The 72,089-nt window shown below is 39.7% G+C and overlaps 1 protein-coding gene, 1 non-coding gene and 2 pseudogenes across 2 annotated transcripts; 1 reads left to right on the plus strand and 3 right to left on the minus strand.

Moving 5' to 3' along the window:
- Positions 1 to 5,456: 5,456 nt before the first annotated feature.
- Positions 5,457 to 30,232, minus strand: LOC119743344 (annotated as a pseudogene).
- On the minus strand, positions 27,707 to 56,051 carry LOC119742694 (annotated as a pseudogene).
- On the minus strand, positions 33,466 to 33,539 carry Trnaa-agc. The gene has a single exon. It is a non-coding gene; the product is annotated as a tRNA-Ala (tRNA).
- Positions 56,052 to 57,917: 1,866 nt separating the features above from the next.
- On the plus strand, positions 57,918 to 61,868 carry LOC119743345. Its single transcript, XM_038219744.1, has 5 exons — positions 57,918 to 57,923; positions 58,345 to 58,521; positions 59,309 to 59,444; positions 60,315 to 60,484; positions 61,078 to 61,868. Exons 1-5 carry the CDS (start codon positions 57,918 to 57,920, stop codon positions 61,501 to 61,503), a joined length of 915 nt encoding a protein of 304 aa, XP_038075672.1. The 3' UTR covers positions 61,504 to 61,868.
- Positions 61,869 to 72,089: the final 10,221 nt, after the last annotated feature.

Below are 72,089 nucleotides of genomic sequence, written 5' to 3' on the forward strand. Positions count from 1 at the left end.
GTGAAAGACTTCGGATCAAGTGTCTCAACTTGATGTACCCCAAATCGGTCGTGTTGGATTGTTGCCTTGACATAGCAAAGTTGTCGCAGCAAAGGATCGTGGTCAATGATGAAGGATTGCCAGACAAGGGTGCCAATGACTGATGAATAGATCCAGGGCACTGGACAGATTGATTGTGGAGATGCCTATCAATGTGTGGCTCTCTGATAGACAAAAGGGCTGAGAATACTGCCAGACTGCCTGGAGGCCTCAATATCCAGGAAGAAGATTCGATCCAAGGTGAGCCAGATGCTGCTGTGTGTGAACCAGCTGAAGTGTCTCAGGAACTGCTGGAGGTACTGTGCTGTGTGATAAAATGATGAAAGTGTCATCCACAAACTGAAGATAACTGTTGCTCTCAAATCCACGAAAGCTGTACAGAACTATATGATGATATTGGCCAGAACTGGAGATGGGGTTAATCCTGTGGAAGTTCCAGCTGACTGCTTGAAGAATTGACCTGTCCACTGGATGAAGGACGGCAGGATGTAGATGGGTAGGAGATCACAAACCTAATCCAGAGAGAGGGTTTCACACTCACACAGCTTGTCTTCATGAAGGTTTCCTGACCGAGACCTTGAGACATGCCTCACCCATGGGATTGGTGATGAATACCTGGAGTCTCCACTGAAGCTGCACATGGCTTTGTTGGGATCACAAGTAAAGGTTTTCGCAGCAGCAGCAGCAGCGCAGCGCAGCGCAGCGCAGTGCAGCAGCAGCAGCATGATGATGATGGTGATGGTGGTGGTGAGGGTGAGGGGGGTGGTGGCGGCCGCCAGTGGGGGTGATGGGGATGGTGAGGGTGATGATCCCAATGACACCATGAGCGCAACCTCACAGTGTTCCCAAGGACACCATGGTCAACCCCGATGAAGGCTACCAGATATTCACTGCCATCCCCACAGGCTACTCATGCCTCGGTGCCAAGGGGGACTCCGACTTGACTACGCCCTGCAGAAATATGAAGCCCCACACTCCAAACCAGGTTCATGATCTGCGACCCACCTACATCCTGCTGTCTTTCTTCCAATGAACAGCCAGTTGTCCAAGCAGCCTTCTGGAACTTCCACAGGATCAACTCTATCCCCAGTTTTAGTCAATGCCTTCATATAGGAGTACTGCCTTCGTAGATCTGAGACCAAGAGTTTGTCTTCAGTACATGGATGAGACTCTCATCACTTCATCATACAGCATGGGACCTCCAGCAGGTCCTGAAAGACTTCAACTGGATTTACAGCAGCATCTGGCGCAGTGAGGATCAGGCGCCTTGAATCTCATCCCCGGATGCTAAGGTCTGAAAACAGTCTGACAACACCCTCGACCCCTGAGTCTATTAGAGATGACCGACAGACACTGACTGGCAACATCGACAACCAATCCTTCCTGCACCCGGAAATCCAAACACCAGTCAAAGAGCAACCTTGTCCGGGAAGCCTGCATCAGCAACCGCAATCCTGGCCGGCAACAACTTTACCATATCAAGACAGCACTACAACACAACAGATTCAAGGCTCATCCAGTCAAGACGCAAGATCCAAAGTCTTTCACCTACCAAAGGTCCCCTACACCCAAGGTCGAACCCACTAGGCTCACCCCGCCTATTACACAGCCCAACACAGGCAGTTCTCATCACATCCAGTACTTCCTAAATGACAAAGGTATCCGGGCTTTCCACACCCACAAGATCCACAATAGCCCACAGGACAAGCAAGCCTCCAAGACCGAACCTGATGCATCCCCTGCGAATGCAGAAGGTGTACACTGGGTACACCAGCAAGAGAACTCAACGCCAGACAGCACAAACACAGAGCACATGGCAGATGGGGAGAATTACAGGAAATCAATGAACACCCAGCACTCACCAAAAGGGACACCATCATCATGAGTATCAAGCAGCTACATCCATGCTCTGTCCGTCTAGCAATGAAGGTCAGCAAACAGACGATAGCTCTGCAAAACTTCAGCATCACCATCAGAGACATCTGTTACCCTCTACATGTACGTAGTAGCTCAACATCCACAGACCTCCAATTGCCTTCCTCCTCCAATTTCTTAGACCTCCTCCTCCAATGTCTTCTAAGGATGTGACGTTTCATTTTGTAAATGTTTAGCAAACATTTAAAGAACCATCTCAATGTTGAGCCCTTTCACAAAGACTGACAACTGCCCATTGTGCAGACCAACATGATCGACACAACAAATAATAAATGAGTAACATAATAAAAAGAGGGCTGTCATTGAAAACAATAAAAAGATGAGCACGTAGCCTGAAAGTAATCTAGTACTGCAGTTCTCCTTAGCTTTTAGCAAATTGAATAGGTTTGGATTATTTTTGTTATGCATGCTCAACTCAAAGGAAGATAGCGGAAAATAGGTTCCTGTTTTTAAAATTTGAGTTTTGTTAAAACTTTTGGAAAAATACCATTTAGAATTTTGTTTATTATTTTAAATGTTTAAATGTGTAAATGTCACATCCATAATTTCCTCACTCCACCAATACATAGTTCCCCTTTTGCCTGTGGATTTCAGTTTAATGTTTACACTCAGCCTGCAGAGGACAAAAATACTTTTTGATATCAGATTTTATATATTTATTGAATTTGTTAAAAGCACAAGTAAATTAATATGCACAGTTTAAGTAGCTAAATTAAATTTATGATGTACATCTTTTTTCAAAGTGGATTTTTGTTAATTTTCACCTACTGCTTCAAATTGTTTCAGCTTCTTTTCAAAAAATTAAATGTACCCACTGACACCCTATAGTGAACATAGTTAAACAGTACAACTGCCAATGCATCAACCTTACGCTAGAATCATTCGTGGGTTTATCTCTATCCTAAATGCTGGAGATAGTTTATCATGAATTTCTTCCCGCATGTACACTCCCAGCAAGTTTTTATTAAAAAGGGGCCTATGGGTCATTCTTCAGTATCAAGTGTCTACTTTCATGTCCCGACACTTTAAGGCACTATAATTCGAAAAAATATAGAATGAAAATTAGATTTTTGAGCAGTGAAATTAACTTGAACACGACTCCTATTATGTGCAGTGTTAAAAACTCTTTAACATAATGGACAAGATGCTCATTCTTTACAATACTCCCTCAAAACCCCCTCAAAATGCATGTCCCCGTGTATTTCTCAATATGTACCTACTACCATAATTTTTGTTAAGTAAACAACTTGAAAAGGTAATTATACTTCCAAAAGCCAAGTAATATAATAATTGTCATTTCCGTCACAAAAGGTGTGACGGATATGACTTTTGCATTCTTTTCACAATCAATATTTCTTTGGGTCCTATTGAAAATAAAGGAACCCAGCATTAATTAGTTCCTGTAGAAAACTACTTCACATCACCACTCCAATACAATAGAGACTAAAATAACAGAGAGAGATATGTTGCAAGGATGAATGAAGTCCCTGAAAGCCATCAGCCCTGTTTTTGGTACATAATAATTGTCAATTATCAGATTGATCTTCGATCAGGCCAATTAAATATGTTGAACACTTCAAGTTATTCAACATGGGAAAATGCACATGACGAACGTGAGAAACCACTAGCTTAACTGTCACTTCCTTAACATGCTCAAAATCCAAACTGTTTAAATAGGAATATGTGAAAATCTTATATTTACGGTTTATGGAAAAGGTATGTTGATGCGATTGCAAACCCCGCGCTTTGTGAATGCACATCGCCATGATCGCAACCTTGGTAATACGATTCTGTCCCTGTTAAATACTCACGACCAGGCCATGAACTTCTTGCAGTTTTTCAGGGGTTAAGAAAATGGAGTTGACGGCGGACGTACTGAACCAAGTACCTCACAAATTAGCAGAGAAACAACCATGAAAACATCCGGAGAAAGTGACCCAACATGGCGACGACACTTGCGAGACGGGCTTGAGTACAGGGTCTTTTCATTGTGACATGTGCATGCAGCACTGACATGACAACAAACCGCCACGTGTGAATTGTAACCATTCATTTTGCACCTGTCAGTGTCACAAAACAACACCGCCTGTATGCGCCCTCACGTGGGCAATACGTCATACCTTGGGAATTTTCGTAAACATTGGTTTCGTTTGAAAGATTTAGCTTTGACTTCCAGCGATGTTATTTTATCACTTTCGGGATATACTGGTATCGGTCTTTGTTTTGCTTTGAACATTTCTTGTTGTTGACAGCCCAAATGTTATGACATGCCTGTATCGGACATGTAATTAGTTGTGGAAATGATTACGACACCGAGTCCGAAGCTAGTCCGAAATTTCAAAAACGCCACTCTCAAAGATTTGTTTAGAGGGCGCTGTTAAAGTTACCAGTAGAAACTTTTGAACATAGACTTGGTGGCAGGACTACCCCCAGAGAGATTGACCCCTGATACCAAAAATGCTACCTCAAAATGAAAAAAAGTAGAACATAGTTCCCTAAGAACGGTGTAAAGATTATGTATGTTTGTTTTTGTGTTTACGTATATGTATGATATCCTGGGCAAATAGCAGAGCTGCAGCTCAGTCCATTATTTGTTTGCCAAATTGTGGTAAATGCAAGAAATGTGGCCTACAGAACCGAAATGGGCCGAGTCATTTGAGGGTACTCACCCTCAGGTGCAGTTCCACCAATGGGGGGGGGGGGGGGGGGGGGGGACAGGGAGCACCCAAATTTTTGTTGAGACCAACCACCCCCCCCATTAAAAAAAAAGAAATTCCCTACAAAAGACGGTAGCAAATGTTAGAATTAAGGTGATGTCACATTCGAACGGTCTCTCCCTCCCCCCTTCCCCCTCAACAAAATAGTTGTGAGCAGGGGCCATGAATTGTACACCAGGTGCGGATCCAGAGGGGGGTGTCAAACCCCCCCCCCCCCCAGCTCTGTCAAAAAAAAAAATTATCATACAAATTCCTAAAAAATTATACTGGTATATGTCCGCCTGTTCAAATTACGGTACACCAGTCTGTAATCTAGTGTTACTAATCATCAAATTTGAACAGTGCCCCCTATTGAAATATGGAACCAGCCCCCACCCCCACCCCAGTTTTTGATTTTACGGAGGCCAAGTGTTTACATTTTCTGATTTTTTCGCTGATGAACCCCCTCCCCTGTGAAAATTCCTGGATCCGCCCCTGTACACTATTAGGTAATGTAGTGTGCACGATTGTAGGATTTTATCGGCACTCCCCTGGGCACTCCCCATTGTATATATGTACAAGAAAAGGAAGATACTTAAATTTTTTAAGATATTTTAAATTTGGGTTTGAGTATTTTTCTTGAGTACTTTCCATTAGCCATGATATCTACTTGGAAACATTGGGATTCTGTAACCAAGAAATTAAGCGTGACACGATGAAATAAGCCAGAGGAAAACATGGTCAATCTTTCACACAGAATAATTTGACTGAAACAAGTAAATTGGCTCAGATCTACATGTACATGTATTTAATATAAAATTTGCCATTGAAAATACAATTTTATTAAAAGTTCAAAAGAGTTCATTTCTAACATCACGTTGCCAGAAAACTAGAACATTTTATAGAAAGTCTGATTCATTTTAAACACCGCATCCACTTTAATAATTTGCCATTGGAAATATAGTTTTTTTTTAAATGAAAGAAGTGACTGTTAATTTGTACAGCACATAAATTCTGATAAGTTTAATAACTATATGGTGTACATGTATTATAAATGACAAACACAATTACATGTACATTAAAGTAGGTGAATCATATCCACATCATCTACGTTCATACCAACATCCATGACAGAAAACCTTATCGTATTTGCATAAATAATCTCAACAAGGCAAATTTGCACTTCACTGTAACACACATTGTTTTGATGTTCCAATGTATTTCACTCTCGAAGGTTATACGAAATGACAAAAACACTTCTAAATTGTATATAAATTCTTTGGAAGATTTGGAAACTTAAAACAAAGGGAATACAAATTCATCTTGATGTTTTATAATTACACATTGCACTCAGATGAATACATGCCTTTCGTGATTGCATGTGCTGTCCAAATCTGGTCTCAGATTATCATGATCATGACTAATCCTACGCATGCAAGAGTCATTTGACTATTAAAAATGTTCACATTTGATGTTTCCCATTTACCATCAGAAGCAATGAAATACACTTCTTGTATAATCCTAATGACTGCAACTTTCTTAAAAGGTACATATGATTGTTTGCTTCTTGTGCCTTTACTTTCGTTTGAAGCAACAACATTGCTAAAAGTCTGAAGCAGGGTGCATGACAACTAACCTGTTGAAGGCTGATTGGATAGTATACGTTTTAAGAAAACCGAGAAAATACATTCACTTTTTTGGGGTGTCTTGTAACTGGATTCCATTGCTAATGCATAATGTGCCGTGGACACCCTCTTTCAACACCACCTCAGTTTTCATCCACACGAAACAATTTCAGCTGGAATATTTTCATAGGGTATTAGGTACCACTCCTATCTTGACTCTGAGCAGAGTTTTGTCATTAAATCAATTCTTCTCCAGGTCATTGCAAATGATGCACATGGCTTTGAGTTAACAGTGTTTCAATTTTATCTGTGAATGTACATCGGTCCAGTGAATAAAACTTTCAGGTCCTGTTGTCCACAAAATTTTCACACAAAATTTGAGCCCTGCTAACGAACTCTTTGCACAGAGTAAGATGTGACAATAGCTTGTAGATTGACAACTAGTCTCTGTGGTTTCAGTAAAATATATAAAAAAAACATGTTTACATAATAAAATATGTATATTGCATTATTAATCTAGAGCACAAAATTGCATCATGACAAGTTCCAATTTAAGAGTACTGATTTCAACAATGAATTAATCATTATTTTTAAAAAAATATAACACTGTCTCGTTATTTTGTTACAATTGTTATATTATAATAATGCAATATATTTCATAATGCACTAATCGTCGGTTTCCCTTTTTGGTTTATTGGAACATTTGTTTGTTTATTTTAACAATCCTTTGTACTGATCCAGTGTAACCGGCACAAATTTGGACACCATGTGTTGGTTCAGTTGAGCTTGCCATTTGGGGTCGAGATGCATGTTGAGAAGATGCTTGGTGATAGATGTCTTGAGATCCTCTGAGGAAACAAAAGAAAAGAATATTCAAAATGAGACGAGCAAAATGGTGGTTAATCTAAACGCAGACTCAAAACGGCAGGCTCTTGCAGGCCGTTTAAAGTCTGATACTGGCAAGCGTGTAGATTGTCAGATTGACCTATGATGCAGGGTTCAACATTATTTAAATATCTACAAGCGTACTAAATATCAGAATCATGGGGCCCTTGTATGTCCTCATGTACACGTGTCAGGTCAGATCTTCTGTTTAAACGGTGGTCTGACTGTCTGAGGTACTTTCCTCTTCCACACAACAAATATCTTTACGCAAAGTATGTACATGTGTATCACTAATTTTATTCAGTATTCATAAGATAGAATTTTGCGTCGGGGTGATGTAATTCCTTAGGTTTTGCCCTTCACCGACGTATAAACGGTTGGTATAAACGGTCAGTATGTTACCTCCCGAGTGAAAGTTGGAAAAAAATCACTCGGGTGGGACTCGAACCCAAGACCTCCTACTTTCTAGTGTAGATGTCTTACCACTCAACCACCGAGCTAAGGGAATCAGTTGGCTGATTTGAATCTGATGTACATAGCAGCAGGTATAGCATTAACTATTCATAAGATGGAATTTTAAGTTGGGGTTATGTAAATCAATTTAGGTTTTGCCCCTCGCCAACATTTTTTTTTCCAACTTTCACTCAGGAGTAACACACTCATACAGTGTTAATACTTCGGGGAGGGCAAAACCTAATTTGATTAGAGTTTTATTCAGCATGCAGAGTCCAGTGGTCAAAAGGTTCCTGTGTTTGACTCATGCACGATGTTATTATGAGTCAATCTTGACAGGGGACACGGTGCTGGTGTTCTTGAGCAAGATACATTACTACAATTGCCTCCATTGAGTACATGTGGAGGGGGGGGGGCTGCAGACCAGATATTGCTGATCTTGAGCTTATAGCAGGAAAGTGTTCTCATGGCCTGATGAACAGGGGTAATAAATGTGAGCAATCTGAGAGTGTTGTATAAGAGTGCTATATGAACACTGCACTATGATCATCAAATATCTTAACATCAGCACAAGGTGTTGGGCGACAATGCGTTCAAGAGTTCCACCTAAACCTTTTCTTAAGAGGGATTACTGGGCAGTGTTGTAGGACTCGAGTCTAGGACTCGGACTTGAGTTGGACTCTAGTCACATTGGAAAATGACTCGGACTTGACCATGACTCCTCGAACTCGATGACTCGCGACTCGAGTCACGTAATTTCATCAAAAGTAAAAACCTAACGTAGGGATGGGAAAGGATCATTGAGGAATACTGTTTGGATGATAAAACATGGAGGGAAGGGTTGGAGGAAGATTTTTTAGGGATGGGAATTAAAAGGAAAACACATTTTGGCTCTAAACAACATGTACAACCACAACTATATACACTGGGATTTACTTAAAAGACAGAATGGAGGATTAAAAAATAATTTTTAAAAACGATTAGTTCGGTGAACAACTAAGAACAAGTGACTTGTGACTCGGACTCGGACTCGAGGCTTATGACTTGAGACTTGGCCTCGGATTCGGACTCGACGTTGGTAACTCGACTACAACACTGGTACTTGGTCACAGAGTCCACTGCACCTACCAGGTAATTCTGGGTTGACCACCCCAGGGTAGACAGGCAAAGGCCCCCATGAGGTGATGACATGAAGCTAGTCCCTCAGCTCAGGATGGCCCTTCATCTGTATGGCTAGGGTGTTGGAGTCGATGCCTGTACCGTCTGCTGTCTTATTAAGGATCATCTGGATGGACTTCAGATGGGAACCTGGGCAGGAAAAAAATAATTTATGAGATGTAAATTAGCCTTTTTTATATTTGATTTTTGTTTGCCCTTCGCTGACATATTTTGTAAACACTGTACACTTAGTGTTGTCCGAAGGCTTAGGTGGGACTCGAACTAATGACATGAATGACCTACACAAACAAAGTTGGGTTAAGCACTGCTTCATCAGACTCCAAACGGCCAGCTTGCCACAGCAAGCTCAGTGGTCGAGTGGTTAATGCGTCTGCACTAGGAAGCAGAAGGTTGGGGGTTCGTGTCCAACCAGAAGTAAGCTTCTTGCAAACCCTCGGACAAAACTCAATGTGTTCAGTGTTTGTAAAGGGCAACAAAAAAAAATACATATATGAAAAAGAAGATCAATAATTATATGGATGAAATCGAATAAAGTTGATTCCTACTTTCTAATTCACAATTTTGAATTTCAAAATTATCCACATAGAATTGAGATGCAGACCAATGCAAATGAGTCTCCACAGATGTTTGTCTTACCTGACTGGATAATTTTACCGAAGAAACTGGCCTTGTTCTCTCCTATCTTTTTGAGTCCTCGATGGGTAATCCCGAATCCGCTCAGTGAATGGACGTAGTTGTAGGCCCAAACAGATCCACGTAGGTCCTCAAACACTTTGTATCTATCATTGAAATATCATCAATACAATTATGATTAGCATTGAAATATTTACATAGAATCAGGGGGGGGGGGATGTCAGGGGAAGAAAAGGGGTTGGGGATTATATTCCCCCCCCCAAACAAAAATGGACAAACACACTTTCCCCTTCCCAATTGTCACATTTGTGGAAGACAGTGTTCTAGTGAAGGTTTCCAGTTTGCAGTAACACCATGTAGGCATGCAGAGTCTCTTTTTCTACCACACATCTTCCCAAAACAGACTTCTACATGGTGGTACCGCAAACTTTTACTAAACCATGCCACCACGTAGTTAGACCAAGTAGTTAGCCCTTGCAAATTGTCTTGCAAAGATTTTCCATCAACAAAACTGAGAATATGACAACATCAACTTAATCGTCAGGCAAGGCAGAGACTGATTTCAAATGACAACAACCCCAGAAAGTGAAGGTGAAACTCTGATCAGATGACAACCAACATTTGCCCAGGAAAGAAAAAAAAGGCAACTGATGAACAGAAATCAAATTGTGATTTGTGAATAAAAACTTCCATTTGACTTCATTCCTTATCAGATCAAATTGAATATCAAACAGAAGGGAAGTACAGAATTGTTGTATGGGTAAATAAATCAACATCCAGGGGAAGAACACAATTCATTTTGGGAAAAAAGACAACAAGGATTGATAGAAAAGAAAATCTCCTCTTTTTTGCTGTTGTCTACATCTACATATACCTTTGTACAAAGTAATATTAGTGCTTAAAGATGTTTTGAGTGAATATTACTTTCCGTCATCAGTAACATGACCAAATTGAAACCAACTACCAACTACCTGCTCCTCTGTCCAATCACATCCATGTACTGTCATTATCCCCAAAGCCATTTTCAGGATGTATTCATCAAGTTTATTCCCACGTGACTGGCTGAACCAACTACAGGATGAGTCAAAAAGAAAGTGACCGAATTTGAAAAAAAATGTTTAACATATTTGGCTCGTTCTATGTTAATAAAAAAACACGGATAAAGTACATCTTATCAGATTTGTATGACTCGTGACTCGGACTCGGACTCGAGTCCAACTCGAGTCACATTTTTAATGACTCAGACTGGGACTCGAGTCACTTTGACTTACAACTCGGACTCGGACTCGGACTTGGGCTACGGACTCGGACTTGGACTTGAACTGACTTGTGACTCGACGGAAATTACCGCACTGCACACATGCACATATATAATTTGATAGTTTTCTTTACTGTGCAATACATGTACAGGGCGCTCGATGTGGTGCATGCGTGGCCTTGGCCGGTTACCAATATATTGACCTATAGAAATCAATGTACTGAAACTTGTACCCCCCGCCATCAACACGCAATACTGCATTGGTGCAAGATTGATAGGGTAAGGTACCAGACTTTTCTTGTCAGACGTCCTGTCGTTCACACGTGTATTGCTGTCACATCACGATAACGCGAAATGAATAGTCTGCTGATCTGCCCATTTTGGTAACGTTACATGCAAGTTGCAACGTACATCGATCATGATGGCATCCACTCCAAAAATTGTCAATTTTGGATATCTTAACTTCAAGAGAAATGCCAATGGAAGATCAAGTGCAGAATGCAAGTTCTGCAGGAAGAAAATAGAGGAGAAAACCGGCACTACGTCCAACTTCAATCGCCACCTTTCACGTATATAGAAGTCTAAAAAAAGATATTTGAAACGCCTGAACTTTAAATGCAAAAGTTAGGCCAATACCAGTTTTGTCTGAATTGCCTTTATAACTGTTTTTGCAAATGAACTCCTCATTTTGTAAGAAAATTAGAGAAAAGCTGTGGGGAAAAATGAAAATTTACAGCACCTGAAATGTACGTATTCCGATACTATACCAAAGGTGACTCTGAATCTCTGAATTCCCTAAAATGTACGTTTTTTGATACAAAGAGGTGACTCGTGACTTGGACTTGGACTCAACCTTTGTGACTCTCTGACTCGGACTTGACCTGGAGGACTCAGGACTCGGACTTAGACTCGAGAAATGTGACTTGGACTCGGACTGGGATTCGATGTTTTGTGACTCGAATACAAGTCTGCATCTTATTGACTATTAACTGTGAAAATTTCACTTAAATTGCAAACTCTATTCCCAATTCATGTCTATTTCAATAAAATGATCACAAAACTTGGCTGTCCACCACTTATCAATTACCGTGTTGCGAACTGATAATACATCTCCCAATGAGGATAATGAAACATCAATTGTTTTCCCACCTCCATGAATGAACAAGAACTTGCAAAGGAAAAGATACAAAAATCACCATCGATATTTCAAAGAAAAAAGAGAGTTAACTTGCTTCTCATATTCAAAACACACAACTTGATAGTAAAAATTCTCTTGATTTCAATTATTAAAATCTCATTTGTATTTGGATACTTGTGTGTAATCTGTAATTCTGATCTCATTTAGCTTTCAATATTATCGCATTCCTTGTAAGAAAAAAAAATCTTGAGGGCGGGTCACTTTTTATTTTAATCACCCTGTATAACACAATGTGAACATGCATCTCTCATACACACTAAACTTAATTGTCTTCATTTTCTATCATCCTCTTTCTTTTTGTGTCTTTTCTTCTTGTACGGTAGCCCTCACATTGAGTGGCATTTATGCCTTGTGAAGGAACGACTTGCATAAAAAAAACAATTACATGTACACAATACGCATGTTTAATCTGGAGCCAATCATTAAAACTGAAACAAATTTAATTCTCAGATTCCACGTCAGTGCAAGTAGTGAAACTGACTCACATGCATCTGCTTTGGTTACAGGAACTGATACCACAAGATAGTCACATGCATTAAAATCTAACAGAAATGTTGGGGGAAAAGAAGGAAAAGAACAAGAAACTTTCTGTTTCAATTCCACTTTGCTCAAGGTCTTACAATCCCTGTAAGTATAAATCTGGAGTGATCTTGAAATAGAGAAGAACATTCTTTGCTGCATCTGAACAACATGTGGCTCACGGAGCTCAATGCTACATTGTGCATGAACTATGGGTGATGGCTACCAAAACAGCTCCACTCCATCAACTGGGTGGAATACTGACATTGAAAAGAATCTTGAGAACTATTACATGAGTAGAAAAAGATATCATCAAATAACATGGTTAAGTGTTGAAATCATTGCACCAATCGGTCATTCACAGTCATTCGAGTGAAGTCCATGCGTACAATCATCAACATCTACTTATCCAATCTGGCTGTGGCTGACTCCCTCTTCCTTATGACTTGCTTCATATTTGCAGTGTTTTCACCTATAGAGTCCAACTTATTGGTCAGCAAGGCAATATCAAGTGTCCTATACACGTTCCTTGCTACTTCTAATTTCTTTGTGGTTACCATAGCGGCTGAGAGATTCTCGGCAGTACGCAATCCTTTGACATTCAAGGAAAAAGCCTCTAAATCTCGGGCAGCAAAGATATCGGCAGGACTCTGGGTGCCAACAATTATTGTTGGTGTGATTCTTATTTTCTTACCATTAACAGATGTTGTCTTCAATAAAGTCTACTTTGGGATTCTTTCCATTATCAACATTGCCTCTTTGATTGCAACTCTTGCTTTGTACATCTATGTAGTACTGAAAGTGTGCAAGCAATCAGCCCTGTTTCCGAACCGTCCCAAGCGAGCAGGCAAGGTCCTCTGCATGGTTATCATCAACACTGCTGTTTTCTTCATTCTGAACTCACTGTACACTGCAGCTACAGTTATGATAATACATGCACATGCATCAAAGTATACTTCAACTGCTCAGATTGTTGCCAATCTGGAACTTGCAGAGACAATAAGTATTCTGAATATTTGCATTGCAATTTTGCAACTGACCAATAGCTCAATTAATTCCCTAGTCTACAGTGCCACAAACGCTGACTTTCGTGAAGCTGTAGTCAAGGCTTTCTCATTCCTGAAACTGTGCTGTCGTTGTTGCCCAAGACAGAATCCCAGCCGACCATCGCAGCCAGGGAAGCAGATTGAGCTTCATGTGATTCCGCGGGCAGAAAATGACCAAGAGCACCATGCTGCCAGGCCAAGCAGCAGCAAGCCACCAAGCCAAGGGCATGCACAACACACAGCGAGTCAGCAGTCACTGGACAGCTGTCGAGAACAATGTTCCAGGCAAAGCAACAGCAAGGCATCCATGCACAGTCAGCAGCATGTTCAAGTGCATGTTGAGGTACATGCAGAACCAGCAGGGACCCCAGCCCTTGCAAGTTCTCATTAGGAACAATGCTCTAGTCTGACTGACTGCAAGCTATCTATGCAAGGGGAACAGTGTGAACATCCAGAACCAGCAGAGAGCCAGCAGTCACTTGCAAGTACTCAGGAACAATGTCCTGGGCTGACTGGCACCGAGCCATCAGCACAAGGGCAGCAGTATGCACATCCAGCACCAGAAGGGATTTAATCTTTGAAAAGTTGTCAAGAACAATGTTCACTGGTACCTGATAGGTGCAAGCTGTCTTTAAGGGCAGCAGTGTGTAGAGTGAGTGCTGCTTTTGAACTTGCTCTGTTCAAAGTGTAGAGCAGATTTAAGGCCGTTTCATACATCTTCTTCATTGGAATGCCAATTAAGTATATTTGACATGGAGAAACATTAACAACACAATATGCTGGAGTTGAAATGTGTTTTACTTCAGCGAATTGCCAATACATGTACGCACCATGACAGCAGTAATGTGCAGGCCCGCCCAGAGCAGATTGCAACCAACTATCAGTAAAGGGAACAGCTGGTATTCATGCAATGTATGTATGTAAATGGTTCAGAAATTAACAAATCCCAACTAGTTTAATTATTTGAATCAAACTTTTGTTCGTGTTTAAAGGTAGAGTAGATCATTTGCAGCTATCCAAAAAGTAAGGCTTTTGGTTTTAATGGCACTAAACTCCCTGTGAAATCATTCTTTCTGGCATGCTGTCATTTTGAAGGAAACAATGAAAGAAAGCAATTTCCAACGATGCATCAAGTTAGTTCATGTAGTTGGTTTGTAAATTCGGTGAATCCATGAATATGTGCGCGCAAGCGTTGACACGACGCACACGCACACTAGGTTGCTATTATTCGTCAGTTCAGTGCATGACATCACGTAGCTGCAATTGACTGAATGAGAATGTGTCCCTGAGGCTGAATTCGGACGCAATATAAAACATGACTCAGCAACTTTTGAATTGAACCTGAGATCCTAGAATATAGTTTTGGAATATATTTTTATTAATGAATAGAGGAACTCAATGGTACTTTTGGAATATACTGCATTCACAGAGCTAAAACTTCATCGTGTTAGTTGTTAAGCACCCGTTTTTATATTTTGAGCACTTTTGTTGCTTCAAATGAAAAGAAATGCACAAATGACAAATGATCTACCCTTCCTTTAAATGAGCAAGTTTGTTACTTTTTTCAGTGTGAAAATATACAAGTAATGGTACTAACATATGGATAACCCTGAATTTTTTCCACTGTAAATAGGTTTTTATTTTAGGAACTATATTCCAAGTCTTTGGATGTTTCAGGCTTTAAAATATTCCGTATTCACGAGCAATACAGCGATGTAATGAGCTGGAACTTCAGTGTCACTGCTGTTTGAGGGGACAAAATGTAACAAAAGAGTTTTGATCAAGTTTGATGTGACTGCTTTGTTCATTAGCACATAGCATGCAGCCAATGAGATACTTAAATACATGTACAAACCTTTACACATGTACAATGCAATCAATTTTAGGTTCATAAATTATACAGAAAATCCCAAAGCTGTGAAGTGTAAATTACCTACATCGACATCACAGCAACATTAGAAACAATTGTGAACATGTGCACAGGCATTGCAAAAAAGTGTGCACAAAATGTGGCCATTACTTTCATACAAACACAGGGCTAGGATATTTCATGTTTTAGTGAAATTCATTTTACAGCCTTTTGATTCTGTTATTAACAAACCTTGACAAATCCCAAGCATGGAGCACAATACATACATACTCCTAAAAAGTCACAAACTGTATGGTTATTGTTATTGAGGGTTCAATATTTAGGGAGCAAACTCACCACAAATCCAAAATGTCTTGGGAGGTTTTGGATCTCAATCTTGAAGATCTCTGAGGTGAAGTGCTGTTGCGTCAGATAGTGATAAGGATCCGTTATGGCAGCGCCAGTCACTGGTACGTCAGAGGTGCTGGTGGAATGGTTATCTTGTGGGTCAAGACCTGATGCACAAATGAACAGATTAAAAAAAATGATATGGCTAGAGCTATATTGTCTAGGTCTTCACCCAAAACAATTACATGGGAACAATCTGACAATAGCCGTAGCCATAGCACTAGAAGCCCGTTTCAGACACAGCCTAAGTAACAGATCAACAAAGTTGCAATTTATGATTTAGGAGCATCTGATTCCAAATGTATACCAATCTTTGTGCATACATGTTGCGCAATGTGGATAACTTTTTTGAAGACCATATAAAGTGCTGGTTTTGTTTTTCGAAGTTTCTTGAAAAATCCTTTAGCATGGAGAAATCCATTGTATAGACTTTTTTGCTGCAGAGCACAGATATATAATATACGAGACCATTGTAGGCTTTAGATGTACAGTATGGGATTTAAGTCTGGTGTATTAAAGGTGTCTACACAGCTACTAGTTGGAAAAAAATGTAGTTGTAGTTAAAAGCCCGGTTCATACTTCACGCGAAAGCGAAAGCGAAGCGAAAATCATGACGTCAACAATACATTCGAAGGGTGTCCACCATTGTTGACGACATGAATTTTGCTTGGCACATGTTTTCGTGTGAAGTATGAACCGGGCTAAAGTCAGCAATTTGTACTCCACTTCTGTCAATAGAGCGTGCAAGTTGACCTCAAAAACCTAGGTGATTTTACTAGGTTTATCCAGTCAAGAGCAAAGAATGGGTTCTGAACAAGAAAGAAAATCATTCCAATTTACAACACATTCAAAAAATATTGCAAGTTGATTACTATAGTAAATTGAAAAAATGTGGACCTCCACTTCCATTCACCGGGTGAATTGGGTGAATTCAAACACGGGAGTCTGTGGCTAGACTAGTCAGTGTTTGGTACCAAGATGTTCACATGAAAAGTGAATGTGAACTGGTGAGACCTGCATGCTCTATAATTGTACATAATATGTGTAGCACCACTAGTCTGTTGTATTACATTATGAGCTCCATGTCTGTATGATGTTTAAATGCAAAGCAATATTCTAATATTTCTTCTAGATGGACTCAAGGGTACTTCGAATTGAAAAATCAATGATGTAAAATATGAATGTCGTTGTAAAGTTAGCATCATACAAGATGTATCTTAATTTGCACAGTATCCGAGGAATTGCTGCTTTTTATATGTTCATTAAAGCTGCTATTTCCTTGTGTAATTTAAAACTCTAAACACAAATAATACAGAAATGTACTATCACCAATTCGGTGTTTGAGCTCTTACGTCTTTCTGATATCTAGTAATATTTGAAGAAAAAAAAGTTGCAGGACAAACCATGTTTCTAAAGTCACATACTTTTTATAGGACAAGCAAATTTGCGTGTAAAAGCAAGAGCAGTGATAAAATAAATAAAATTGTACACTAGCAACATTTAAACAAACAGTGATTTTCCTGAATTTTGTATTTAAAACCTAATTCTTGCTTGTACAAATGTAATTGTTGAAAAATCCCTACTGAGTAAAAGAGCTTGCTGGTCAAAGTTGAAAGTACAAACATATACCCTCAATATTCATGCCACAAAAGTAAGCCAACATATTGGTTAGCAAAGGGGATGACAAGGGTTTAAGTCTTTTGTGGCTTGTTTCTTTCTTTTCAACAATTAATTCCTGACAGACATAATAGACAATGCACAATATGTATACCTGTCAATCTTTGTGTGTGTTGCATTCTGATTGGTTGGAATTGATCAGCAGTAGCTACTAATAGGCCACGCCCCTCGACAGCCAATCCAATCAAACATGAACGCTGATCTACGGCTTTTGCAAAATGGAAACTTCTGTGAAAATACTTACTTTTGTAAGCGCCAAGCCGGAAACCAACAGTGTTATCTGTCAATGAAAATAAGAAGACATGATACTGAAACTTTTGCACAATTTACCCAGGCCATGTTTCATGAAGACCTGACAAGAAATTAGGGGAATAACTGAGAAAAAAATTCCCGAAACTTTCTGTTGCGGTTTTCATAACAGGCGCATTATGTACATGTGTGCACACTTGATATCCAGGCGAGGGGGTGCTTGTGAACGGAGCGCATACACACAAAAAATGAAGAGATTGCATAAATAAAAATATATGCCAGTTTCACTCACCGATGCCAACTACACTCTTGCCGATGGTAAACTCACACTTGTTGCGATAACTCTCTAATACTGGCTGTGAGTGTGCAAACAAACAATGAAAATGAAAGGAACAAATCAGACATCTCCAATGTCAGGAATATTTACCCCACAAAAGATTCACATGCTGTATAGTTTATCTAACAAGAAATCCAGGTTGAAATATAAATTTAGTACAAGTAAGGTGACTCTATCTATCTACCCGAGTTCAAAGATCACACCAGTCAAGCTAACCTAACACTATGTGCCAATGTGAACTATCATTGAGATTATAATTCATAAAATCATTCACAATACTACAAATAAATTTAAATAAAATCTATATTTTTATCAACAAATATTTGTCACCTAGCTTACTCACCGATGGCTTAATTGGCTGCAACTCACATTCCATCCCACTGTGGTTCTTCCTGTCAATCAAATGAAGAGTGCACTATTAAACATGAGGGTGTGGGTTCGAATCCCATCCCAACAGGCTTGTGAATTTCTTGTGGTAACCAAAGCTATATATGCACAAGATTCAAACTGGCCCACTAACCTTTGCAAGCTCTGTTATTGAGTGGTTAAGATGTCTGCACTAGTAAGCAGGAGGTCATGGGTTCATATCCCACCCAAGCAAGCTTGCGGAATCTTTGCTCGTAAGCTCTCAGACAGCACTGAATATACAGTGCATTCAAATTTACATTGGTGAAGGTCAAAACCAGGTATTCACATTTACAACGTAAACAATTAATTAAACTCATTGATTGTGGCACCTGCTACATGTATATCAGATTGGGACCAGCCAGCCAACCCCAGCAAGCCTGGTGGTCAAGTAGTTGAGACATCTGCACTAGGAAGCAGGAGATTGTTGGTGCGAGTGTCACTCGAGCAGCTTATGAATTGTGAAGTTTTGGTTTTGTGTTCATTTTTCTGCTTTTTGTTTGTAAACATTTTTTTTACCAACTTCCCCCCCCCTTTTAATCTTTGAGACTTTTGTGTGTGGAAAGGAAGTTTATTTCAGAAGTTGACCCAAAGTTTGCTGAGTTTTAATTGATTCTCAAGAAAAATGAGGCATCATTTTCTGGACTTTTAATGAAATTTCAGGGCAGCTGTACTCCTGTACATGTAAGTCCACTTGCCAGAAAACTGTGTCTGGAAACAGTTTTTTGTCAACGAAGATCACATTTCCATTCTGGCCCTCAACCATCCCGTGTCTTTGGCGAGTAGCTCACCTTTGTTGCTTCAGCCAGGGAGACATCTCCCCAATGTTCCGTTGCAGCATCTTGGATAAATTCCTCAGAAACTCCCTGGTGTTGGTCTGTTTGGTGGATAGCTGGTCCTCATACGGCTGGTTCCACAGTGGAGTCACCATGCTGTTTAATCTGTAGATTGGGAAAAGATGTGAAAAGCACATTCAGTATTCCAGAGTCTTAACAAATTTTGGAAAAGTGAATAGCTCAACTGCTCTAAGCCTTTTGCGATATGGCAGACACAATACAAGGGTGTTATTTGATTTGGGTATATTGGGGTAACTTATGCAAAAGACTAGACCCAAACCAAATAGCGCCCTCGTATCGTGTCCACCGTATCTCCAAAGGGTAATGGATTGTGTGTGGAACTTGTCATCTTTCTACATACAACCATTCTCCTAACTACAGTTCATAGTTCTGGTAGTGCATGAGCAAATCAAAGATTAAGCTTGAAACAATGAGGGTAATGTGTTCAACTTAGACAGTTTATCAGATAAAATAAGAACCATCTGAAACTGTGAATCGCACACACTCTACATAGACATGCAACCTTTAATGCTGTACCTTCTAGGGAAAAAAAAACAAGGAAAACTGTCCACATAACAGTTTTGCTCAACAAATGCCAGATGAGGTACTGAATTTACTTTCAGTTCCGTGCTATTTTCGAGTTTCATCCCGAAAAACAGATTTCTTTACCAATCTGCTATTTTCAAGCAATACAAAAGTTATTCACTTTTGAATGAAACACCAAACACAAAAAAGCTCACGTTCAGTTATTGAATTATTACTTTACAATTCCAAATTATTGGCTGCCAAACATTATTTCTGTTCTTGCTGGATAGGCTGGTTCCCCCCCCCCCCCACAATCAGTATCAATAATGTACGGACGGGAGCCAATCTGTTGGCAAAGCTGGTCATCAGTTTGGGCCAAGAACAAAAAGAAAAGTTCATGGGTAATTTCTTAGTATAACATTTGATAGCAGAAGTCTAAGTACACTTTCAATTTCAAGCAAGTGAGTGTAGGAATTCCATGGTTTCAAATCTTTGTTGATGCAGTGACTGTTTGTATCTGTATTTTAAATGTCTTTCTTGATTATCCAAACACCAAATCTAAAGCTTGTGTCAAGTTTCTATATGTGAGATATAAATAAATATGTTGTAAGCAAAATTACGACCTGAAAGATTTTGTGTCATTTTTTGATCTGCATCTAATTTTATTCAGTTATAGATAATGCAAGGGTTACGTTATGTCTGTGATCTTTTATAAGCTGTAAAACTCTGTAAAAAGTGAAGAGTGCCATTTCACTTTTTCTTATTAAAGTAACCTAGATATGAGCAAAACCTTTACGACGGATTACACAATGTACATGTACAGTACATGTAAAAAAAGTCTTGAAGAGAAAATAAAAAGTTATTCTGAAGCACATCTGTGCCAAAGTCAACTGTGAAACTCTATTGTCTACTTTGGTTTAGTATGCATTCAAAACAAGGAACAAAGAACTAATCCTTACAAATCTTAGAGATAAAAAAACACTAAGGGGAAAAATGCAGAAGCTTTTTGTTTCAACTACACATTGCTCCAGGTCTTATATTCGCTGTTAGTATAAACTGGAGTGATCTTGAAATAGGACAGAACACTCTTTGCTGCATCTGAATAAAATGTTGGATATGGAGAACGATGAAGTTGAAAAGCACCTTGAGAACTTTATCACAATCGATTATTTTTGTTTTACAGTTTTACACAAATAACTTAGAAAAACAGCAAAACGGTCAGTATTGAATACACACTGTTTTTTTATTGTAGTGTCATAGTTAACAGTCCGTGGTGCATTTTGTGAAGGTGGGCAAGGGGGTGGAGGGGGACCCTGCTTTACACGAGTGTTGGCTCGGCATAATTAATGCGTGGTGTGATTCCTGGTGAGGACCCTGACCCCCTTCTCATGCCATTCAGTTGGTGGGGCTTAAATAGTTGCAAGCAAAAATGGCGCTGGAATACTGCAAGGGAGGGCATTACTTTTCACAATGGATACAGGATGGTAAGACGTTTGATGAAGTTGCAGATATTTTGAAGGAAATTGGAGTTTAAGTCGACGCGGCTCTTCAATAGCTAATTCGCAAATTCTGTCGTGAGAACGAAAATGTAAGGAGGGCCCAGGCAATGACTCGATCCCTAGGATGCATTAACATTCCTAGGTGCATTGCTTAATTGCCGAACCTAAATCAAAAAAATGGTCGGCAAGACTATTGACCGTTTTGTCATTGTCATGATTTTGTAAAACAACACTCTAAAAATAAAGCAACTAGCCGTTTAACGCTTTCTACAATAAAAAACAACAACAAAAAGTATTTTTTGTGTGTGACTTAATACCGTTTGACCGTTTTACAAAACTGTAAAATGACAAAACGGTCAATAGTTCGTTCACGGTTTTTGTTTTTGAGGAAATCCAAAACGGTAAAACAAAATAACGGTATGTCCTGGGATTCAAGTACAAGGAAAAAGCCTCTAAATCTCGAGCAGCAAAGATATCAGCAGGAGTCTGGGTGCCAACAATTATTGTTGGTGTGATTCCGATATTCTTGCCAGAGACTGTCTTTAAAGACATCATGTTTTGGATTAAGTTCGTTACCAACACTACCTGTTTAGTAGCCACTCTTGCTTTGTACATCTTGGTAGTAGTTCAAGTGTGCAAGCAAACAGCACAGTTGCCAAATTGTCCCAGCAAGCAGGCAAGCTCCTCTGTATGGTTATCATCAATACTGCCATTTTGTTTCATTCTGAACTCACTGAACGTTTCAGCTGCAATTATTTATACTCTGGGAACAACTTATACTTTGCCTGCCCAAGCTATTGAATATCTAGAACTTGCAGAAAATCTTCAGACTTATCAATAGCTCAATTAATTCCCTCGTCTACAGTGCTGACTAACGCTGACTATTGTGCAGCTGTCGTCAAGGCTTTCTCATTCCTCAAACTGTGCTGTCGTTATAAGATGGAATTTTTGCGTCGAGGTGATATAAATCAACTTAGGTTTCGCCCTGCACCAACGTTTTTAAACACTGTATACTCAGTGTGTTACCTCCCGAGTGAAAGTTGGAAAAAATCACTCGGGTGGGACTCAAACCCACGACCTCCTGCTTTCTAGTGCAGATGTCTTACCACTCGACCACCGAGCTAACGGGATCGGGTGGCCGGTTCGAATCTGATGTACATAGCGGCGGGTACCGCATTAACTATTATAAGATGGAATTTTCCGTTCGAACCAGCCATCCAATCCCGTTAGCTCGGTGGTCGAGTGGTAAGACATGTGCTGTCGTTGCTTCCCATGACGGAATCCCAGCCGACCATTGCAGCCAGGGAAGCAGATTGAGCTTCATGTGATTCCACAGGCAGGCAGAAAATGACCAAGAGCACCATGCTGCCAGGCCAAGCAGCAGCAAGCCACCAAGCCAAGGGCATGCACAACACACAGCGAGTCAGCAGTCACTGGACAGCTGTCAAGAACAATGTTCCTTTTTCTCAGTGCTTGCACACGCGGTACACAACGCATTGATATTCGTGTATGAGGCAACTTTCTCTCGGGAGGTAAAGCCCCTGTCACACTGTCTGCGATCTTATGTGTGCTCTTACTGCATCCTTGAAAAATGTAGCTGGGGTGCAAAAACAACTACTAGATCGCAGCGACAACTACATAGGTCGCCAGATGGGCGCCGGAGGGTCTTAATGGTCTCCGATGAGCGTCAAGGTCTTTGAACATGCCCAAAACAATCGCAACACCTCTGCGCTCTGGCCAAGGCGCCACAATGACGCAACTCGAGGGGCTGTGCGAGCGTGAATTGTGCGACATTGAAGTGGCATTGAGGCAGCCTAGGCGCAAGACAGTTGATGTAGTCTCCATGAGAAAGTAACTCGACTGCGATGAACTTGTAGAATAATTTTGAAACTGGACTGTGTATTGACCATTTTGTCGTGGTATTTATACAGCGCAAGTGACGTCACATGAGCGTATTTTGCCAAGGTCTTTGAACATGCCCAAAACAATTGCAACACCTCTGCACTCTGGCCAGGGTGCCGCAATGACGCAACTCGGGCGCTGTGCGAGCGTGAATCGTGCGACATTGAAGTGGCATTGAGGCAGCCTAGGCGCAAGACAGTCGATGTAGTCTCCATGAGAAAGTAACTCGACTGCGATGAACTTGTAGAATAATTTTGAAACTGGACTGCATATTGACCGTTTTGTCGTGGTATTTATACAGCGCAAGTGACGTCACATGAGTGTATTTTGGTCGAATAGAGAGCGTGACGCGAGCTACTAGGACGTATCAACAGCGAGCAGAGCGTAGTGTGAGCGCAGTGACAGCGCAGCGGCAGCGACTAGATCGAGTAATTGAGATTGACAGGGGCGCATAGAGAGCGAGTTGAGCACATCGTAAGCTTGGGAAGAGCACAGTATGAGAGTAGCTTGAGCTTCTTTGATACAGAAAGTTGTCATTTTCTTGCGTCCTTGCTGCGATTGTAAAATTTATGAAATATTTTTGGTCGCCATAAGGTCTCCTATGAGATCGCATATAATGTGACAGGCCCTTAACACACCGAGTAAACAGTGTATATACATCGGAGAAGGGCAAAACCTAATTTTCATCTGCAAAAATTCCATCTTGTGATTGGCGCATATTACCGTGAAACACCTTACTGGTAACGAGAAACATTCACAGCATATTATCAAGAATAGAAAAGTATTTTACTTTAACATAGGGAATTGTCAATACATGTACTTCCTGTGTCATCAGTAATGTGCAGGCCCAGAACAGATTGCAAGCAACTGTCAGTGTCACATTCCCTGGTTTGCCCCTCCCCAAGAAATATGACCCTCAGAAGTCTGGTACACCCGTCACACAAAATAAATTGTCACACAAAATAAATTGTCAATTCACTCGACAATTTATTTTGTTCGACGGTGTACCAGACTACTGAGGGTTATATTTCTTGGGGAGGAGCAAACCAGGGAATGTGACAAATGGGGGCTCGTCCGGGAAATGAAAACACAAATTGAGAAAAGCCAGTAGTCTCAGGTGTGTGGTTATACACGATACTTCAAGATTGATACAGGGTGAGTTAAAAAAAAAGTGGAACTAAAATCCCAAAAATTATATTTCATATTTAAAAAAATATGTAGCATCAAAAATAATGAAGGGAAAGCAAACATCTAAAGGTACTTTAAGATGAAAAAATGGATAAGTAAAGTGGTAAATCCATTCAGAAAATATCACCATTTAAACACAATGACCCTAAAAACCTGTCTCCTCAAAAAAAAAAAAGATTTCAAGAATCATGGTCACAATTGTCTTGAAACATCTCCAGCGATAAACTCTCAGTTTAAGCATTAAAAAGGTTCAACAGAATCACTTTGAAGGCCTGTCCTTTAACAAAAAGTAGATTTCATAAATCATATTGTTTGCCTTACCAGGGTTGTTAATAAAGATATTGTATCACAGTTGGTGACATTTGTTGAAACAGGTATTCTGTGTCATTTTCTTTGTTGTTCCAAACAGTCAAAACACACAATAAATAACTTCTTTTTTTGGACGAGACAGGTTTTAAGGTCATTGTGTTTAAATGGTGATATTGTTTGAACGGATTGAGCAATTTCAGTAGTTTTTTGCAGCTAAAAGTAGTTTATGAAATTGGCTTTCAAGTCATTAGTGTTGGTGCTACAATTTTTTTCAATTTAAAGCATATTTCATGATTTTTTGTTTTGTTTACTCACCCTGTATGTCTCTGCAAGAGATTTCTGTGGTTTCATCGAAATTAGGTATTTTCACATAATTGATTGCAAAATGATTGTGTGACCTGTTCATGACGTGCAAGTATTTCATCTGGAAGATCCTTACTTGGTGTTGCCATGGTGATACGTCATCAGTGTGCTCTGCATCCAGTGTGTGTTCCACAGTTGACATCCTTCTACATCTACATCTATGCAGGTACTCAACAAAGTCCACTTCTGGATGTTAACGCTGAGGTGAAGCTGAAGGTGCATGTGAAGCAGGGGGAAGCTTGTGCAGAAAAAAAAATTTTTAGTACGAGTAAAAAAAGCTCCAATCTTGGAGCTACTTGGGCAGAGATGTGTGCCCTGAAGACGTGCACTGATGGAACTGTGATGACGTCTGCAGGGAGGGCATTCCAGAGCCGGACTGCTGTAGGCATGAAGGAGAACTTGTAGATGTCCTTGCTAGAACCTTCAAACTCTGTCAACACCAAGGAAGAAAGGAAAACAAGTTATTTTAACATCTTAACCTTTAAATTAGTAAATTTTAGTACATATATTGTTCTAATTTGTTATTTTTGAAAAAGTCATTGTTTGAAAAATTTGGTGGACAGTAATTCTGAAATTTTAGAAAATTTCCCCACCCAAAAATACAAATTTACAAAAGATAAAAGTAGGGAGGGGGATTTACACACCCTTCGTGTGTGTAAAAGTTTTCACCAAATAAAGAGAATGGTCAAGAATAATTCTGAACACTTTTGGTCCTGAATAATAGAGGGTGATTGGCAATAAATATTTTCAGGTTTTTGGAGAAAAGTTCAATAATGAACTTAGTGTCTAACATTAAATGCATTAGATAAAATTACCTCCAAGCAAATATGCAGTCCGATCCTATGCCCCCTGTCTGTCTGGCCTCAACTCCATTTTCAAAGCTGATAATGAAATAAAATGAAATCAATAAACATTTCACTGCAACTTTCCTATAAAAAATACAGCCCTGGGTTCTTAGTTGCGGCAGGTACAGTGAACTTAAAACGACAATAGGTCCTGACCCTGCTGACTATACTACTTCCAGTTTCACAACTGTGAAACTTGACAGTTCAAGTATGGCTATACAATCATTGAGCCATAAAAAGACTAAAGTCTTACCCAACAATATATGCAAAGCAATAAAAAGAATACCCCGGAAAGATTCCCATACCGGGACATCACTCTGTCAAATTATCTTGTCAACAAAGTCTAGTGCGGTTTTTTTCAGTAGGCAATGCATTGGGAAGGCTAGGCCTAGGACCTGTGAACGTTTACGCGTCTATGTTTACCGGTTAAATGCTTCTGATCTGACTTTTTTTAGGACATATTCTCCCTTTAATGGCGGCATTGGTAACTGTAAGGAAAAAATAGAGGTGTCAAGATATGGGAATCTTTCCAGTACGCCGAAAGGTAGTTGAAATTTGAGAAATACATAGTCCAAACTTACATTATGATTATGTACAGGACTCGCCTACCGCATCGCAGCATTATATCGGGATAATCAACCAACAGGTGGCGCTCTCCACGATTAACGGTGTCAAATACAAACTCGTTTACGTAGTATCGAGCGGTACGCACTAATGGGTACATAGTACAGGAAAGAAAGTTACAAATAAAGTTAACCCTGGGGACGAGGTTGCGAAAAAGTTTCTGAGTCTGAATTTTCCCATCATGCACTGCGAAATCCCAATTCCTTTCTCGATAGGATTTGGGAAATGGGAATCGAATATTCGTTTTCCGTTTTGCTTTCGAAATAGGAAGTGGAATCGTTATTCGTTTTCCGTTGAGCTGTCGAATAGGAAAATGGGAATCGTTATTCGTTTTCCGTTGAGCTGTCGAATAGGAAAGTGGGAATCGTTATTCGTTTTCCGTTTAGCTGTCGAGAATGGATTTTGGATTCGAAGTCTGTTAATGTTGTCCTATTTTTGTGCGGGAAATTGGAAATACGTTAGTTATCCGTTGTTCTTTTTGCTTAGGAATTTGGAAATGGGTTTCATTATCCGTTGTTCTTTTTGCTTAGGAATTAAATTGTTTCGTTTAATCCGCTTTTCTTTTTGCTTAGGAAATGGAAAACGGGTTTCGTTATCCGTTGTTCTTTTTGCCTTGGGAACTGAAGTGGGTTTTGAGATTGTACTTGACACCGTTAATTGTGAAGAGCGCCTCCTGTTGTTCGCGGAAGTGAACATACAGCTCATGCAATTAAACTCTTTAAGGCGAAGTAAAAAAAACCCATGTTTCTCGTCCCCGCCCACTTCCTTTTTGGGAGGCCGCCTGGATTTTTTTATTATTTTTTATTTTTGAAAAATGCAGTAAAAAAACACTGAAAAAGTCTACAATTTCATTGTAAAATAAATTGTAGACCAATACAAGCCTAAATTAATGTAGCGCGTTGAGGTAGTTTTTTTTTTAGTGTTTAAACAGTACATTGCTTTTGCTATTTGTTATTATTTTACGATTCCTCTCCAATTTCATCTGAGTTTGGTTGTCTAGTCATAATAAACTATTTTTCCAAATTTCAATTCAAGGCAACATACTTTACTTGAGTTTTGCCGGAAACTGAGTGTGTTTTTTTAGTAATAAAAGTTATTCGCCGTTTTTTTGGATATGATGTTATTTTTTTTATGACTCTCCGACTTTGAAAATATTGTGTTACCTATGATAACCAGTCAGTAGATATAATTTAAAAAAAATCATTAACAATATACTTGTAATTTATTTCTGAATACTGAATTTAATTTTTCGGTATAATGCAGTCAAATTAATAAGTAAAATAAAGTATTACTTCTCTTTTCAACTCAACAAAATTGTCTTTATCGTCATTTGTCTGATGTACTTCATCTAGTTTCTCCTCAAAATAAAATATTATGAAATCGATGTCAGTTTTTTGTTCAAACTGCAGTATCCTGCCACTGATCTGTTTACTAAGCTCTGGAGAGCTATTTGATTTTCTTGTTAAGCTGAACATTTACATTTTTCAATTGCTTTTTCTAAACATCTACAATCGATCACAAGACTACCGTTTATTGATCTAAAATACAATCTTAAACTAAAACTTAAGCAAATATAAAGTAGACTACATATATAGAACTCTATTTAAACAACTTGCCATGTTTCCCAAAACACTTGTACAATGTAGCGGGTGGATATTTAATTACAAACATCAGACATTTGCCTCTTCAATATAAATAGATCTGCTCAAAGTTTGCACTGTATGTTCAAAATTCGGCGAAAGAATTTCAGGGAAACTTATTTGTAGCATTTCTTTTTGTCCAACAGTTATCTGTGTCAAATATCACATCTTGGTTTGGGAAATGATTACATTTTCAATAATTATTACAAGGTTAACACTTGGAATTTCATTTCTTTCTGTAGTTTAAATGATTTTTTAGTTTTGAGGTTTTTGGAAAGAATAGATAAAACTGCAAAAGTGCAACTAAGATTTATACCTTCACTGTGACATTTCAAACATATCTGAGCCTCTACTAACTTTCAATTTTTTGTTCGAGAGAACGTCTGGCTTTGGTTTACCTTGGAAACAATGTAATTCACATGCTGTCTTTGATAATTGAATTTGACCTTGAACCTTGACATTAGACCTTAAATGTGACCTTTGACCTTGACATTATGGGTACCAAGTCAATGTAGACTTCCAGGGATTAGGCAAATAATTAGTGCGGACACCATTTTAAATTTTAATCCGTAATGACCTTGACCTTTAACCTAAAGGGTCCAAAATCAATAGGCTTCAAAGGCATCCAAAGACCAATAAATGTACCAAGTTTGAAGATGATATGCACGGTAATTGACCTATCACAGTAGAATGGTGTCAGAATCGCGTCAACGCAGCTTGTGAAATATTGTCCAATTACATGATGTACAAATGGACGCAGAACGCGCAAAATCTGCGACAAACCAAAATTAGTGTGCAAAAACTCCTTAGGGTTGTCTAACTCCCAAACGGCGATAGGTCAATTCTGGAGATGTGCTGCGAAACCCATCTTATTTTTTAACCCACAATGACCTTAACTTTATATGGGGTCCACATGTCAATCGACTTATTTGAAACCCTATTACCTATCCAGATATTAATTTTGAAGATGATATACCACGTAATTCTCACCATATCTTACGCACACCAAAATATTGCTGGCACATACATGTACATGCACAGACAAAAACAGGCAGAAACAGTACGCTCTTTCAGCACAAAACAAAATTCTACTTTCTTTAGGATACTAAAGTTGACTTATTGAACAAAAAGTATTACAGTGAAAATCAATATTTTTAATGTATTTTACAGAAATAAAATGCTCTAACAAACTGCTCCATTAAAAAAAAATCAAGTTTCTAAAAGAAACATTTTGAGATTTTTCAATTTGCTTAATGGCAATAAAATCTAAACCTAATTTGAAGTTCAAATATTTCTTGACAATTCATCCTTCAATTAAAAATAGCGTGAGCAGTAATTCAAGACTAATGCAGGAAGATAAGGCAAGTTTACAGGAGTGTAGTTACTTAACACTCATGCTGTTTGCAAAAAATAAGAAATGAATTCATAAAACATTCTGCAAAATATACTATCTGACTATATTCTGAATTTAAATTTTCATTTACAATATTTCAGCAACTGTACGCAAGTTTCGAAGTGAAGTTTTATGACCCAATGCGGCCATGAGCTGTAGAGAGGTTATTCACATACAAACATATAATGTTTGCAACATATTATGTTTGCGAAAGAATTCACACTGATCTTCCCTTTTCACACTAGAGCTTCTTGACCCGGGTTAAACTCAACCCTGGGTGAACCCAGCGCCGCCCTGGGTTGAGTATTGATTTCTCAACCCCGCGTTAAACCCCGCATCGTTTCACACGTTTCGTGCAAATCAAGCTTATCATGCTCATTACTTCTGTTTTGAACCTTGGCAAGAATTTAAACCTGGGTTGATAATGTCAACCCTGGTGTGGAGCAGGGTTGAGTTCAACCCGGGGCGCTATCAATTTCAGGGTTGACGCAGGGTTGGAAATCTTAAAGTGTGAAACAGTGCATGTTTTCAAACCTGTGTCAACCCCAAGATTTGTTTAGTGTGAAAAGGGCTCAACATGGGGGACCTTACCTCTGGGATCTGACTAAATTCAAATCTTGGACATTGGGATTGGTTTATCATGCTGAAATGTTCATCGTCTGGTTTCCGTTGCCACAACCCAGTCGTCGGTTCGAAAGCGGCATTGGGGGCAATCATGTTCCCTGTGTTGTTGGTGGGCGTAAGAGTGCAGGACAAGTCAAGGGGTACAGACCCTTCTCGGGAACAGTTTCACAATTCCTATCAATGTCGCGGTGACGTTTTTACTTGAAACATTTTCTGAAGCCAGCCGTCTTTCTGGCAATCTGAGATCCAAAGCCTGAATGTCACGCCCGCTGTGTCTGTTTCCAACAGCTCCCCTGATTGGCTGCCGGGAAAGCTGACTGCAACTTCTGGTCATCCTCATTGGCTGAGCCGATGATTTCAATGGACCAATCACAGTGGAGCTTGCTGGCACGGGTTGCTCCATTATAGCCATGGGTGTGTTTGGGATGGTACACACAGCTGCGTTGCTTGTTTTCTGCTGTCCGAAAGTCAGATTTCAGAGGCAACGCTTGTTGTAGTCGCTGAGCCTGTAGAAACTCCAGCTGCAGGCGTAGATGCTGAAGCAAGATGCGTTTCTGGATGTCCGTAGGAGACTCCATAGCTTCTGAAGAACTGACGACACCTGCAGTCAGTGAAGACTGAAGGAGGGATGGTGGAACCTGGACAGAAATTAAAAAAATTATAAAAGTTAAATAAAACAGGTTTTTTAATTGGCTTGAGAAACATTTTGAGGCACGCAGGGAAGTTTGGGTAGAACAGGCAGGGCTGTTTCAAGGGAGTAACAGGCAGGGCTGTTTCAAGGGAGTAACAGGCAGGGCTGTTTCAAGGGAGTAACAGGCAGGGCTGTTTCAAATTCAAGGGAGTAACAGGCAGGGCTGTTTAAGGGAGTAACATGCAGGGTGGTTTGGGGCAGTACAGGGAACAAAGGCAGGGTGGTTTGGGTCAGTACAGAAAGCAACAGGCAAGGCAGTTTGGGGCAGTACAGCAATTAACAGGCAGGCTGGTTCGGGACCGTACAGGGAGTAACAGGCAGGGTGGTTTGGGATAGCACAGGGAGCAACAGGCAGGGTGGTTTGGGGCAGTACAGGGAGTAACAGGCAGGGTGGTTTGGGGCAGTACAGGGAGTAACAGGCAGGGTGGTTTGGGGCAGTACAGGGAGTAACAGGCAGGGTGGTTTGGGGTGGTACAGTGAGTAACAGGCAGGGTGGTTTGGGGTGGTACAGGGATTAACAGGCAGGGTGGTTTGGGGCAGTACAGGGAGTAACAGGCAGGGTGGTTTGGGGCAGTACAGGGAGCAACAGGCAGGGTGGTTTGGGATAGCACAGGGAGCAACAGGCAGGCTGGTTTGGGGCGGTACAGGGAGGAACAGGCAGGGCAGTTTGGGGCAGTACAGGGAGTAACAGGTAGGGCGGTTTGGGGTAGTACATGGGAGTAACAGGCAGGGCAGTTTGGGGTAGTACAGGGAGTAACAGGCAAGGCGGTTTAGGGCAGTACAGCTTTGGGTTATTAACCAAATGCTTACTTGGCTCATATCAAACTCAGTCAATTGATTTCCACCGACCAATGGCTGAACGGCAGGCGACGTCACAGTCATGACACAAACCGGTGGGTTGAGTAACAACTGACAATCTATGGAGTGATAGGACACCAGCTTGCCAGATACCAGTTACAGGCGCTGCTGTCGTCGGGTTGTTCTGGTGAGCAGACAATCTGAGGAAGGTGCAATGTTGTAGTAACTGTGCCGTGCCTGGCATCACGGTGTTGTTGCAAGTGATGAGGAATTTGTTGTTGCGAGCTTGTCTAAAATAAAAACAATTTGAAATGTGCTAACCTGTTATTAGTTGTGATGCAAGGTCCCTAAAGAACAGGCCTGCCAAATCTTTTGAGCGACATTCTGCTGGTAGATTTCACCAAAAAAAAAAAAAAAAAAGGAATCCCATTGAAGCTCCTGTAAGCCATTGCTACAATGAGTTTGTAGAAATTAGGCATTCATTTGACTTCAAATTTGTATTTTATAATTTCTTGTGCTTTCTGAAATTTGTTCTCGCATGGCTCTCGCAAGTGAAACACAAAATGCACAGTTCTTAAAGGATGTTTGTGTGGATGTTTATAATCTACTTTAAATGCTCTTTCCATTTGATATTGTTTTGTAGCCCAATTTGGCGTATTCCAGGCTGTAATGTCCCTTTAATATGCTGTACATACAACTGTAGGGTGTGGATGGGCATCAGTTGACGCGGGATGATTTGGCTGTGACAAACGTCCGCTGTGTTATGTAAAATCAAAAGTAGAAACGCAAATATGACAATTTATCTTCAATCAAACTTAAATCATTGATCCTGATTGGTCGATCCATGGCAACAATGTGGCATTCTTAGTTATCCCGCGAGTGCGAGTGGAACACGGAATAATGCAGTGTGTCTGTGTCCCACATTCGGCTGAGTGGTATGTGGGACACAGACGCACTGCATTTTTTGTGTTCCACGAGCGTGAGCGCGATAACAAATTTATCTTTAAGCAAACTTGAGGCACAGTAAGATGAAACACACATGCCGCTGTTCATGTTCGTATGGAATGGCGCGCGCATCTTAGAATAGTGCAATATGCGGAGTGCAGTATGGACTGTGGCCGTGCTACATTGTTATATGTAGCACAGCTTGTTGCCATGGATTCACCAATCAGGATCGAGGATTCAAGTTTATTTGAAGATAATATCTCATATACCATGGTCCATATCACACTCTGCCTATCATACGGACACAACCATCGCTGAGAACAGACAGTTATCTAAAATACTACATCTGTTAAACAGCTGTGAGTTGGCTGTTGACTTCATGCATATGCTCGGGTACACTACATATATCTGTGCATTACTTTCCCCTGACAGAGCTGGCACTCAGGCACACCCTGTGACCTATGGGTTCTATGCATGACAGATTCTACAAACTGCACTTTGAGGGTTGAAAAAGAACAGCTTTTTTTCGTGGTTTTTTAGCATGGAGACACAATACACTGAACAGCTCAGTGGAACGATGTCAGCTATAAATTATAAGCCCTTAAATTTGGTCCAGTTCATGAAATGATGGCAAATGATCCTATATGCCTTGAACTCAGCTTACTTTCCCGGCTGGTCCTATCTGATTTTGGCGAGCGCTGTGGCTCGTCTGTCGGTGTTCTGGAAGATGGCTCGTATCAGGCTCTTCACGTCACTGGCGCTGAACACCATAGCGAGTGGTCCCTGGAATGACGGAGAGAATCACAGTCTCAAATGTTTAAAGAGCAACTAGACAAGAAGAGGAGTTCCCAACATAAACAATGTTTTTAATTTTAAAGTTGAGCAAAGAAATTGACTGGAGCAGGGGTTGAACCTGTGACCTTCGGATTGCTGTTCCGGTGCTCTTACCAACTGAGCTATCCAGCCCAATGTTGGTGGTTTGTCAATGTCTTTGTTCAAGGAGTGCTAGTCAGAAGCCATAATCCCACATATACCATGTAGCCAGGGATCACGCCCTAAGTCACGATGCTAGCAACATTAGCAATGCTGCAAACCTACAAATACCAAACGGGGATCACTCAGACAAGAAACAACTTTTTTTATTACAAATGGGTAACTGCCAGCATAGGGCTAGATAGTTCAGTTGATCGAGCACTGGAACGACAATCCGGAGGTCATTGGTCCAAACCCCACTCCAGTCAATTTCTTTGTTCAACCTGAAAGAACTTTACTGCTTATAATTTGAATCTTATTTGTGTTGTATCTCACCTTGCCCTCCGCCCACCTGTCAACAATATCTTGCATGCTGGCGTCTAACATAAACAGCATCTCGCTGAATGACATCCACTGATCAACGGTACTCTGCACCAAAACTGGTTCCTACGCATCAATCCAAATACGAACAGTAAACCTCCTCTACAATAAGGAATACACTTCTACATGGGCGTCGCCAGGATTTTTTCTAGAGGGGGGCAAAAAATGTTTTGCCCAAAAATGCTTGTATTTCTCACAACATTCTCGATTTATCAGTTTTAGAGGGGGGCAGGGACATTTTGCCCCCCCCCCAACTCATTAAATTTACACAACACTTTGTCTTCGCGCCTCTTTTTTTTTTTTTTTCTTTTTCTTTTTTGGCTTTTCCGGGGGGGGGGGGGGGGGAGGGGGAGAGGCAAGTGCCCCCCTTCCCCCCCCCCCCCCTCGCGACGCCCATGCACTTCTAGTTGTTTGAAAGGTGGATTTGTGGGCAATTTATGAGCAAATGAAGCATAAGCTTGCAATGGTAATCACGTATCGTTCAAGCAATGCATTATCGGTCGTGTCCATCCTCTGCAACAATATATACAGAGATCATACACTTTTCTAAGCTATGGAGTAGTCTGCTACACACCTAACAAAAACCACAGTGATTCATTTTTTTAATGTGAAATAATGCACCTCTCAACGGTAATGTGTGGTTTGCATTCAACAGAATGTGCTTGTTAAAAACAAAAAAAAAACAACATTTGTGTTTATGTTTGGTATGCACAAAGCAACACACTGTGCATTATTCAACACATGATATACATCACTTCATGGGCCACCTAACATCTTATCAACAAATTCTGCAACAACAAACAAATTAGATTCAGGAATTGCTTTCTTACCTCATCTTCTCCTGGTTTGATCAAGTGTGGAATTCTGTCTTGCAGTCCCGAGAGTAACGAATATAACTGCTGCGCACCATCAGCTGAGATGTCCTGTCAAGTTGAGCAACAACAAAAATGTTCTAACCAATTAGTGGCAGTATTCCACAAGGATATCACAGACGAAACAAGTGTGAGTGCACAATAAGCTCTGGTCACCTTGCATGAAATGATTGTGCATAAAAACAAGCCCAGGCAGCCGTCTCACGTGAAAATCACGAGCTGAAAATTGACCAAAAATACGCCCCCTAAGTTTCCCATCAAAATAGCGGGCTACACACTACGTGACTATTAACATTATGAAGCATTATCTTGCCTCCATTTACAAAATTTTCATAAACAACTTCACAAAATGTTACAAACAATTTTTGTTAACTATATCACTGTTTTTGTTTGCGAAAATGTTGTAGTTACATTATATTGGAAACTTAGGGAGCTAGCTTTTGCTCAATTTTCCGAGGACAGACATATGCAAAATAGATGCACATACGCATCGATCGAGACAAACCTCGTTTTCTGATAACTTTCGTCAAGAGTGCATTTACTGACAACGGCATGGAATTTTTCAATTTTTGGTCAAAGATTTTTGGTCACTTTTTGGGGACAGACAGACAGACAGACTGACCAACTGACCACCAAGTGACATGTAGAAGCTCCTGTCACAGCTTAACAATCGTCCCTAAGACATGCTGAGTTAGGAATTTGTTGGCAGCCTATGCACTCCATGCACAAGTACCACCTCCACACTTTCAAAAGGAGAGTTCAGGGAGACCACTGGGAGGGACAATCTAATGCATTGCCAACGGCGCCTGACGCCCATGCCAAGACGCCAGAGGTTTGCACAGAATTCAATCAGTTGTGTGTTCTTGACGACATACGTGCATGAAACAGTCAAATACTTGAGGGATCTTCTCACCTCAAGTGACGAGACTTTCTCCACGATGTGCATGAGTACCGTGTTGATGAGTGTAGACATGGCCTTGGTGAAGATGTTACTGGGGAGGATGTCGGTCCAGACTCGCTGGAGGTGACCCAACTGATGGACAACCTGCAATGGGATAAAGACAGGGATGAGATTGCCTCTGAAAGATGCATTCCTTTCCAGACCGGTAATGTCTTTCTCTCAGATTCAAAAGGTCTGATTTCAGACAAAATCGTGCCTGTTAAAGGCTTAATATACAACATTTGCTTTTGCTGTAATTTTCAGAAATGCGCAATGGAGGATTTCTTTAAAGGATTTGGGAGGATTCCTTGCCAAAAAGGCAGAGGTGAAACTTTACTTTGACTTCATTTTTATCAACAAAATTGAATATTTGAATATTCTTATGTGAAAATCCAAGTCCGAGTAAAAAAAACAAAAATATTTTATCGTCCGAGCCCTTTGAAAAAAATTAAGGAGGCAGGCACCCCCCCCCCCCCAAGATGGTTGATTTTCCAAGATGATGAATTGATTGATCCATTTTCTTGACTCTTTTGCTGGTACAAAATTGTGTCGGAAGGAGCTGTAACCCCTTCTACAAATTTCATTAAACACAAATAAATTTGACAATGCATTTGTAAATTATTTTGTAAATACATGAATAAAAAAAAACACAACACAGGAAGCGAGCAGGAAAAAGGAAGCGGGCCCTGGCATTTTTTTTCACTTGGCCTAAAATTTTGGATTATTGCCTAACGTACTTGTTTAATGGCCCTCTCACATGCCAAGAAGTTGTCGTCAGTCGCTACTTGGTCAAAGCCCTCAGCACCAGACAGATTCTCCACTAATTGATCTCGCTGAATTCTCTGCAACATAGAAGCGGTAATGCAAATACAGGATAAGGAGAGTTTATTGATTTCGCTTGAATGTGAGTGCAATGCACATTTCACATAACATTCAAAGGGAAATTTGCTGCGGTTGAAATGTGTTGCAACTTTTGTAATCTGTGGGATGAATACCTGTTGTCATGTCAAAACTTAGGATTGGCGTAGCCAAGAAGGATACACTGGCCTTAACCCTAACCCTCCAGGGTATTGTGGCTAGAAACCCTGCTAAACGCAGCAACATGCAACACTTGTCTACCACCCTGCTCAGTGTAGCAAGATCCACCAGGTTGGCAATCTCAAGGCTGAACTGCCTCAGAGTCTGTGGTCACCAACTGCAGCAGGGTACCACTGTGGCATTGCTCAATGGGACTAACTCTCAATGTTTCAGAATTGGCCGTTTATGCACTGGTGTTGGTGGCTCAGTGCAGCAAGGTCCCACAGATGTTTGCATCTGATGCACTGTGTTGCATCTGGCAGGGCTAGGGTTAACAACGGGATAACAGTTCTAGACCAATAAAATCAACTCAGTGCTGAAGTTTAGTCCCACTGAAATATCAGGAGGTACAGTAGAAACCCGACACATTCAGGCTGTGTTGACTCGGTACAAATGAGAAAACATAGGCTGCTGGTTTTTTTTACCATTTGAGCCAAGAAACATTCGGATGCCAGCTTCCTGAAGACAGGGATGAGGTCGACAAACGTGGACGTGCCGTCACAGAGGGGCGGGGGTAAGGATTGACGATACTGATGGCCCAGTGTCAGCAGGTGATGGGCTATGTACATGCAGTTGTGGTGGAGAGCGCACACCTGGGGTAGCTTTTGCTGTTTCACAAGAAAAATTAAAAAAAACATAAAAGAAATGTCAAGATTTCTGTTGTGTAAGTTGAAGACAATATCAACATAACTTTCTTCATTGTTTTCATCCTTGCTTTTGTACACAGGAACATTTGTTTTTTGTGCTTTTTGTTTTGTTTTCATTCGAATCAATAATATTGCTCAATCATAAAAAGGGTGCATAACAAACTTGTTGACGTTTCAGCTCAGTGGATACTATACATTTCCGGAAAACAGAGAGAATGGTTGCACAATTTTAGGGGTCTCATAACTGGATTTCATTGCTAACACATGAAAAATATGTGCCAGCGGGCACATTTTCTAAAAGCACCTTCAATGATTATTTTCTTCTAAATGATACCATGTCAGGCGGAATAGTTTCATAGGTTATTTGGTACCGGTCCTATCTTCACTTGGAGCTAGGATTTTCTAGTTAAAGCGGTAGGTTGTCAGGTTGGCGTAGCGAGGTAGGTCAAATCTAGCATTAAATCGGTAGGTATGTTTCAGTTTAATTGCAAATGTCCCTATGTGCCATTAGCAACCCAAGTTAGCAATTAGTCGTGTTTGTGCAACAAGGTCGTATCTCCTAAAATGGGCCGTTCGTGAAACACGAGTTTCAGAATGTCAAAAGGTTGTATCTCACTTCAAAATAACCCTGATGTAACACACAAAGTCAATGGACCTCGAGATACAACGTTTTTACTTGCGCGAGATATGACTTTGTTGCAGAATGGAGTTACGACCTTGTGAATTCATATTTGGTTATTGTATTTCAAACACGAGTAGAATTTGCTTTTGCAAAATTTGGATCTTCATTGGATCACAGTTGACAGGTTGAGATTTTCAACCCGGGTTGAGAGGCTCTAGTTTAAAGAGGCCTTAAGTGACTACTCACGTTCACTTCTGACTATGTTCACTGCATGTTCACATTTTCATGACACAGACTTGGAGGCAGATTTATGTATTAATTTATTTGTTTGAAAACAAACTGGCCAACTTATTTACAAAAATCAATTTGGTGAAAGGATAGTAATGGAACAAAATCTTCCCATAAAATTTGTCAGTTGCACCACAAAGTGATGTATCGTGTGCACAAAGTCCATAGACGATTTGTCACTTTGTGGTGCACCCGAAAAATTGTAACATCCGGCATGTTATCATTTTGAAGAAAAACTACACACTGAAAAAGTCTTCTTTTTTCCCCTAATGGTACATGACTAATCTCTAATACAATCTTTGAGCACCTATCTATGCATTTCAGACAAATTGTTTTGAGCAACTATGACATTTAGCAGATGATAATAAAATTCAGTATTACTAAATGACCGTTTGAAAAAGTCCAGAAGTTGACTCACCAGACTATCTCTGTGGTATGTGGGTACGACATCACAAAATATCTCAAACATGTTTCGCACTGTGTAGAACAGCTGGATGGCACTGCAAACATAAAAATAAGACATTAGCAGAAATCCTTTACACTATGTAGGTTGAGGTTGAATATATTGTGTACACTGACATTTTGTTCAACACATTTCAATTTGCTTGGACAAAAGGCACTTTTGCTTTTTCACATGACTTGGGACAAGTGCAGCCAAGTGGTTTGGGTTCGTGACTCATGATCAGAGGGTCAGAGGTTCCAATCCAGCTGCTGGCCATATGTTGTGTCCTTGGGCAAGCCACATCACCCTCACTTGCCTCTCTCCACCCAGGAGTATAAATGGGTACCGGCATTAGCTGGGGAGTAACCTGCGATGAACTAGCATCCCATCCAGTGGGAAACAGAAATGTTCTCAGTCGTTTCATGCTACTGAAACCGGAGGTAAACACCAGCCTGATGGGCCATATTGGCTCACAACAGACTTCACTTTACTATGGTGAGAATAGCATAAACACATCACATCAGGCAGTTGGCATGGGTGGCACAGTGCGTAAAGCACTTGCCTCTCACCGCTGTGGCCTGGGTTCGATTCCCGGATCGGGTAAGATGTGAGTAGAGTTGCTCATCAATTCTCTCCTGTGCCATGAGGGTCATACGACGGCTGCTTGAGGCGCTTGTACATAACATGCCTTCGGCTCAACCACGTTGTAGCCGTGTCCTTCACAATTCAGCTTCTGCTGCAAGTAAGGATGATTAGCCCCCCAAATTAATCTATGTCCAACTCACCATTGTGGTGTGTTACTAAGAGCTCCTTGTAATGTCTGGTAGGCTAGATTAACAAGACACTCTATGCTTTCACTGACTGCACACTCAGGCAGTGCAAAGATACCCTCGCTCACGTGGCACTTGTCCTGAAAGAAGTAAAAAAAAATTACATTGCAAGTGTCCTCAAGTGAAATTTCATATTTAATACGATAAGTTCATTCAACACATTTCAACAATAAATATTTCAATTAATGTTTTAAACTTGCAAGAACTGTTAAAGGCTGATTAGAATGACACAATCAAATCCAGTTTAGTCTTGAAGCGCACAATTTCCAACAAATTCTAACCTTGGCATCTTGTTTTTGATCTTTGACGTTCTTGTTGTCAACCTTCATGTACCGACTCTCTTTGTATTGTGCAGCTCTCTCTTCATCAGCTTGCGGGCTTCAACTATCAGCTCTTGACACTTGCAAAAAGGAAATAAACCAAACATAAACAATGTCAGGGATGTAGTCAAGTACATCACAAGTCCAGTCACAAGTCCAGTCACAAGTAAATCACAAGTCCAGTCACAAGTAAATCACAAGTCCAGTCACAAGTCCATCACAAGTCCAGTCACAAGTCCAGTCACAAGTCCAGTCACAAGTCCAGTCACAAGTCCAGTCACAAGACCAGTCACAAGTCCAGTCACAAGTCCAGTCACAAGTCCAGTCATAAGTAAATCACAAGTCCAGTCACAAGTAAATCACAAGTTCAATCACGAGAAAATCACAAGTCCTTTCACAAGTCCTTTCACAAGTCCAGTCACAAGTCCAGTCACAAGTCCAAACAAACTGAATGTTGCTATTAAAGAAATGTTGCCACAACATATTGAGAAGTACCTTAAAAAAAAGAATTCACCTTTTTGTTAGCAAAGTGGACATTGACATCTCTGGCGTAGGTCAGCAGTGGAGAAGCAGTTTCTGCAATAAACCCTGAATAAGAGAAATTCTCTGCTATTTCAAATATTTAGCTTCCAGGCAGTGTTTTATTTTATTATTTATATGAGGCTTCCAGCGGTCAAAAATAAATCAGCGTATTGTTTGCTTTTGTGAAACGAACCAAGATAGCAATAATTTGGAAATTCTCCGGCGCGCCCTCATCCAGGCATTTTCGCTGCAAACTCACAGTTGTCAACCACTCAACAGAGCGTAGTGCGCGGTACCGTTGAACAAAGACACCCACGCAGCAAGCATGCAGCGCTCAGCAGGCCAGATATACGCGCACCGTTGTCAACAATTACAATGGCAGCTTCAAATAGTTTGACGAAAAAGGCGAAATGAAGATAGTGTCTTGAATTGTATTTCTAGCGAATTAAGTCAGCTCGATATAAAAAATAATAATATTGGATGGCTTTTTTGGGGAGGGGGATACAAGAATATATTGTCTTCGACTCGTGCAATATTGTCATAGCTCATGCAATATATTCTTGTATCCACCTCAAAGCCATCCAATATTATATAAATATTCTGTATTCTGTAACTGCTGACTGACCTGTTTTCCGTAGAGAAGCTTCAAATCCCTCGGTAGCCGTGATGACAGCTTTGTATTCATTGAGCTAAAATGGTGAATATGATAAAATAAACAAATTAACAAATGTTATCATACACTATTTCTGTAAATACATTTTCAAACATGAATATTCACTACACAGCATTAAATGTGCAGACTTCTTTCTTTTTTTTATTCATATACACCACAAAATCACAAGTGAATTTTATTGTTTCTACCAAATTGGCACAATTCCATCACTGAAAACCTCCCGGTTCGATTTTCAGTGTTTTAATTTCTAGAACACTTTTTGTCCCCTCAAATTTTCCATTTAAGATTTTCAAATAATATTCCAATAAAATAAACTTTAAAGGGGCACTAGGTCCTGAAATCCCCGAAAATTTCAGGTTTTGGATTGTTTACTTATCATACAGTAAACTCCGGCTAAGACGGCACTCTGGGGACCAGAGAATTTGTGACGACTTACGCGAATGTCGGCTTCTGCTGCAAGTCGTCATTTTGCCGACTTACACAAATACACAAATTAAATCACGGAGTGAAAAAAATAGATTGAATTAATGGCCCATGCGCATCTTTATCTGGATCATGCAAACAAGATTCATGGCTAAAATTCAAAGGATTTGATTTACCCTCTTTTATTTCTACATCCATGGTTGATTCCAGCAAATAGATCCTCAATGTTTATCATCACAAACAGGCTGTGGTATTGATCACAGAAAGTCATGCATGTACATGTACGTACGTACCAAGCAAGGACGGCGCGGCCGGCTAGCGTTAACAGTGGTACGATATACAGATCACTTGCATACTGTACGTCCATGTACATGTAGTGTACATTGTGCACGTACGTGCTGGTACAATAAGGGGACCCCCAAAATGAACAAAGCACATGCCTGCAGTCGAGAGGGGTTACTGGTATTGATGTGCTATCAGGAAAACCCCTTTTTGATCGCGCACGTGTAAGCGAACGATGCACACAATGTACAGACTGTGCATGAAACAGTGTACAAGTGCGATTAGTGTACACGTGCTGGCCGATGCATCAATCACGGGCCATGCCATTGATAAACAGATGTCAGTTCGTAGTGTGTGGGACTTTTCACTCGACACTTCTTGCAAACCGCAGAGCACGATGCCGACTTATACAGAGAAATGTTTGTGGTTTTGAGGAAATGGGACTGAAAGTAACACGCCGACACAGGCAAAATGGCAGCTTACAAAGGCCGACTTAGAAATGAAAATGTCAATGGAAATGCATTAGAGACAATCGGGACTGTCCTCAGACGGCCGATTTAAGCGATAGGACGGTTTATACGATGTCGGTTTAGCCGGAGTTTACTGTATTTCAAACATCTGGTTGAAAGGAAACCAACCTAATGTAATAGTGTTCCTGGGAATAGACAAAAAGAAATTGGTTGTTTACATCAGACACGACGGAGTACGAATACACTCGTCCTGTCGTTTTCAGTGTATTGACATACAGCACCATATGCTCATGAACAGCGGTGACCAATCACCAATGCCCAAAATGTGGTTTCTTACACGTCCGCAAAAGGCAAACACTTTATGGATGGAATCACAACTAGTACCCAAACAGCTCGACTTTTGGGGGTCGAAAATTGGACCCGAAAGTCGTTTTCGCATGCATAATACAAGAATAACACAAAAACGCCCAGTTTTTAAAGGATAGCCGTGTGAATGTTTATATCCTACTTTTAAAAGTAACATCATTTTGTTCAAAGCGTGTTAGCCCAATTGGGCTGTTCCAGGACGCAGTGTCCCTTTAATTCAGAGATGACGATACAGACAACAAATCTTTAAGGAAATGATGTTGATTTTGTTTTAACCTAAACCCTGAAACAATTGTCTTGAAGAGAGTAATCCTGTGTGGCTACCTTTGAGCTGCTTGTGGGTATCGAGTGCACCAGACAATGTGTGATGATACACTTGGACAGCTTTGGCCAGACGTGTTCTCCTGTAAAGATCAAAGAAACATTTGGTTACAAACCTAATTTACGTGTCAGACGAACAAAATGAAACAGCACAATGAATTAACTACCTAGGCATTTTTGCTGGGATGCAACCTCAATCCTGCAAAATCCTCTGTCATTTCTTGAATGTGGTCCTTGGAGGGGTGACCACTGCCTCAATCCTACCAAATCCTCCAATAATCACGGTCAAATTGTCGAGGCAATGCCAGCGACATCCTGGAACAGTGGAGAGGATTTCTGGTGTAAATCTAGGCCTAAATTTATGCACGGCTGAGCATAAACAACACAAGGTCTGGCCTAAGACCTTGACACAGTGCATCATCCAAAATGAGCCGCACATTTTTGCCATATAGCCTCAATTCTGCAAAAACCTCCATTTTTCAAAGAGGATTTTGAAGGATTTGGAAAGGTTGGGGTTAACAAAAACTTGCCTGAAAATGTTTCTGTTCGGACACAATATGGTCAACTGTCGATGTCACATCATAATTTCACCCGCTGCCTTTTCCAAAAGCAGCCATAAAACTGACACTGAAATTGGTACTTAAAACATCTACTTACAAAAATGACACTTAAAACTGCCTAAAAGATCAGAATAAGCCATTCTAACAATGAATCCACACAACCCTTGATGAAGGCATGATAACGAAGGTGTTTGGCACACATCTTCAGATGATGGTTAATGAATATTGTAATAAGGTGTTTCACGGTAATATGCGCCATCTTGCTGATGGGGCAATTTTTCACGCGCTGCTGTGTACGCATCGTCGATGGAAACATTTGGCACTTCCAAGTCAACATGCGGTCATTCCAAAATGGTCCGCGTCTAGCAACGCGCGTTCATTTTGCACCGTGAACAAGATGGCGTGGTGCATATTACAGTGAAAGACCTTAATATAAAGTTGATTAAAGTTCCCAAAGTGACTTGTAGAATGAAAACGTGTGCAAAACATATGGACAAAATGGGGAAAAGAAAGACAAAAAGTGGGGAAAAAAAACAAAACAATGAAATGGTCTCTACCTAGCATAGCCATCAGCGTAGTGTTCTCATCTCCGTTTTTACCCTCTGTCGTGAGGCTAAGTAACGGCCCACTCAGTGCTTTCAGTATTGCCAGTGTGCTCTTGTATACAGCTACGGGATCGGACGCCTCCTCAGAGCTCTTGGGTAGCACCTTGAATCCAACGGTGGTTGACTGCGACTGCAAAGAAGATGTTAGCACGTTCATTCACTAAATGCACAAAACAACTTTTGCTTAGGAGTGCCGTGGCCTCGTGAACTGGAGCATTGAATTTGTGGTCTGCGGGTAATTCTGCAGGTTGTAGAAAAAATCAGTTTCTTTCCTGAAAATGGAAAATTGACAATAATTTTGTTGAAATAAGTCGATTTGCAGCTGACGTTTTCAAAGGACTGAAAAGATACAATGAGCAAAGTCTGTTTCAAATGTGAATTCAAAATTCAAATTCGTTCTGCCAATGTATTTTTGGTTTATCAAAGCTCGGTTTTGAAAAACAGTCACAAAGAGAAGACAAACATTTAAGAAACTCACCGAAAACTTACATTTTGCTCTTCAGAATTCCAACCTGGCTCATGGCATTGGCAGTCACCGAAGCATTTTCACTGTGAACTGGTTAAAAAATGTGAAAAAACAAAATTTACTTCTGGGTGGGGAGAAGCAATGGGTGTCAAAAGGTAATGTGCACGAACACACGCACGACACCGCTACCCAAGGTTGGACTCGAACCCACAACCTACAAAACTTGAATATGATACTCCAGACCACATGCCATAGCGTCCAACGTCTTGTTGACCTACCTAGTTTGAGTTGGACTTGGCTGACGTTGGTCAAGGTGACAGGTTCTTTGGCATGGGGTATAGTCCAGACAGTCATGGCAGACCAGGCCTCTCCTAGATGATGCAGCAGCGTCTCTTGGTTCACTCGCTGCTCAGACTAAAACGGGGAAAAAAAAACTCTTATTAGCAATGTCTCTCTCTGGCTGGCAAAATTCAACAACGTCACCCCAACTGACCTGTCACCGTTTGCGAGTTAGCCACGCCCCTTTAGACAACCCCATGGAATATTTGTACACTACGTTTTGATTGTCTCAGATTTTGCGCATTCCGTGTCTATTCGTATGTCTGTAATTGGACAATATTTCACCAGCAGTGTTGACGCGATGTAAATGCGATTCTAACAAGATCAATCTACTTTCTGCATCCTCACTGGCCTGCTGCAAGTAAACAGACAACGGATAAGCTCCTTACCCTTAGAGCCTTGACAATTTTCAGCTCACAGTATCCGTCTTCGATGAGAACATCCAAATCAGATTTCTGCAGGGAAAAAAAAAAAATCAAAATATGCAAAGTACAATTCGATTACAGTGGATTCAAAGTTTACAAAAACAACCTGAAATTTGTAATTTTAAAGTAAACTTCGTACAGAAGAGAAGTATGCATTCCTTTTAGAAGACAAATTTGGAAAATAGGAACCAAGTCTCATCTTAATTTGATTTGGCAATTACTTTCATTTGTCTCTTACCAATTCATTGACAGCATCGGCTGCTTGCAGGAACTCATTGTTCTGGACGAAGCTTTGAAAGTCTGTCAGTAAACTGTTAACCCGTCAAACAAAACGGACGGACAAATCATTAGAATCGTCAGGAAAGTGGGGTTTCTTAATATGAAGAGGATGAAATTATAAGACAAACTTACTTGTCAACAATGATTTCCAACGTCTGTCTATGATTCCATGATCTAAAATGATTCATCCTTAAGGAATCACAGGATAAAAATGTGGTGCTTAAAATGGCGATTATGTAGTGACGGGCCCCTGTTTAGTTTAGGTCAAGTACAGACAGGGTGGGTGAAAAAAAAAAAAAAAAAAATTGCATTGTTTTAGTGAAGTTCTGCATGTAGCACTTTCAAATTCTAAGATATGAAAGCCCAATTCATAAGTTTTCTTTTAGTACAACAATCATTCAAATCACTCATGTATTTTATGTAATTTTAAACACAACCTTACTTTTAAAAGTCTGTCCACGGATCACCAAAAGATATTAACTCTTTCGCTACGGAATTTAATTTACCTTTTTTGTCCCAACTGGACGTAATTAAAAGCTGAAAATTCCGCCGAGCGTCGATGTGGGCGCCGCCATCTTTGAATGTATCTCCGTAAACAAACTGCTCACAATAACCAAAAGCGCACCCCAGCCAGACGGAGAGCCGCTGGCAGCGGCTCAAACTAGGGTCAGAGGTTATACGATATAAATTATGTAGATATGGCCCATGTCATGGGGATACCCTGTTTATTCATAGCGGCGCAACCGAGCCGCTGCCAGCGGCTCTCCGTACGACCTGTACAATTTGTATGTGCCGCTGTCAGCGGCTCGCTGTAGCGAAAGAGTTAAGTGTTCCTTCAGCACAACAAAAACAAATATGACCATATGTTTTATTTTGAACAGTATCTTTTGGTAGAAAATGCAGTTTTTTTTAGATATTTTTTCAGCTGATGCCATTGAAATCAACTTTTTTGCACACGCACGGTCTGTCGCACGGTCTGTCATGTTGGGTTTTGTCGTCTTCATTGTAATTTTACTCCAAAATTTCCATAAATAATCAAAATCTTACCCTCTGTCCATGAGTCATGCTGGTTATAAACATCGCTATAAACTCCAGTTTGTGAGTTCAATAACTTGATTTTTCCTTTTCTTATAGGAACTTTACACTATAATGGCTCAAAGTGCGTCATAAATATCACCCCTGTCCACCAGGCTGCAAGACCAGTTTTCTGCAACAGCCTAAGATCAGTCCAATATATGATGCGATCGAGCTAAATGAGTCGTTTGTTGTCCCTGGTCAATTTTTTTTACAGATTTGAAAAGAGCACAATCTCAGCATTACTGGTGTAAAAACCGCATGCTGGTACCATCTTTAGTTCAAAAGTTATGGAAATCGGAACACCAAGAGATGTGATGTGATGAAGTGGCTCTCTTTTGGCCCGAATCTCCAAATGAAAGTTCCCGACAAATGATTCATTTAGCTTGATCGCGTCACATATGGTCTCAACCCTCACAGGCAACCATTTCTACACCTTGAGAAAGACAACTGCGGTAAAGTGTCTTGCCCAAGAACACAAACACCCTGTTCCTGTTAGGGAAACGTTTCTGTCTTGCCATACGGGGTTGATCATTACCTTGCATAGTGACTGTAGCACATCAATGATAGCGTTAGTTTTCTCCAACTGTCTTGTGAGGTCAGGAAGATCACTGGTGGAGCTGTTGAGCTGGGAACTGATGTCTCCCTGAATACCAACAAAAAATAAAGATACCAAATTGACTTCTTTTGACAATAAAAAGTAACATCTTAACCAGTTTGCATCAGAGGGCGTGATAAGACGCACTGGCTGTTTTTATGCACAGGCACGGCTGATGGATTTTCTAGGGTTAAAAGGTCAAAATTGCCTCCACTCACCTCCGGGTAACATTCTGCTTTTGCACACACACAAAAGTCTGAGAAGTCATACAGGCGAGACTGTGTGTTGATCTTGAATTGGCCGCTGTGCATGGCCAATTGTTTGACAATTTACGTTCCAGTGGACACCTCAAAGTATTGAACCATATGAGGTTTCGGCACAAAGTGGGACGCTTGGGTAAAAAGAACCCCTATGCCAAATATCAGGCCAAAATATTTTCATGAAAAAAATGCATCATTTTACCAACTTGCTGTGCTCACATTTGTATGGCCCTTAGCACAGAGATTACTCCAGTGTGTGGCCATAGAATAGGCTAGGTTTTTACCAATGGTGCAATAAGTGATAACCACAGACACCAATGCCTGTCTCATCAGACAGCCCCACATACCTAGTCTAGGGGCTAGACGTTATTATGGTTTGATACGCGATAACCCCCGCAGCGATAACCCGCCGCAAGAGGGAGCTCTCACTCACGACCAACCAATATCACCCACCATCAAAACTTTCTACATGCAGTTTACCATTACTTTCATATAGACATGAGGCTAGGATATTTCCAGGTTTTAGTGAAATTCATCCAATTGCCTTTAAATTCTGTTATACAAAATTACATAAAGACCCTGAGAAATCTTCACCATGGAGAACATCGTGAACTCTTAATAGAGCACAAACTGTATTATCATTATCAAGAGTTGAATGCTTAGAGAGCAAACTCACCACAAATCCAAAATGTCTTGGGAGGTTTTGGATCTCAATCTTGAAGATCTCTGAGGTGAAGTGCTGTTGTGTCCGATAGTGATAAGGATCCGTTATAGCAGCGCCAGTCACTGGTACGTCAGAGGTGCTGGTGGAATGGTTATCTTGTGGGTCAAGACCTGATAGACAAAAACGAACAATTAAAAAACCAACTCCAATCAGAGAAAATAAATTTACTTTGATTTTTTTTAAGCATGAGATATTTGTAAGTTTAATTATGAGTTTTCAAGTGAGACACTGCACAACAAAATCAGTTCACACTGACAAACAGATCAATGAATTGCAAATTTTGAATAAAAAACATCCCAAAGTTGAATACTGTTAATATAGATGTACAACAATTGTACACAGTACCTGAAAAAAAAATTAATGCTTTAAAATATGAACCTCTTTGTAAAGTTAGAGATAAACCTATATATAAATATCTTAATTTGGACGGTTCCCAAAAATGACCAATTTCTACAAGCTGCTGTTGTGTGCGCAATTCAAAACTGCCAAGCACAAATAATGCTACGTACTATCACCATTCTGGTATTTGAACTAGTATGCTTTTCTGATACTTGATACTTTATTGATGCCTCATAATATTTTGATATTTTTATTTGCCTTTTTTAATGGGCTTTGTATTAATCAACAAAAGAATGAATCAAATTAGGTTTTGCCCTTCACCGATGTATAATCACTGTATACTCAGTGTGGTACCTCCCGAGTAAAAGTTGGAAAAAAATCACTCGGGTGGGACTCAAACCCACAACCTCCTACTTTCTAGTGCAGACATCTTACCACTCGACCACCGAGCTGGTTGGTTCAAATCTGATGTACATAGCAGCGGGTACTGCATTAACTATTCATAAAATGGATAGTCGGTGAAGGGCAAAACCCAATTTGATTTACATCACCCCGACGCAAAATTCCATCTTAAGCCGTGTCCGCACTGGACTTTTTTTTTGGAAGGTTTTACCGAGATGATGGTAAAATGAGAAATGGTCAAATGTGACCACGTCCGCACTTGGACTTTCGACATGGGAAATTTTACCCAGACCGCGTGGGAGAAGTGGCCGAGCTGTCACAGTCACGTGCACAGGAAATAAAATGCCGATCACATTTTTTTTCAGCCCCCGATACGCACAGTATAATATTACACACACCATTAAAATGCACAATATAATCGTAACATACGATGTTATTTCATCTTGACACGATAAATCTTGACGAAAATGCCTACTATTCTGACGCATTAGTGATGGACGACATCGAAGCCATACGGCAGCAGTTCCATCGGTAATTGCTGGTTCCCACCGCATGCTAACAGAATCAAAGCTATGATGTAGGACCGGAACCAGGGACTGCGGCCTACGTACGGTGCCATGCAGACTGCACGGCGTAACAGGACGAATTTGGATCGTAGAAAATACAAAACAAACATTGGCGGAGAAAAAGAATAACTGCAAAGTATTTCCCAGAACGTGATCTTGATATTTTCTGTGAATGTATTCTCCGTTAAAATATATTTATAACGAGATTTTACCGCTCGGACTTGACACACCGCAGCGTACCGGTACGTGTTTCCACAAAATGTTGGGCCACATCACGTGTGGGATCGTGCGGTCTCTGTATGCATGATACTCGCGCTCGGGCCGGATCTCACTTTCCTGAGCGGCTTTTACCGACTCGCACTGTCCGCACTGGACTTATCGTCTCAGGAAAAGTGACCTGGTCAATTTTCCTGGGTGCGTGGTCAGTTTTCCTGGGCAGCAATTGGCCAGTAAAAGTAACCGCTGGACTCAGGAAAAGTAACTGAGAGGAAAACGTCCTAGGCTGTCCGCACTGGACTTAAAATGGGAAAAGTACCCATAGTCTCGGTAAGTTTGACCAAAAAAAGTCCAGTGCGGACAAGGCTTTATAAAAGAATGAATGTTTTAAGATATGAATGGCTTTGTAAACTTTGCATTCATTCATCAGAAATTCACAAGTTTGTCAAGCCCCCTAGGACCATCTTCAAGTGGAATGACGTGGATGAATCCAAGCTGAAAAAATCTGTCCTCGAGCTTAAGACTGAATTCATGCAGTCATCTCCAGAAACCAGAACAGTTGAGGCAAATTGGAGTATTTTTAGGGACAGGCTGAAAACTAACGAATTAGTACCACAAAAACCAGTCCAGGGACATTCTAGACCCTCATGGCTCACTACTGTCCTAATCCGTTGCTGCAGGAAGAAAGAGCGCAGCTATGTGAAGGCAGTAACAAGCGGTCTACATTCAAACTTTTGCAAAAGCAAGTGAACAGCGAAATCCGAAGGGCTAAACGCACACATTTACAAGAAACTACATCTACAGATAACCCCCAGAAATTTTGGCGATACGTAAACAGCACTCGCAAAGACAACACAGGGGTTCAGGTTCTAAAACTCAACGGGAAAAATATCACATCTGACCAAGAAAAAGCTGAAACCCTACAAGACCAATTCTGTAGTGTTTTCAGCAGGGATGACACCGATGTGCAGCCAGTTCTACCACCGAGTCCCTACTCAGACTTGACAAACATCACCGTGTCTGTTAGCGGAGTCCTCAAGTTACTGACGTCGCTCAACTTGAAACTAGCTGCCAATGAAGTTGCCCCAGTACTCGCATTCATATTCCAACAATCACTTGACCTGGGTTCTCTACCATCTGACTGGAAGAAAGCCAACGTAACACCCATTTTTAAGAAAGGCTCTCGTGCAGACCCGGCAAACTACAGACCTGTGTCGTTGACCTCTGTTTGCTTTAAGTTATTAGTGCACATCATTGATAGCCAATAAATGAAACACCTCCAGGAACACGACATCCTGAATGAAAACCAACATGCTTTTCGTAAAGGCCTGTCCTGCAAATCCCAACTCGTAACAACTCTGGATGACATCTCCTACAATTACAATAATCAAATCACCACAGAAATGGCAGTACTTGACTTCTCCAAAGCATTCAACATAGTTTCTCATCAAAAACTGGTCCAAACATTAGACTACTATGGGATAAGTACTGACCATCGGTTAGTAATCTGCAACCTGAAGTGGAAATTCCGTCGTCATGCTACTGCACGTGGACTACGACCTCAACATCCAAACGTTGAAGCCCTGAAGTCGGAACAATCGTCTGAAGTCTTTCGGCAGCTGGTTCGATCCCGTGTTACTCAAGGTGACTCTCTTGAAGCTGTCGCATGTGTCATACACGAAGCATCTCTTGGGACCTGTGGTACACAAACATCCCAGAAGAAACAGCCGTACCTGTCTGAATTAACTCTTCATCTGATTCAGCGCAAGAGGAAGGCTGTAGGCACTCAAGAATTCACAGCTCTGAGGAATGAGGTCAAACATGCATGCCAGAAAGATCTCAACGAATGGTTGGTAACTAATATCAACACATTGAACCAAGCATACCAGAATCACAATTGCAGAACTCTGTTCAAAACTGCTGATGTTCTCCTTCAGAAAACGGTCTGGTATTGGAGACAGCTGAAGAAGAAATACAGCATTGGCATCAGTATGCTGTAGATCTATTTGAGTCCAATCGGCCACGTCCACCCCATCACACAACTGAGGTTGAACGAAACCTTGCCGACACCGGAAGAGACCAAGAAAGCCATACAGGCACTGAAAAACCACAAGGCTCCCGGAGTTGATTGCGTCACATCTGAAGCTCTTAAAGCTGCGACACAGGACCCAGAGATATTCAAAACCCTTCATGGGGCCGTGTGTAACATCTGGAACTCTGGAAAGTGGCCACAGTCGATGACCAAGTCAGTGTACAGCCCGTTGCACAAAAAGAGTGACCGAGGCTTGTGCAACAACTACAGAACACTTGCACTAATCAGTCATGCCAGCAAAATTGTTCTGAATGTGATACAACGCAGACTGGAAAGAACCGCTAACATCGAAGTGAGTGACACCCAATGTGGCTTTGTAAGCGGTAAAGGCACAACTGATGGAATCTACCTCCTGAAAGGTGTGGCAGAATCGCACTACGCAGGAAAATGCCCTCTCCATCTGGTCTTTGTTGACTATAAGAAGGCATTTGATTCAGTTAATCATGCACTTCTGTTTGCAAAGCTACGATATCTTGGCGTGGAGGAGGATGTGATGCGGCTACTTGAGGATCTTTACATCAACTCAAATGGCAAGCTCCGGTGGAAAGGTCAGATGACAGCCGAGTTTGAGACACCAGTTGGAGTACGCCAAGGCTGTCCATTGTCACCAACACTCTTCAGCCTCTACACTGAGTGTCTCATGCGAGAGTGGTACAATCGCACAGCACACCTAACGGCTCCAGATGTCAGTGGTATCCCCCTAAAGGAGATCAGATATGCTGACGACCTGGTACTGATGGCGCTGTGCAGAGCTGATGCTGAAGAGATGCTTACTACCCTGGGTGATATATCTGACGGGTATGGGTTAGCCATCCACCCTAGTAAGACTGTATATATGATCATCCAGCCAACAACCGATGACAGCACCATCACATACCGCTCGGCACAAATACCTTGTGTCACATCTTTCAAGTATCTAGGAGTGTTGATCGACCACACACTAGACGACAGCAAGGAGGTTCGGATGCGGTTAGGTATGGGCAGATCCACTCTTCGGCAGTGCAAGTATCTGCGCTCCCCCCGCATCAGCCTTGAGGTAAAGGTACAGCTTGCTCGGGCCCTAGTCATATCAAGGGTACTGTATGGTGCCACCACCCTGTCGATGAAGGCAGCTGACATCAAACGCCTAGACAGTTTTGGCCGAACCATTTGGCGTCACCTGCTCAACATGAAGTGGCAAGATCATGTGACAAATGAAAGACTGATGGAGGTGATCGGCGACCGGTGGTGCTTCAGCAGTGATGGAACGAAAGGCAGCATGGTTGGGCCATGTGGTCCGGCATGGCGGCATCTGTTGTGGATGGGATGCCAGTGGGATGTCGTCGCTCCGTGGGCCGGCCAAAGATGCGCTGGGTGGACAACATCCGTGAATGGTCTGGGTGTGACACCAACGAACTGAAAGCAGCAGCACTGGAAAGACGGGCTGTGGTGGGAGCGGCGCCAGTGATCCCAACTGTGTATAATTTGAGGAGGAGACCACGGGCAAATGCCTATGTCTAACGAATGAATGAATGGGATAAGGGGAAAAACACAGAGATGGATCAGGCAATTCTTAACCAACAGGTCACAAAGAGTTGTGGTAAATTGAAAATCTTTGAAATGGCAAAGTGTCGACAGTGGCGTACCACAAGGCACCGTGCTTGGCCCCCACCTGTTTTTACTTTTCATCGATGACATTAGCAAATCAGTGACTGGCACAACTCTCCTTTTCGCTGACGACTGCCTGTTATATCGGAAGATCTGCTCATCAACTGATGAACTGATGTTCCAAAAAGACCTGGACAACTTGGCTCACTGGGCGCAAACCTGGGGAATGAAATTTAACTCCAGCAAATGTAACATCATGCGAATCTCCGGGAAGCGGGACCCCGGCAAAACTAACTACACCATGTTAGGATCCAACCTCGTAGAGAAAACCAACATCACATATTTGGGAATAATCATTCAGAATAACCCAAGTTGGAATCACCAAACAGCACATGCCACTTCCAAAGCAAGTCGTATATTGAACTTCATCAAAATAAATTTTCATTCTGCATCCAGATCAGTCAAAGAAAAGCTGTACTTAGCAGTAGTCAGACCACACCTAGAATATGGCAGCATTGCTTGGAACCCTCACATAGCTAAGAACATAACATCCCTGGAAAAAGTGCAACTGATGAGGGCTGCTCGTTTCGTAATGCGAGATTATTCCAGACTGAGCAGTGTGACCGACATGTTGACAACCCTAGGCTGGTCTTCACTGGAAGAGAGAAGGAAAGTTAACCAACTTACCTACTAACATAATACACAACATAGTTCACATTAACTCATCATCCATAGTCCCCAAACCAGCACCGGCTCATAGAATTCACAACCACCAGTTCACAGAAATTGCAGCAAGGACAGACATCTATATGCAGTCATTCCTACCCAGAACTATCCGGAAATGGAACAAGCTCCCTCAAGACACCACAGACGCCCCAAACCACAACACCTTTAAGGATTTAATTTAGTTCCACTTCCCCAAGGCCTCCTTGCTAGACTTCCACGTGGAGTATTCAGGATAACCACCAAGTACCAAGTACCAAGTACAGGTGCAATATTTTTATGAAATTGAACCCTCATTCCCCCAATTTATAAAAATTACCTGGAAAGCAACAAAACTATCTTGCAGCAAAATTAATTTCACTGGGTTAAAGTATTAAGTTTCCAATAAGCAAGAATGGACAAAATAACATGAATGAGATTACACTTAGCTGACCTGGCAAAGGAGCAAACGTCCTCACCAAGTAAAAGAATAACAAGTTACCTTTGGATTTGTCCTCCTCATCTTCATTGGGAATAGCATCCATAGTGATGGCCACATCTGTTGGCATCTTGACAACATCACCCTCTGTAACTGTGGTTGACGTTACCTCCCCAGTTGGGACATCATCAGAAGTTGGTCCCTGCTTCTCATCCATTTTGGTGTTATTACGTTGGACCAAAAACACACTGGAAATATAAAGAAACTGCACATAAAGCAGTTGTATACTATTGAAAGCCATGACCAGTGGGATATCTAGGGGGAGGGGTCAAAATTTGTCCCTGCTAATTTTGACTTTTTAGGACATATCATTTTCTGATGGCTGATAGGTCATTTAAGGGAAAAATTACGGCGATCGTGAAGTGTAGGGCCCCCGTTTTGTTTTGATCAAATTAGAATCGAAAATGTTTTTTATTGCTCAAAACTCACCTTTACAATCAAAAGCAGCCTTTTCTCAATTCTAATAACACCCATTTTACAATTTTGAACAGATTCTTGTGGTAGAAATCATGGTTTTCCTGCGCGGTTTGTACCTTGGGATTCAGCGCGCCTTGCATGCTCACGGAACATCGCGTGGTGATTGCCATCTCAAATTTCGGGTCGCATGTTGTCGCCGCGCCGTCATTGTCATTTTACCCCCAAATTTCCCTCAAAACATCAAAACCCTGCCCTCTATCTATGACAAACCTGTTTATTGAGAATGTTGCAAACTATTATGGTAGGTCAAATAATTTTTAAGTGGATTTTGTTCCCCAAGTTATAGGAACCAGGCCCTGCACTTCACGATGGCCGAAGTATTAACTCAACTGTAGCTGGAGTTACCCAGCCCTAAATTTTATCATTGGGTTGTCATCTAGATGACAACCCAATGATACCCAATTGGGTGCTGGGTAACTCCAGCTAACTCAACTGAGAAAACACTTAAAAATGTTCAGACCAGTCTCAAAGGGTTTGTGCACAGGGTGGCAAGTGATGGCCAGATATGGGAATCTTTCCTTTAATGTTAATTGTTATTGTTAATTAAGCATCTCAAACTTTTCACGAATGAGATACCACGCTATTGAATACAAATAATAAACGCAGTACGTCTATCAAACTCAAAGTATCATGTCCGATATGGCCACTTTTTGCAGTACGTTTCAGTTTCACTAAATAAAATAATGCAGATTTCACCAATAGCTAATATAAACAACTAAATTAATGTTATCATTTATTAAATGGTTAGATAAAATTATCTACTGATACTGACCAAGAAAGTGACACAGGCAACAAGTTTCAGCCACTCGGAAGACAGCGCCAGATTTACAGTCGCGTGTTTATGTTGTTGAATGCTGCCCTCATGTGTCGTTCGATTGGCATGCAAGCTCTTTCGAAACATCGGCCTCCATCGCAGGTCCCTACTGCTTCAGCTTCATATATTGAACTGGTATCCTTTTTTTTAACGAGACGCATACGTCTTCCATAACGGAAGCTCAACAATATTTATTTGTCTATTATTATTTGACAACTCACGCTTTCTGGGTAGCTGTGTGGAAATTTCATAATCTTCTTAAATTTTTATAGTAGACGAAGCCGCAGCTGGGAATGAATCGAATTTTTAAAAACTCTTTAAACCCATGTTCTCTTTTTTTTCTGGAGGGCTAGGCCGGCGCTGTTTACGCAACTCAAGTAAGTTTCCACAGGGAGAAATGGCTTTAAGGGAAATAAATAAGCTGTTTACGCTGAACACTAGTTTTTCCGTTTTTCCCCTTGACCAGTTTGAGTGGCTCTTCACCAAGGTAATGAAAGTCGAAGGAGCGTCAATAGAGCTAGAGAGGGGCTATGTGCAAATATTATGTTGGACATTTTACAAATCCCCGGGAGCATCAAACTAGGCCTATATCTATACTAATAAAAAAGTAATAATATAGCAGTGTTGAACCCCACCGTACAGGAGCGACACAAAATATTGAATTCTACTTCGAATGCTGGAGGGAACTATATGCTTAAATGTTTCCAGTGACGGGTGCATATGTAAGTAAACACTAAATGAAATGTTTTTTGTGGCTATAACTTTGCCAATAGAAATAATTATTAACAGACTTTTGTCTAAAAACTGTTGAGATACTTTGGACAGTATTTTTACCTATGAAATATAAATGAGGTTGATATTTGTTTCACACGAAGTAAAGAATAATAAAAAAAGACTGCTGAAAAATTTAAATTGATTAAACACAGCGTCACTGTAGCTCACCTATTATTACTGCATTTCACTGCCAACCTGGTTCGCTACAGTGGTGAAGCAACAACTCACAAATAATTAAGATACCTAAAGTAGTCAAAACAAAACTAGAAAGACACAACATTTTTTAATCATCCTTTTTATACAACTCGGCAGAAATTCCTTAATGCCTGGTGAACTGGATAAAAATCGCCACTTGAAGGAGTTTAGGCAACACAAAAAGAGAAATTTCCCATTCCACGATAATAGGGATGCTGCGATAATAGGGAGTCCGACTAAACTTTAAAAATATAGCAACGGCATACTAAAGTTATATTGCAAATGTTTCTATTTTGGGAGAATCTGTATACATTTGTAAAATGTTATGTAATTGGCACACGGATGATTTTCAGCAGAACATTCTCGGAACTCTTTCCATGCATAGGATTTAACTAAGCTTCTTAGACTTTTGACAAAAGTATATTATAATATTTGTGGATTTATTTTATTTACCTCCTATTTTCAATTTTGATATGATTTTAAATATTATGCATGCAGTTGTTTTTACCAAAATGGAAAGAAATTCATTTATTTCATATATAAACAAACGCGCATTTAATAACAATGTCGGATGACAAATCCACATTGGTTTAGGAAGTAGGACACAATGGAGACTTTCGTGGCAGCCAATGTGACTCATCTGCAGACGATGACGTTCTTGGTTTTCCTTGACGTTCGATATTGTTCAAATTATTTTTCAATGTAGTTAATATTAGTCATTCTTTCAATGTTAAAGTCCACAACTGTGTAGAGTTTAGTTTATGCAAGAAAAAAATTGGTCCAAGTACTAAGTGCGCAAAAAATGGCCAATGTTTTTCTACATCACTACCTCGTGTTGGTTCAGCATCAGAGGTGACGGAATGTTGCCACCTAACGCTGCTTTTTCCTTCGTATATCATCTCAATGAAGGTCAGTAATTGCAAAAATGATGATATATTGATAAGACATGAATCTGGGACTGAGAAACATTTCCAATTTTGTTAGGAAATACTTAAAAAAATTGTTGACTCTCCATAGACTTTGTACACAACTGCAGAAGTAGCGTCAGGTTGCAACATTCTTTCCGAGGTGACTGTTGGCTCTCCAAGAAAGCCTTCTAAAACCTCTTCCACCGCCTCAAAAGAGATCCCATCTGCGAGTGGTTTCTTTGTTAAATGTTTTATGCCTGGTTTTTATGAACTGCCACTTTGAAAACTGCTGTGAAGATTTGGATTTGAGTAGAAAATGAGATTTCTACTGATTTCATTGGCGTAGCCATTTTATAACATTTTTTTGACATCATACATGTTAACTTGACAGTTTTTCTCAATTGTTTTTTTCGCAACTGTAGGCGCATCCATCAGTGCAGATGAAAGGCGCTGAGGCAGACTGGACGCCCATACAATGCACAGACAGGGAGTGTAGCCACTCCTTGATGAAGGCTCCGCATCTGCACTGTCCATTCTGCTCCCAGGACAGTCTCTTCACTGAGGAGATTCTCCTCAAGGCGCACTACGTACAGGGTCAAGTACGTGGATAAAGGCATCAACTTTGGGGGTGAGTTTGGGAACAAGACCAAGTGCACCAGACTTTTCCAACTGATGCGCACTGTGCTGCATGTGGCAGGGTTAGGGTTAATTATAAAGATAAGTTGAAGGTAGTGGACAGCAGGACAAGGTAGTGGCATTTGTGGGAGTTTTATGAAATTGACAGATACCTGGGCTGGTTATTCTTAGCAGATATCAGTGTTCGATAAACTCCCTGTAGAGGGGTGTTTCAAAAAAGCATGAAGTGAACTTGTTGAACAAAATCTGGGGTTTTTTTTACCGAAAAGTTTTGACTCAAGTATCCATTCTTTTGAGAATGATTAGACACACCTTTTTGGTTTAAGTGTTTGAAAGCGCACTTATTTTTAACCTTCACAGTTTCAGTGCTGCTTCAAGACAACTGAGTATGCCGTTGCTGTGATGTAATGGTCCCCTTGTACAATCTGCATGGAAAAAAAACCATGGAATAAATTTAATCAGTTGAAATTTATGTACCTTGTGAGCAGGTGTGGTAGTTCTACAAGGATTTGGGTGGATTATGTCAAATGCCAACACTTCGTGCCTTTTAAAATAATTCATTGTGAACCTAATTTTATCACTGTATGTTTGTGTCGTAAATTGAATCTTTTGCTACCTTACAGGTTTAAGTCTCATTTTATCAACCTTAACGACTGCACTCCACCATTTTTACCCAGGATGTCAACCAGATCTTCACCACATACACTGACCCAGCACCCAACAGTACCAGCCTGGTAACACACCTCATAGTCCCCCAGTCACAGCAGCCATTGGAGACAGACACATCATCCCCGGGGCTATGAGCAGACTGATGGGCAGCAGCCGCAGATCGAGTACCAGTATGCCTGCATCAATGATCCGAGTCAGAGCACTGCCAATGGGGAAGGTAAGATGGTAAGAATATTAACCCTGACCCTCCAAGAATCCTTCAGCATCTACACAGAGGTTAAGGTGGATAATGCCACCAGCAGTGAAGGATAATTAGAAGAAGCTGACCAAAAAGCCAAGGGGGAGGCATTTGATGCAAGGAAGAACTCTTCCCCCCCCCACCCCCCCCCCCCACTTTGTTTTCAATTGATATATCGTGAATCCATATGGAAGAAGGGAATGGGTAGACAACAGCATGTTTAATACAGTTGTCTTCACTCCTGCACTTGTTTGGTCAATAAAATAAATAAAACAACAACCAAAAGTTCAGCATTTTTTTAGGGGGTTGGGGTGGATGAGGGCCAATATTGACAGTGGATTTTACAAATTGAAATTACAAGGTGCAAAGGGTGTGCCATTGGCGTTATTTAAGTTGATTGAATTTTGGAGGATTCAGGAAGGTTCTAAGCAACAAAAAAAATCTAATAAGTCAGGGTGGCAGTACATTTTGAGAGCTGACTTCAACAATTAATTAAATATTGGCATTTGTCCTTCACCTTGCCCACCTAATGTTAGGAATACGGTTTGAAAAAGTGAGTAATTGCTTGCACCCAGTTACAAGGAATTACATGTTCTTGACACACTGCATCACTTTGGACTTTCTTGCCTGTATCCTGTTTTTGCCGCTACATATCATCTGTCCCATTCAAGCGCAACATATATGTCGACCTTTCTACTCCATAAACTCCTCCCATCATTTCCCCTCTTTGTGTAGCCCACACCTGGAGTGACCTTTTGATGACCGACTTTCATTATTACAGGAATCATTATTCAGGAAAATTACTCAACCTTTCCCTCTCGTAAACAGTTGTCCTTATTGAAATACCAGATGAAGGAAGCAAAGAGGATTTGGAGGACGAGACTTGCTACACAGAGCACAACTTGTCGCTGCTGCTGCAGGAGAAGGAAAGTCTGGAGAAGACTCTTGAGGAGGAGCGGACCACGTGGGCCCAGACAGAGCACAGAATGAAAGGTACTATAGAAAGGCTTCGTACAAAGGTGAGTGGGCATTCCATCTGGTCTTGGTCTAAGAATGAGTTTGGATCTTGTTCCCTGCATGCAACAGGTATCAAAGGCGTCAATCGCTTCTCAAAAGTGGGAGGGGGGACATACCTTGATCAGAACTAATGCAGGCACACTAATGCGACTGCGTTCTTTCAGTGGTCAGATTTCTGTCAGGATGCCAGCTGTCATGGCTGTGGGCGATCATGGTGTGCACTGTTGTTGTCATTGCTCTACATTTTCTACACGTTCTACGTTGTTTTATGCGCTGACGCTGCTTATGATAAATGCAGACAAATTGTTGCACACATTTTGTACACAAGCTCAGATGTGTCGTTTATCCTTGTGTAGAGGATTCGTGGTTTCACTCAAACTCTAGTTGCACTAAATAACTGGGTAACAACACATGTGCCTTCTTAAGCATTCATGCTCCAACTGCACACATCATGAAGTGCATAAATGTCAGACTTTGGTGTGCGTTGTCATGGTTGTGATTGGTTACACATCATGGGGCAGAGCCTAATGGATTGGTCTATTAAAATTCCATCTGTAAACAAATAATTTCTCTGCCCATCCGTCTTGCCCTCCAGGTTGAGTATTTGTCCAACACAAACATGTCACTCAAGCAGCAGCTGTCCATGATGCACACGTCCAGTTTGAAACATCTGACCAACGACAGCGAGAACCAGTCCATTTTGCAAGAGTTACTGCAACACATGTCTGAGGAGCACACCCAGCTGCTGCACCACCATCTAGCACAGCTACGGCTGTACGCTCAGGCCTGTGCATTATCCAAATCAGCCCCCGAGGAATCTGCAGCTGAATCTACAGTCTTGGTACCAGACCTGGCTGACCAATCACAGGACATCTCACACATGGCCATGATGTCGTCCTCGGAGGGCACCCTTGGGAACATGGAGCAGACAGTCGTCATGACGATAACGTCTGAGGAGGATTCGGAGCCGTCGGCAACATCGTGGATAACCCCGGAGATACTGTGGGACATGACTCCTTGACTTTGGATAAGGACGTTCACTTGTCACCAAATGACATTCTGTACCAACTGACAAGCGAGGGACTGTCATCAAGACATGCCACCTCTGAGTCGGGTCACGTTTATCAATCAGGTAGAACTCATTCACATCACAACACAGGCTGTGATGTCACGCAACAGGATTTTCACAAGAACAAAAGTTTGAAATTGGTTCTTTCCAACAGCACGCCAAAAATATCCTGCCCCGACGGCTTCGACAAAAGAACGTTTGAAGACAACATGTCAAATGAGGGACCACCATTAAAATGTGGGAGAACTAATAGCCTGAAAGCCATTTAACTAATCAAATCTGACTTATTTTGTACAGTGTACACTCAGTGTTGTCTTAGGGCTTAGTTGGGGGGGGGGGGGGGGGACTTGAACTAATGAGTTGAGTTTTCATGGAAGTTTGTCTTACCTGAAGGAAAAATTTTACCAAAGCAACTGGCCTTGGTCTCTCCTATCTTTTTGAGTTCTCGATGGGCAATCCTGAATCCGCTCAGTGAATGGACGTCATTGTAGGCCCCAACAGATCCACGTAGGTCCTCAAACACTTTAAATCTATTACTGAAACATAAACGATGCAATTATGATTAACATTGAAACATTTGGTCGTGTGTATAAAAACTAGCATTTGCTTTTTTTTTTACTACGTATTTTTAAGCATAACTTTTATTTGCATGAATAAAAATGAGAGCAAATGCTTTCACTATTTGCTTCAAGCTAAAAGTATTTGCTTTTTTACTTTTTGGCTTTTGCTAGACTAGAAGTGTGGACTGGTTTCAAACTTGAAAAAAATATAAAGTTTCAATTGACCTCAAAAATTAATAAAATTTTAAAATCTAAAACTCCAACTGTGGGACTTGAACCAGCAACCTTCAGAAGTTCAGATTTAGGGTCATCAGTCCGTATTACTTGATTAAGCACAACTTCGAAATTAACTATCAAGTTTAAATTTACCCAAAAAGAAATAAAATTTGAAAATCTAAAATTTCCACCCTGCACTTGAACCCGCAACCTTCAGATTTAGAGTCAGCAGTCCATACCATTGGACTAAGCATAATTGCACACTTTCTAGTGGTTACGAAATTAACTATAAAGTTTCAATTTATCCAAAAAGAAATAAAATTTTAAAATCTAAAAATCCCCGCCTGGAATTGAACCCGCAACCTTCAGATTTCGAGTCAGTAGTCCATACCATTGGACTAAGCCTAATTTCACACTTTTTAAAGGTTACGAAATTAACTATAATGTTTTAATTTACCCAAAAAGAAATAAAATTTTAAAATCTAAAATTCCCTCCCTGGATTTGAACCCACAACCTTACGATTTCGAGTCAGCAGTCCATACCATTGCACTAAGCATAATTTCACACTTTTAGTGGTTAAAAAATAACTATAAAGTTTCAATTTACCCAAAAAGACATAGCAATTTAAAATCTAAAATTTCCAACCTGCATTTGAACCCGCAACCTTCAGATTTAGAGTCAGCAGTCCGTCCCATTGGACTAAGCATAATTTCGCACTTTTTTAGTGGTTACAAATTAACTATAAAGTTTAAATTTATCCAAAAAGAAATAACATTTTAAAATCTAAAATTTCCACCCTGGATTTGAACCCACAACCTTCAGATTTAGAGTCAGCAGTCCGTACCGTTGGACTAAGCATAATTTCACACTTTTAAGTGGTTACGCAATTAACTATAAAGTTTCATTTTACCCAAAAAGAAATAAAATTTTAAAATCTAAAATTCCAACCCTGGATTTGAACCCACAACCTTCAGATTTAGAGTCAGCAGTCCATACTGTTGGACTCAGCATAATTTCACACTTTTTAGTGGTTAAAAATTAACTATAAAGTTTCAATTTACCCAAAAAGACATAGAATTTTAAAATCTACAATTTCCACCCTGGATTTGAACCCGCAACCTTCAGATTTAGAATCAGCAGTCCATACCATTGGACTAAGCATAACTTCACACTTTTTAGTGGTTACAAAATCAACTATAAAGTTTAAATTTACTCCAAAAGACATAGAATTTTAAAATCTAAAAATTCCACCCTGGATTTGAACCTTCAACCTTCAGATTTAGAGTCAGCAGTCTATACCATTGGACTAAGCCTTATTTGACAGTTTTTAGCGGTTACGAAATTAACTATAAAGTTTAAATTTACCCAAAAAGAAATAAAATTTTAAAATCTAACATTTCCACCATGGATTTGAACCAGCAACCTTCAGATTTAGAGTCAGCAGTCCGTATCGTTGGACTAAGCATAATTTTAAACTTTTTAGTGGTTACGCAATTAACTATAAAGTTTCAATTTATCCAAAAAGAAATAAAAATTTTAAAATCTAAAATTTCCACCCTGGATTTGAACCCTCAACCTTCAGATTTAGAGTCAGCAGTCCGTACCGTTGGACTAAGCATGATTTCACAGTTTTTAGTGGTTACAAATTAACAATAAAGTTTCAATTTACCCAAAAAGAAATACAATTTTAAAATCTATAATTTCCATCCTGGATTTGAACCCACAACCTTCAGATTTAGAGTCAGATGCCATACCACTGGACTAAGCATAATTTCACACTTTTTAGAGGTTACGAAATTAACTATAAAGTTTCAATTTACCCAAAAAGAAATAAAATTTTAAAATCTAAAATTTCCACCCTAAATTTGAACCCACAACCTTCAGATTTCGAGTCAGCAGTCCTTACCATTGGACTAAGTATGATTCACAGTTTTAAGTGGTTTACAAAATTAACTATAAAGTTTCAATTTACCCCAAAAGACAAAGAATTTTTATAATCTATATTTTCCACCCTGGATTTGAACCCACAACCTTCAGATTTCAAGTCAGCAGTCCATACCATTGGACTAAGCATAATTTCACACTTTTTAGTGTTTAAAAATTAACTATAAAGTTTCAATTTACCCAAAAAGACATAGAATTTTAAAATCTAAAATTTCCACCCTGGATTTGAACCCGCAACCTTCAGTTTTAGAGTCAGCAGTCCGTCCCATTGGACTAAGCATAATTTCACACTTTTTTAGTGGTTACAAATTAACTATAAAGTTTAAATTCATCCAAAAAGAAATAACATTTTAAAATCTAAAATTTCATCCTGGATTTGAACCCACAACCTTCAGATTTAGAGTCAGCAGTCCGTTCCGTTGGACTAAGCATAATTTCACACTTTTAAGTGGTAATGCAATTAACTATAAAGTTTCATTTTGCCCAAAAAGAAAAAAAATTTTAAAATCTAAAATTTCCACCCTGGATTTGAACCCACAACCTTCAGATTTCGAGTCAGCAGTCTATACCATTGGACTAAGCCTTATTTGACACTTTTTAGCGGTTACGAAATTAACTATGAAGTTTAAATTTACCCAAAAAGAAATAAAATTTTAAAATATAAAATTTCCACCCTGGATTTGAACCCTCAACCTTCAGATTTAGAGTCAGCAGTCCGTACCGTTGGACTAAGCATGATTTCACAGTTTTTAGTGGTTACAAATTACCAATAAAGTTTTAATTTACCCAAAAAGAAATAAAATTTTAAAATCTATAATTTCCATCCTGGATTTGAACCCACAACCTTCAGATATAGAGTCAGATGCCGTACCACTGGACTAAGCATAATTTCACACTTTTTAGAGGTTACAAAATTAACTATAAAGTTTCAATTTACCCAAAAAGAAATATAATTTTAAAATCTAAAATTCATCCTAAATTTGAACCCACAACCTTCAAATTTCGAGTCAGCAGTCCTTACCATTGGACTAAGTATGATTCACAGTTTTAAGTGGTTAAAAAATTAACTATAAAGTTTCAATTTACCCAAAAAGAAATAACATTTTAAAATCTAAAATTTCCACCCTGGATTTGAACCCACAACCTTCAGATTTCAAGTCAGCAGTCTATACCATTGGACTAAGCCTAATTTGACACTTTTTAGCGGTTACGAAATTAACTATGAAGTTTAAATTTACCCAAAAAGAAATAAAATTTTAAAATCTAAAATTTCCACCATGGATTTGAACCAGCAACCTTCAGATTTAAGGTCAGCAGTCCGTACCGTTGGACTAAGCATCATTTCACACTTTTTTAGTGGTTACAAATTAACAATAAAGTTTCAATTTATCCAAAAAGAAATAACATTTTAAAATCTAAAATTTACACCCTGGATTTGAACCCACAACCTTCAGATTTAGAGTCAGCAGTCCGTACCGTTGGACTAAACATAATTTCACACTTTTAAGTGGTTACGCAATTAACTATAAAGTTTCATTTTACCCAAAAAGAAATAAAATTTTAAAATCTAAAATTCCCACCCTGGATTTGAACCCACAACCTTCAGATTTAGAGTCAGCAGTCCATACTGTTGGACTCAGCATAATTTCACAGTTTTTAGTGGTTAAAAAATTAACTATAAAGTTTCATTTTACCCAAAAAGAAATAAAATTTTAAAATCTAAAATTTCCACCCTGGATTTGAACCCACAACCTTCAGATTTCGAGTCAGCAGTCTATACCATTGGACTAAGCCTTATTTGACACTTTTTAGTGGTTACGAAATTAACTATGAAGTTTAAATTTACCCAAAAAGAAATAAAATTTTAAAATCTAAAATTTCCACCATGGATTTGAACCCTCAACCTTCAGATTTAGAGTCAGCAGTCCGTACCGTTAGACTAAGCATAATTTTACACTTTTTAGTGGTTACGCAATTAACTATAAAGTTTCAATTTATCCAAAAAGACATAGAATTTTAAAATCTAAAATTTCCAACCTGGATTTGAACCCGCAACCTTCAGATTTAGAGTCAGCAGTCCGTACCATTGGACTAAGCATAATTTCACACTTTTTTAGTGGTTACAAATTAACTATAAAGTTTAAATTCATCCAAAAAGAAATAACATTTTAAAATCTAAAATTTACACCCTGGATTTGAACCCACAACCTTCAGATTTAGAGTCAGCAGTCCGTACCGTTGGACTAAGCATAATTTCACACTTTTAAGTGGTTACGCAATTAACTATAAAGTTTCATTTTACCCAAAAAGAAATAAAATTTGAAAATCTAAAATTTCCACCATGGATTTGAACCAGCAACCTTCAGATTTAGAGTCAGCAGTCCGTACCATTGGACTAAGCATAATTTTACACTTTTTAGTGGTTACGCAATTAACTATAAAGTTTCAATTTATCCAAAAAGAAATAGAATTTTAAAATCTAAAATTTCCACCCTGGATTTGAACCCTCAACCTTCAGATTTAGAGTCAGCAGTCCGTACCATTGGACTAAGCATGATTTCACAGTTTTTAGTGGTTACAAATTAACAATAAAGTTTCAATTTACCCAAAAAGAAATAAAATTTTAAAATCTATAATTTCCATCCTGGATTTGAACCCACAACCTTCAGATTTAGAGTCAGATGCCGTACCACTGGACTTAGCATAATTTCACACTTTTTAGAGGTTACGAAATTAACTATAAAGTTTCAATTTACCCAAAAAGAAATAAAATTTTAAAATCTAAAATTTCCACCCTAAATTTGGACCCACAACCTTCAGATTTCGAGTCAGCAGTCCTTACCATTGGACTAAGTATGATTCACAGTTTTAAGTGGTTACGAAATTAACTATAAAGTTTCAATTTACCCAAAAAGACAAAGAATTATAAAATCTAAAATCTCCACCCTGGATTTGAACCCACAACCTTCAGATTTAGAGTCAGCAGTCCATACCATTGGACTAAGCATGATTCACACTTTTTTAGTAGTTACCAAATTAACTATAAAGTTTCAATTTACCCAAAAAGAAATAAAATTTTAAAATCTATAATTTCCACCATGGATTTGAACCCGCAACCTTCAGATTTAGAAGTCAGCAGTCCGTACAGTTGGACTAAGCATGATTTCACAGTTTTTAATGGTTACAAATTAACTATAAAGTTTCAATTTATCCAAAAAGACATAGAATTTTAAAATCTAAAATTTCCGACCTGGATTTGAACCCGCAACCTTCAGATTTAGAGTCAGCAGTCCGTCCCATTGGACTAAGCATAATTTCACACTTTTTTAGTGGTTACAAATTAACTATAAAGTTTAAATTCATCCAAAAAGAAATAACATTTTAAAATCTAAAATTTACACCCTGGATTTGAACCCACAACCTTCAGATTTAGAGTCAGCAGTCCGTACCGTTGGACTAAGCATAATTTCACACTTTTAAGTGGTTACGCAATTAACTATAAAGTTTCATTTTACCCAAAAAGAAATAAAATTTGAAAATCTAAAATTTCCACCATGGATTTGAACCAGCAACCTTCAGATTTAGAGTCAGCAGTCCGTACCATTGGACTAAGCATAATTTTACACTTTTAAGTGGTTACGCAATTAACTATAAAGTTTCAATTTATCCAAAAAGAAATAGAATTTTAAAATCTAAAATTTCCACCCTGGATTTGAACCCTCAACCTTCAGATTTAGAGTCAGCAGTCTGTACCATTGGACTAAGCATGATTTCACAGTTTTTAGTGGTTACAAATTAACAATAAAGTTTCAATTTACCCAAAAAGAAATAAAATTTTAAAATCTATAATTTCCATCCTGGATTTGAACCCACAACCTTCAGATTTAGAGTCAGATGCCGTACCACTGGACTTAGCATAATTTCACACTTTTTAGAGGTTACGAAATTAACTATAAAGTTTCAATTTACCCAAAAAGAAATAAAATTTTAAAATCTAAAATTTCCACCCTAAATTTGGACCCACAACCTTCAGATTTCGAGTCAGCAGTCCTTACCATTGGACTAAGTATGATTCACAGTTTTAAGTGGTTACGAAATTAACTATAAAGTTTCAATTTACCCAAAAAGACAAAGAATTATAAAATCTAAAATCTCCACCCTGGATTTGAACCCACAACCTTCAGATTTAGAGTCAGCAGTCCATACCATTGGACTAAGCATGATTCACACTTTTTTAGTAGTTACCAAATTAACTATAAAGTTTCAATTTACCCAAAAAGAAATACAATTTTAAAATCTATAATTTCCACCATGGATTTGAACCCGCAACCTTCAGATTTAGAAGTCAGCAGTCCGTACAGTTGGACTAAGCATGATTTCACAGTTTTTAATGGTTACAAATTAACAATAAAGTTTCAATTTACCCAAAAAGAAATAAAATTTTTAAATCTATAATTTCCATCCTGGATTTGAACCCGCAACCTTCAGATATGGGTCAGCAGTCCGTACCACTGGACTTAGCATAATTTCACACTTTTTAGCGGTTACGAAATTAACTATAAAGTTTCAATGTACCCAAAAGGAAATAAAATTTTAAAATCTAAAATTTCCACACTGGATTTGAACCCACAACCTTCAGATTTTGAGGCAGCAGTCCGTACCATTGGACTAAGCATGATTCACACTTTTTAGTGGTTACGAAATTAACTATAAAGTTTCAATTTACCCAAAAAGACAAAGAATTTAAAAATATAAAATTTCCACCCTGGATTTGAACCAGCAACCTTCAGATTTAGAGTCAGCAGTCTGTACCATTGGACTAAGCATGATTCACACTTTTTAGTGGTTACCAAATTAACTATAAAGTTTCAATTTACCCAAAAAGAAATAAAATTTTAAAATCTATAATTTCCACCATGGATTTGAACCAGCAACCTTCAGATTTAGAGTCAACAGTCCGTACCGTTGGACTAAGCATAATTTCACACTTTTTTAGTGGTTACAAATTAACTATAAAGTTTAAATTTACCCCAAAAGACATAGAATTTTAAAATCTAAAAATTCCACCCTGGATTTGAACCCACAACCTTCAGATTTAGAGTCAGCAGTCAGTACTGTTGGACTAAGCATAATTTCACACTTTTAAGTGGTTACGCAATTAACTATAAAGTTTCATTTTACCCAAAAAGAAATAAAATTTTAAAATCTAAAATTTCCACACTGGATTTGAACCCACAACCTTCAGATTTTTAGGCAGCAGTCCGTACCATTGGACTAAGCATGATTCACACTTTTTAGTGGTTACGAAATTAACTATAAAATTTCAATTTACCCAAAAAGACAAAGAATTTAAAAATATAAAATTTCCACCCTGGATTTGAACCCTCAACCTTCAGATTTAGAGTCAGCAGTCCGTACCGTTGGACTAAGCATGATTTCACAGTTTTTAGTGGTTACAAATTACCAATAAAAATTCAATTTACCCAAAAAGAAATAAAATTTTAAAATCTATAATTTCCATCCTGGATTTGAACCCACAACCTTCAGATATAGAGTCAGATGCCGTACCACTGGACTAAGCATAATTTCACACTTTTTAGAGGTTACGAAATTAACTATAAAGTTTCAATTTACCCAAAAAGAAATATAATTTTAAAATCTAAAATTTCCACCCTAAATTTGAACCCACAACCTTCAGATTTCGAGTCAGCAGTCCTTACCATTGGACTAAGTATGATTCACAGTTTTAAGTGGTTAAAAAATTAACTATAAAGTTTCAATTTACCCAAAAAGAAATAACATTTTAAAATCTAAAATTTCCACCCTGGATTTGAACCCACAACCTTCAGATTTCAAGTCAGCAGTCTATACCATTGGACTAAGCCTAATTTGACACTTTTTAGCGGTTACGAAATTAACTATGAAGTTTAAATTTACCCAAAAAGAAATAAAATTTTAAAATCTAAAATTTACACCCTGGATTTGAACCCACAACCTTCAGATTTAGAGTCAGCAGTCCGTACCGTTGGACTAAGCATAATTTCACACTTTTAAGTGGTTACGCAATTAACTATAAAGTTTCATTTTACCCAAAAAGAAATAAAATTTTAAAATCTAAAATTCCCACCCTGGATTTGAACCCACAACCTTCAGATTTAGAGTCAGCAGTCCATACTGTTGGACTCAGCATAATTTCACAGTTTTTAGTGGTTAAAAATTAACTATAAAGTTTAAATTTACCCCAAAAGACATAGAATTTTAAAATCTAAAATTTCCACCATGGATTTGAACCAGCAACCTTCAGATTTAGAGTCAGCAGTCCGTACCGTTGGACTAAGCATAATTTTACACTTTTTAGTGGTTACGCAATTAACTATAAAGTTTCAATTTATCCAAAAAGACATAGAATTTTAAAATCTAAAATTTCCACCCTGGATTTGAACCCACAACCTTCAGATTTAGAGTCAGCAGTCCGTCCCATTGGACTAAGCATAATTTCACACTTTTTTAGTGGTTACAAATTAACTATAAAGTTTAAATTCATCCAAAAAGAAATAACATTTTAAAATCTAAAATTTACACCCTGGATTTGAACCCACAACCTTCAGATTTAGAGTCAGCAGTCCGTACCGTTGGACTAAGCATAATTTCACACTTTTAAGTGGTTACGCAATTAACTATAAAGTTTCATTTTACCCAAAAAGAAATAAAATTTGAAAATCTAAAATTTCCACCATGGATTTGAACCAGCAACCTTCAGATTTAGAGTCAGCAGTCCGTACTGTTGGACTAAGCATAATTTTACACTTTTTAGTGGTTACGCAATTAACTATAAAGTTTCAATTTATCCAAAAAGAAATAGAATTTTAAAATCTAAAATTTCCACCCTGGATTTGAACCCTCAACCTTCAGATTTAGAGTCAGCAGTCCGTACCATTGGACTAAGCATGATTTCACAGTTTTTAGTGGTTACAAATTAACAATAAAGTTTCAATTTACCCAAAAAGAAATAAAATTTTAAAATCTATAATTTCCATCCTGGATTTGAACCCACAACCTTCAGATTTAGAGTCAGATGCCGTACCACTGGACTTAGCATAATTTCACACTTTTTAGAGGTTACGAAATTAACTATAAAGTTTCAATTTACCCAAAAAGAAATAAAATTTTAAAATCTAAAATTTCCACCCTAAATTTGGACCCACAACCTTCAGATTTCGAGTCAGCAGTCCTTACCATTGGACTAAGTATGATTCACAGTTTTAAGTGGTTACGAAATTAACTATAAAGTTTCAATTTACCCAAAAAGACAAAGAATTATAAAATCTAAAATCTCCACCCTGGATTTGAACCCACAACCTTCAGATTTAGAGTCAGCAGTCCATACCATTGGACTAAGCATGATTCACACTTTTTTAGTAGTTACCAAATTAACTATAAAGTTTCAATTTACCCAAAAAGAAATACAATTTTAAAATCTATAATTTCCACCATGGATTTGAACCCGCAACCTTCAGATTTAGAAGTCAGCAGTCCGTACCGTTGGACTAAGCATGATTTCACAGTTTTTAGTGGTTACAAATTAACAATAATGTTTCAATTTACCCAAAAAGAAATAAAATTTTTAAATCTATAATTTCCATCCTGGATTTGAACCCGCAACCTTCAGATATGGGTCAGCAGTCCGTACCACTGGACTTAGCATAATTTCACACTTTTTAGCGGTTACGAAATTAACTATAAAGTTTCAATTTACCCAAAAGGAAATAAAATTTTTAAATCTAAAATTTCCACACTGGATTTGAACCCACAACCTT

The sequence above is a fragment of the Patiria miniata genome, unplaced genomic scaffold (assembly GCF_015706575.1).
Source record: "Patiria miniata isolate m_02_andy unplaced genomic scaffold, ASM1570657v1 HiC_scaffold_6, whole genome shotgun sequence".
Classification (NCBI taxonomy): Eukaryota; Metazoa; Echinodermata; class Asteroidea; order Valvatida; family Asterinidae; genus Patiria; species Patiria miniata.

Coding starts and splice junctions, on each gene's coding strand:
- LOC119743345 (XM_038219744.1), top strand. Junction 59,445..60,314: donor GAGCACTGCCAATGGGGAAG/GTAAGATGGTAA, acceptor TTGAAATACCAG/ATGAAGGAAGCAAAGAGGAT. Junction 60,485..61,077: donor TAGAAAGGCTTCGTACAAAG/GTGAGTGGGCAT, acceptor CTTGCCCTCCAG/GTTGAGTATTTGTCCAACAC.